This window comes from Monodon monoceros, unplaced genomic scaffold (assembly GCF_005190385.1).
Source record: "Monodon monoceros isolate NGI ecotype Baffin Bay Population unplaced genomic scaffold, NGI_Narwhal_1 Super_Scaffold_11, whole genome shotgun sequence".
Lineage (NCBI taxonomy): Eukaryota > Metazoa > Chordata > Mammalia > Artiodactyla > Monodontidae > Monodon > Monodon monoceros.
Window position 1 is genome coordinate 118,261,127 of NW_021703767.1, and position 72,089 is coordinate 118,333,215.

Genomic DNA, 72,089 nt, shown 5'->3' on the forward strand with positions numbered 1-72,089 from the left:
GTCTTTTTGTGGCCCAGCAAACATCTGTTTACCAGATATTTGCTTTTCCATCTCCATGTGACTTGCATTCCTCCCCTTTGAAGTCCCAAATCACTACCCCCAACATCCTCATTTGTCTTTAGCTGAAGAAGGTATTTAAGGGGAGGATTTCAGCCATTTTGGCAAGTTTCTTAGTCTTCCTGGAGCTCTCCCATGTATACATATAATCAAAAATTTGTTTAATCTTTTCCTATTAATCTGTTTCATGTCAATTTAAAACTTAGACAAGCCAGAAGAACCTAAAAAAGTAGAGGAAAATTTCTTCCTCCCTGAAAATTCTCTTTGTTAATTCCTATTAAAGGAACTCTTATGTGTTCTATCTCTATAATTTTATTTTTCACAACAAAAATTGGGGGGAGCAGGGAACAGTCTAAATATTTGAGGGTTGGTGACAATGGAATTATAAAGGGTACAAAATTTGACTCAGAAAAATATGAAAGCTATTGTTTGGAAAAAATTTGGAAGCTATTGTTAAATTTAAAGTAAGATTCAAGTACTATGCTAGGGGCATAAGGATGCAGCACAACATAATGAATATTTCCTGAGGGCCTGCTCTGGGCCAGGCATGGGTCCTGGGAACACAACAAGGAACAAAGGGTCAAAGTCTCTGTTCACATAGAGAGTATATTCTAGTTGGAAGAGACAGAAAGATGATAAACAAATAGACAAAAACACAATCTCAGTCTAGTGCTGAGTGATATATAGAGAAATTTAAATGGGTGATGTAATAGAGAGTGACTGAGTGGCATCTTATAGTCACCTGAAGAGGTGACATTTACGTCAGCACATAAATAATGAGGAGCCAGCCACTTGAAGGTCACAGTGAGGATCTGTGTACGGGTGTGAGTCAACCTTGCTTAGTAAATAAGCATCATCAGAATTTGAAATTCATGAGGCTTTCTGGTGATGCTTGTAATTTAAACATTGCTACTGATATTTTTGAGAAAATGCTCATATGAGCAAATATGGATGGAATTCAGCAACTTTGAAAAAATCTAGAGAGCTCCACTCACGAAAGTATGCTGGGCTAGGTAGGTCAGAGGCTTGAGTTTCAAAGCAAAGAGGAAGATAGGGGATATGTTAGGGGAACCATTGACTGAAACCACCCACCCTGGCCAGACAATATAGTAACCACTTGCATGAGTTATCTTACAACAGGAGGTCCTGGTAAGGAAGATGGAACTAACAAGCTACCACCAACCGAAAGAATTCAGGAAAGGTCAAAAGGAAAGAGGAGACGCCAGTCCACACGTCCTACCAAATTTCCAGAATCCTTCTCTCTGGAATCCATCTTGGCTGAGCAAAGCAAGCGCCACCAGGAAGGACCCTGAGTCAGAATGACTGGCCAGAGACAATCCAGAAACTAACTCCATTCCCCATAAAACCTGAGACTGCGAGCCATGTGACACAGCAGTTCTGGGTTCTGTTACCCTGCTGCTCTACACCCGGGCACCCTTTCTCAATAAAGTCTCTTGCTTTGTCATCATATGTGTCTCCTCGGACAATTCATTTACAAGCATCAGACAAGAACCCACTCTCAGGCCCAGGAAGGGGTCCCCCTTCCTGCAACAGATAGATCATTTAGAGCTTTGTCAACAAGGATAGTGAGTTTAGATTTTGTTCTAACTTTACAAGGAAGCCACTGGAATTGCTAGAGCAGAGGAGTGACATGATCTGATTTACGTTTGAAAATATTACCTTGTCTGCTTGATGGAAATTTTATTGCAAAGAGATCAAAGGTTGGAGTAGGGAGATGAATTAGGAGGACATTTCTGAGAAGAGAGTTGTGCTCTATTCGAACAGAATAGAATGAGGTAGAACAAATTTATGAGAAAAATCCTGAGTTCTGTATTGTCCAACATATGTTCAAGATGTCATTTAGACAATCATGTAAAGATGGCAAGGAGACAGTCTGGCATACAACTGTAGGATTTCAGGGAGCATTTTGCACAAGAATGTTGTGATAGGTAGATAAATAGATAGATAGATAGATAGATGTAGATATAGATAATATAACCTACATACATTATGTAGATAGATGGCAAAGAGAAATGAGCCTAGGATAAATCTCTGATTTTTTTTGACCTTTATAGTCAAGGAGGAGGGACCAGCTAAGGAGACTTAGAAGAGAATTCTAGTGAGGAAAGAAGCACATCACCTAATGTGTGTTGTCATGAAAGCCAAAGGATGGGTGGTTTCAAGAAGAGTGACAGAGGGTGTCAAAATTTTCAGTCATTTTTCTAAGTGAAGAAAACAGAGAAATGGGGCCGTAGTATAGGGTAAATGTGGGATTAAGCAGCATTTTTTTTTATAAGACAGAAAATATTAAAATATATGTGTATATTGATGGAAAGGATCCAGTGGAGAAGGGGACATAGATAGTATTAGAGAGGATAAATGCCAGATCAAAAGCTTTGGAAAGGTGAGAGTGAGTAGGACCTGTAGTTCCATTGGAGGTGTTGGCCATTGAAGGAATCAGGATATCTCCTGCCTGGCTATAAAGGGAAGGCTAAGAATCCGGGGAGCAGATGTATTCAGACCATGAGCCACATCTTAATCCCTAAATTTGGAGCATCCTGCTAATTCTTTTTTGATTTTTTGATTTTAATCTCTCCTAAAAATGGACCAGAGTATCAGGAGCCCACATAAACACTGGCTAGATTGTATCCCTTTGTGCTTGTTGATTTTTCTTTGTGTAATCCAGTTTCTCCAGGACCTTTTACTTATGGCAGTGTAACGTGATGGATCCCCGCCTCCTCCTGTTCCAACTACAGAGGTCTGTAGTTGCTGAACGTTGCTGTGTTTACTAAATGTCTTTGTTTTTTTTTTTCCTCAAAGATTTTAACAGGCAGACATTTTCAGCCCACACGTCTTTTGCCTGTGATAGAGATGAATGAAAACAACAACAAAAACCAAATAAGTGAACCAAAAACTACCCTGAGCATTTGCAATCCCTGCTTTCTCCAGTTGCCTAAAGAGTAGGAGCGTTTCTGTTGTGTGGTCAGTATTAATAGGGCCTGGTTTTGCCTGTAGGAGGGGAGATGGTGAGAACAGTGAGAAACTAAGAGACTAGGATGGTTCAGAAAGGCTATGTGGTGAAATCGAGGTAGAAAAATCTATGAAGGTGAAAGGGTAAGAAAACAGCAACGGCTTGAACACTGTGGATCCTTTGCGGAATTTGCAAGTGGAGGAAAAAGGGAAGGAGCAAGAAAGAGAATAAGCAGCTGCGTCGATATGAGAGAGACTTTGGTAGAGAAGCAAGAGCGTGAGGAGCGCTGTCAGTCCTTTTTCTCCACCTCCTTCTCAAGAGAAAGTTCTTCGAAGACTCATTCTACTCTGAATGCTTTGGGAGTCTTTCTTTTTCTTTTTCCTTTCTTCTTTTTTTTTTTTTTTTTGCCTTTGACTCCCCGTTTTATTAGGATTAAAATTCAATCAGTTCAGCATTTGTTTGAAGCACACTTAGGTGTGAGGCTAAGTGCCCCAGAGAGAAAGAGTGACTAAAGTCCCACCCTTGTCCTCCAGCAGCACCCTCCTCTGGTAGAAGCAGACATGTGCACACACAGCCTTGTGTTATTTATCAGTTATTATGGAAATACAAAGGAGACAATCAGAATATCCTTTTAAGGGATTAGATAATTTACAGAAGTACCTTTGTAAGAAAAAAAAAGTCATTTAATCTAACAGTTTCTATTTAAATCAGTATTCATTGTGAGATATTTCTCTGGAAAATGGCATCATTCCAAATGGTCACTGGTAGACCATTGTCTAAATGCATCATTTGAAAGTTGTTTCAAATGGCTTATAATAACCCTAAGTACTGTGGACTATATAATCAGGGAATGAAAATAGTCACTTTGGGTCTGATGCTGTTTTCTCTTCATTCTACCCAGAGGATATCTGCTGATTATTAGGTTTAAAAAAAATGCATCTGGCATTTGTAAAGAGTAAGACAAGACTCAAAAGATCAACTCAAGTTTTTGCTTTTAACTTTCAAAGAATGTTGCTTTTTAACAAATTCTTGGTATTGTTTTCAGAAATTTCTCTTGTCCATACTGTCTAGATATCCATATTTTTCTCTTTTCTTCTAAGAAAAGGCTGTGACAATGTATCTTTATGTTTCGTTCACTGTTTTCTCTTTTTGTCGTTTTGTTTCACTGCTGAATTCCTTGTACCTAGAACAGTAGTTGTCATACAGTAGTGACTAAATAAATATTTGCTGAGTGAATGGGTAATGTGAATCTTTGTATCCCTCACATTGCCCAATATAATAATGCAAGCAGAAGACCCTCAAATTAATTTAAAACGGTTACCAACAGTTCTAACCAGCCATATGAATAGCGACGGATGTCAAAACTAAAGGCTGCAACCATCTTTCTTTATAAACTAGTTAATGACTCTAATTTTAATTGGTAGGATGCGTAAGCTATGGTTTTACACCAAAACAGTGCATCTCAGCTTGCCATTTCATCAATGAGTATGAGCTTCTCACCACATTAGCTAGAACATTTTGGTTGAATAGATCAATAATATATGCATTTCCAAAATAAGAGAGAGTTGAAGAGAGGAAATCATAAATAAGTAGCCCTTGAAAACAACTTATCATAGCTTATTATGGTGCTTAACACATATCAGACACAATATAAGACTCATGTGGAAAATTTTACAAAAAATAATTGAAGAAAGAATAGATGTTGAACACCAATGATAGAATGATTCATGTCCTCATGTCACCAAAAGACTTATTTTACATAACTCAAAGATTCTGGCTTTAGGGAACACAAAATGACTTTTTTTAACGTTAAGTACTTGATTTCTAAATTTATTTATATAACATAATGGAATTATATTATGAATTAGGTGTGAAAATATCAGAGGTAACATAGACATAGGCATAAAAAAAGGTAAATGTGTACTAACAAATAAATACGACTTTTTCAAATTGGAGAAAATGGAGAGAAATTATAAAAACAGGTTTCGCAGTGCAGTCCTAAATTTTAAATACTAAATTTTATTTGATAAGAATGATTTTATCATCTTAATGACTTTTCCATTTAACTACAAATAGTAATTATTTCATGAAATAATGCACACTGATTGGATTTAGTCATACTGTTTAATTTTCATTTCAAAATGTGAATCTTATAACTTATATCCCAAGTCTCCAGAGCATGAGGATTCTTTCAATCAAAAACTCAGAACACCTTTCACTTACTTGTCAGAGTTCTCAACTTGAAATTTGGTCTCATACAGCTGCTGTCAAAGCTTGACAATTGATATTTGAAAGGGCTGACCTAAGGGACATTATAACCATTTATTTCCATAGGTTTTTTTTTTTAAATTCTACCTTTCTAAAAAGGCAGACAGACGGCAAGCCAGGTAGCTGAACTCTATTATTCTGTTCTTCATAGAAACACTTTCACTGAACCAGGATTTAACATTTTGTCTTAAGGTTTATAATTGGTTGACCTAAGAAAAAGGTCATATAATGTTACAGTCATCATCTATTATAGTATCCTAATGATTTAGGATAAAAAATAGGAAAACGTAAAAATTTACCCCTTTAATAGTAAAGTCTTATACATGGTATCTAATAGTAAATGCTGGGTGTATTTTGTTTTCTTTTCTTATCCATTTATATTTCTTTCCTGATAAGCTGTGCTTCCTCATAATAGATAATGTGGATGACATTATTCAGCCATTTCCTCTTTCACCTTGGTTGCTAGGAAGCATAATACTGAGTTTAATGTTAACTTTATTTTTCCTTGCTTAGGATGCTTCTAATTCTTTTAAACATTAAACAAGATTTAAATTATTCCCAAAATAAGCAGTCTCAATTTAATCTAGTTTACTCCGATTTTGAAACTTATGTTTTAGTACTGTATACAAATAATATAAATTAATATTTGTCTTTGCTAAAACTTAGTTGGTATAAATAACCACCTATGTATCACAAATGGGTCACAACAAATATCATACTCTATCAATAGTAAGACAATCTCTATGAATATATAGTTTGACTTTATGAATTGAGCAAGTTTTTAGATTCTTTAGATATGAATTTATGTCCTGGTTCCTCCACTTATTAACTGACTTTCTCATTTTGATCAATTGACCTAACTGTCTAAGCCTTTGTTTTTTAAGTTGTAAAACACAAATAACTAATAGCATCTAACAAACAATGCTTCAGATATGTTAAACAAGATATGGGGGGTAAATTGACTGGAATTTTAGTATGTATGGTTCTCCTTTCAATACCATCTACTGTGATCCATAAACTGTAATCATTATCTCTTTTGTTAAAACTACACTTTTATCTAAGCATTTAAATCAAAATTTGAGAATTAAATAAGTGGTTTTCTTCTTAGACTCATACACGTTCCTTAAAAATCACTTTACTATTCAAAAAGTGAGACAATCTCATTTTTACTATAGAGTTCTGGTAATTGTAGACATACATATTCCAGGATCTGTGATAAAGGATTCATTCATTTTATTGCTTTATTATCAATCCACGTTTTCAGCTACTTGGCTCTAATGTATCCATCAGCTCATTATTACATGTGAAATTAGAATAACAGGGTGTTATTGTAAAGATTTAACCCTAGTGAATATTTTTTGAAATGGAAGCTTCACACAAATGACTTGTGCATAATACTATATCCACAGAACCTTCTTTCTTAACACAGAAAATGAATATCCCTCTTATTTCCAAGATTTATTTAAAACTACATGAAAATATGTTGACATCTGGAGAAAAATACTTTGGAATCAACCTCTAATATGGTGTAAATGAATAAAATATGTCTTCTTTGTTGAGTATTTATAAAGTTAGACTCCATGCTTACATTACTAATTAATGCTTAAAACAAGAATTTGAGGCTGATATTGTCATTATTTGGATATTCTCAATGAGGAAACTGAAGCACAAAGTGATTTGTGATTTGCCCAGAACCTTGAAGGCAAAGGAGTTGGATGGAATCTATATCTATCTGACCCAGAACTGCATGCTCTGAGATACTAAACTAATAATATCTCCAACATATACAGTTGTGCTCTAAAGTTAAGACACAGCTTAGTGCAAAGGGACTGAAGTGGGAATTTGAAGGTCTTGTTTCTTTCTCAGTCTCTGCCAATGACTAGATAGGGGTCCTTAGGTAAGTCATCTCACCACTCAGAAACTCACTTTTTTTTTTTTCTGCATGTAATTACAAAGCTGAAACATAGGCTCTCTAAATTCTCATCTGATAATCATGATCTACTTATTCATATGTCTTTGCTTCCTAGGTCATACCAGCTTGGAGTTAAGATGTGGGTACCAAAACAAATATCGTATATTAACGCATGTATGTGGAATCCAGAAAAATGGTAGAGATGAACCTATTTCCAGGGTAGGAATAGAAAAGCAGAGGTAGGGAACGGACGTGTGAACACAGCAAGGGGAGGGGAGGATGGGATGAATTGGGAGATTAGGTTTGACATAAATACACTACCATGTGTAAAATAGACAGCTAGTGGGAACCTGTGGTATAGCACAGGGAGCTCAGCTCGGTGCTCTGTGATGACCTAGATGGGTGGGATGGTAGGGGGTGGGAGGGAGATCCAAGAGGGAGGGGATATGTGTATACACATAGCTGATTCTTCGTTGTACAGCAGAAACTAACACAACACTGTAAAGCAATTATACTCCAATAAAAACAATAAATAAATGCCTGTCATTTCAGGGAAAGAAAACAAAAAAAACCCCAGCCATCTCTGTTTTCCTCTGGTTCTACCCTCAGTGTTGGGAACATTGTCTTGCAAATCTCTCTTTTAGAACTTAAAGAAAGAAGTATCTCAACTGTGTTCAGAGTCACAACCTACCCTCACATGTGATAGCTGATGTTTCCTTTTTTCCTTACCCTGACTTTTTGTGATGATTTCAACTGGCCAGAGCACTGTTGAGGCCTCTGACCGATCTCTAACCTCTATAACTGATTATTAAAGAACGTCTGCCAAAACTGCTACATCTGTCAACGCCAGCATTTGTACCATTGCCCTAAAGGAAGTGTAATAACACAGGGATTTGTTTGTTTGCCTTTGTTTTTGCTTTATATTTGCAGCCCCTTCTCTGGAGGGTTTAGTCAAATGTGCATTAGGAAAATAGAAGATAATCTGAATGACAAAATGGTCTTGCTCTCTAACCCAAGCCAATTGTCCATGAACTTGTATTTTACACACATTCTATTCCCTTAATATGAATTTTTATCCCAAATATCCCAGTCATTCCTACAAATAAATCTGAAACAAGCTTGTGCTACAGACTACCCAAATATGCTTGTACATACTAGTAACAAAATGCTGAAGTGACCTCAGTTTGAGTACCAAATTTAGAAAACTGTCTCTATGTTTTTTAGTCAGGAGCCTACCATGAGCTTCTATCCTTCCTTCCTATTATTTTATATGGTTTAGTGATTCCGGATTTGGGCTAAAATGTACCTATTTGTATTGGGTCCATACACATTGGTAAAGAAATAAATAAAACAATGTATAAATAGTCAGTGCAGCATAATGAAGAGTGTGTATAATTTGGGGTTAGCCAGATCTTGGTTGCAATCCAAGTCCTTATACCTACTAACGCAGTGACCTTAACTCACTTGAGCCTCAGGAGTCTCATCTATAAAATGAGGATAATTTTACATGTGAGGGAGTTGTTGTGGGTTCCAAAATATACAAAATATGTAAAGTGTAGAAATTCAGTAAATTCTAGGTGTTATTATTATAAATGATTTTACAGTGTATATATCTGAGTGGACACAAGGAAAAATAGGAGGGATCATAGGACTGGGCAAGTAAAGTACATAAGCCTCTCTAATATTACTGTGATATATACCTTCTCTCTTAAGAAGATAAATTAACTGATGATATATATCATGTGACTATTACATGGGGATTTTGAAACTTTTAATTGTATAAAAATTAACAGTACGGCTTCCCTGGTGGCGCAGTGGTTGAGAGTCTGCCTGCCGATGCAGGGGACATGGGTTTGTGCCCCGGTCTGGGAAGATCCCACATGCCGCAGAGCGGCTAGGCCCGTGAGCCATGGCTGCTGAGCTTGTGCGTCCAGAGCCAGTGCTCCACAACAGGAGAGGCCACAACAGTGAGAGGCCCGCGTACCGCAAAAAAAAAAAAAAAATTAACAATAACACAAATATATATGTATGTAATTCATTTTAAGTTATCAACGTCTCCTTTTAAGTTCCTGTTAAAACTGAAGCATACAAACAGCATATAATTTGCCAGCACTGATTCCATAAGAACAAAACCACATCAGGACAGTTAGTCATACAACAACAGTGACCTTATATCTCTAGAGAGTGTCACCTATTCCTCAAGCTGTCAGGCATACCAGGAATCCAGTGGTAACATTCAGCACAGAATTATTAAGTCTTCCTATGTCAGACATTATTAAGTCTTCCTCAGCCAGACATTATTTTTTTAAGCTTTTGTCCAAAGGGAGTGGAAATTTGAGTAACAGGGAAATTTTGGAGTCCTGAGAAATAGAAAAAAAAAAAAGCATGTTTTGGAAGACTATCCTAGAAGCTCCTTCTTAAAATATAGCTGTAACATACCTGAAAGCAGCTCCAGTTATGAGGAGAAGGGATAGAAGTTGTCAACTGTCTGAAGTTCAATTTTTCATAAACAAATGCATTAGTGTATGTAGGCTCTTGTAATTTTTATCTTATTGCCCTATGATTCAGTCATGAATTAATAAAGTCTACAATTCAAGGAGCTGTTGGGTATATAAATTTTAAAATAAGAACAAGATCCTGTTCAGTTAACTTTCATAAAAAATCATTCTTAAGAGATATTAAATGTGCCTGCAATGATAATATCCCAAAGGTACTGAAATTGAGCATATAGGCAATTAACAATTAGGTGGTGATGTTTTAAAGAATTCTATGTATGCTCTGAAACCAAATTGCTTTTTTAACTAAATGTTCATATGAAAATTCATTTGGGAAGATAGTTTTAGTCTGAGCAACAACAGCAGAGCATAAACCATTGTTTCTGCTTTTTTGTGTGTGTGTGAGTCTTGCTGTTTTAAATTCTATGTCTGTACATATAATACCTATTTAAACCCTGTCCTTGGAAAATTTTCTATGAATCACAGGCAAATATAGATAGTAAGTTTGAAAAATGATTTAGGATAAAAAATAGGAAAAAGTAAAAATTTACCCCTTTAATAGTAAAGTCACTCAATTTTATTGTCAATGACTATACTGAAGAAGAATAATGACTATATTGAAGAATATATTCACCTGTCTCATTTATTAAAATAGAATTATTTACTTATGAAAGATCTCTGGACACAGATACAGACAGATATCCAAATTTTCTGTGACAATCTCAATTTCATGTCTTCAGTAACTTTGCCTCTATATCCTAAATTTGCCAATATTTAGCAAATAAAATAATTTAGTCATGGTCAGTAATGTTTAAGTTAAAAAATTAACATAAGCAAAAATATCATTCATCAAACTATGAGTGTTAATAATTTGGAAATTTGAAAAACAAAGTACAGAAGAATTGGGGGTCTTTTTTTCCCTAAAAATTCTGACAAAATGAGTTCATAAGATACTGAGAAAAGTCATATACATTTATGAACCTAAGGTTTCTATAGGTATTAAAATATATTCTGTAAATTCCAATCCAATTCACATATACTAGAGATTTAAGTTCTTGATCTAGCCACTCAATCAATTAAAATTTTTAAATTAAAAATAATTCGGGGGAAATTTCTTAGGTTAAAAAGGCAAAAATACTGAGCAAGAGAAACTCTAATTCTCTCCTAAGTATCTCACCAATCATTTCCTTATGGGCAGGATGAATAGGATTACATGGTATTTCATTTTAAATTAATTAAAATCCTACTGAGATATAATATGCTATTGAGTTATAAGGAAATATTCTGCTATAAGCTATACCTCCCAACCCTCCACCCCTGAATTAGGCAGAAAAGTCCAAGATCTGGCCTCATACAGACCCTCTACCAGGTTTTAAATCATCTTTTAAATCCCACATCTTTCTTGGCTCTACCTAGTCTATTCTAAGATGACCTACTATTATTTTAAATAATTTATATTTTATTTTCTATTTCCAAGTTTAGAGTTATGTAAAGTTTTATACCCAAGCTTGGAGTTATTTAAACTTTTAGGTGTTTGTTTTGTTTAACAGGTTCTTTATCCATGTCATGTGGCAAAAAGCTACTTCCAGGAGACTCAACCAAGTGTTGCTACTGCTTCCTCTTTCTCTTTAACCTAAAAATAGGACTCCTGTTTACAGGATAGTGACACACTCCCTGTATCTTTCTAAACCTAGTGTTCTATGTGTGTGAGCTAACATGGGGTGGGGACTGGCTTTGGAAGACAAAGGCATCACAAAACTGTGTGTCATTTTCTGGAATACCAGATAAATAACTTTGACCACAGCATAAAATAATAACAAGGATAAAGAGAGAAGATTTAGTGATAGATTAAAGGACAGTGAAACATAAAACATAAGTAATAATTACTGTGTATGTACTTAGGTTCTAGGTACTTTTTAAGTTTTTTCTCACTGAATTTTCAGGACAAACTTATGAAGATGGAAGAGAGGTTAAACTGCATATCAAATGTCACATTTGTGACAAACCAGTATTATGTCTCTTAAGAGTGACTCTTATCCAACCCTGTGGAATTTCCTTTAGATTCTGTGTAGTTTATATGCTATGTATTTACTCAGATGTTTTGAGATGATTTTGAACTATGTATGGACAAGTTAAAATAACAACGCAATACTGAATAACATTCACACTGGAAAGAAATAATGTCAAGCTGAATTGAAGTTCTTTTCTTTTCTCTTCCTCCTTCCTCCTTCTCCTTCTTTTTCTTTTTCTTTTTAATAAATGGTTTTCATCTGTTTTTTTCAGCAGAATGTGAACTCTAGAGGCTGGAACTCTTTTTATCTCTTCTATTTTCTCCTTCCATTTGACATGAGGCATAGAGAAGCCCTTCAATAAATTATTGTCGAATGAGCATATGGATAACTGAACAAATTAATTTAGTTAGTGGTGGACATGCCCATTATTATGATACCCCTACTGTGTACCAGATATTGTGCTGGGCATTACACACTTATTTCAATCACAAAGGTAGTGTAATTCATGTATTCCCTCCATTTTATAAATGGGAAAACTGAAACTGCAAAAGTGTAATTAACTTTTTCATGATCATGCATTCCTAGAAAGTGGCATAAGAACAGTTTGAACAGGGCTCTTTCTACCTCTAAGGCATGGTCACATACTAGTGTGCCATGACACATTATAGATGATCTCTTTTGATCTCTCCATTATGAAAATATCATGAAGTCAATGGTCTCTATCACAGAATCTTAAATTTGCCCTGCCAATGTATCAGAACGAGACATAAATCAGAATAAAGTCGTATGAGTGACTGATATGATTTCACATTTATAAAATAGCTTAAGAATTAGAAATATGCTTGTGTCAATTCAAAGGGCTATCACATGGTGAAAGAAAAAGATTTTTATTTAAAATATACGTTATGGGGGCTTCCCTGGTGGCGCAGTGGTTGGCAGTCCGCCTGCCGATGCAGGGGACACGTGTTCGTGCCCTGGTCCGGGAGGATCCCACATGCCGTGGAGCGGCTGGGCCCATGAGCCTGGGCTGCTGAGCCTGCACGTCCGGAGCCTGTGCTCCGCAGCGGGAGAGGCCACAACAGTGAGAGGCCCGCGTACGGCAAAAAATAAAAAATAAAAAATAAATTAATAATAATAAATACATTATTCCAAACAAAACTTCAGAATGATTCCAAACAAATAATATATTAATATTAAAAAGTGAGTATTATAAGATAGTAGGAAAGCATGAATAGAAAATTTGATAGAACTGAGAAAAATATAAGTATGCCAAGTGTATGCTATTAAGAGTGCATTGGAGTTTAGTGAGCAAAGTAGAGAATATTATAAGGATTAGATGTTACACAAAAGTGGGAAGAGCTAGGAAAGTAAAGTCTGAAAGAGGATTTCTGATAATCAGAGAAGTTGCTAAATTGATTATTTCATCTGAAGCACATGTGTGGGCTAACAGTTTGTAGTGTTGATGCCCTCCAGCCAAGACCACCAGGAACATATCTGAACAAGTTGAATAAGTTGGGTTTATTATTCATTGCAGCAAGGGAGATACACACGATGGGAATGTCTTAGTGAAAGTGTGTTAGAAAGGAATTACTGTAAGATTTAGGTTTGTGTTAGGTGATTTGGGGGTAGGTTTATGCAGGCAGGTATTTACTCTGGAAACAAGGATAATTCAATGATTTGATATCTTAAAAAATCTTATCTAGAAGGAGAGAAGACTAGTCCAATGCTATAATTATAATTGGCAGAGAAGCACAATTATTCATACTAGCTAAGATTAGGGCATATGTGGTCATTTTTGTGCATTGTATAATGTTCTTGTTTTGTTTATGTTCAGACATGAATACGGGGTGGTCTTGTTTTTCTTTTGATCCACTGAGGTCAGAGAGAGTGATCTTGTCTGTTATCAATGTTTCTGAAATTATTTATTTTGAACAGGAGAATAACAAGACCTTGCTATTCCAGGCCAACTCTTAAATGTCAAGCGCTCTTTTCTCTTTCTCCATAGCTTGCGGAGAAATGCAAAGTGTGATCATGAAGGCGAAATTTATGAAGAGGTTTAAGGGAAGCTGTTGCCACTGTAGAATTACTGCCTCTGTGGTTCTGGGGACAAATACCTGGTAGTGGATGCCACTGTTGGATGGTAGTGCTAGCAGTCAATGGACATGAAGTGGAAGAGAGCAAGGAGAAGCTGAATCTGCCCAGGCATCTCTGCTCTGAGTTGGAAACTGTTGCTATCTCACTTTATAGATGAGGAAACTGAGTTACAGAGACCTTAGTCATTTGCCCGTGGTTACAGAAGTACTAACTAGAGGTGCCAGGATTCAAATAGAAGCATCTGTCTTTAAAATCCATAGTCTTAACTATTTGTTTTTGTTGGGTCTCAAAACGAACAATAAATGCATAAAAAGATCATCAAAATCGATCGTGTTTAGGAAAATTCCAATCAGTGCAAAATTAAAAAAAAACAATTCAATCCTAATTTATCAGAAGGTGGGAAGACCAATGTTGTTGCAGACAAGGCATTAGGAAGGAGGGCCTTCAGGTACATTGCTGGTTTGACAATGAATTACAGTAACCTTTAGAAGGTCATTGTCAGTATCCATCAGAGCAGTTTACATGACACAGCAACTCTGCCTCTACAAATTGATCTTGTAGAAATAAAAGCATAAGTGTCTAAAGAAAAAAGAAACAAGCAGTTAAGTAAATACCTATAATGGCATTATTTATGACATAAAATGGGAAACAGCCTGAATGTCGCTTAATAGAGGAATAAGAAAAAATTACAGTACATACATTCTATCAACTTTCCAAAGCTGTGCAAATAATTAGATCTTCTTCTATGTATCTAGAAAGATATTCATGATGAGCTCATAATTTAAAAATTCATAATTTTCATAATGCAATTCCATATTTAAACCAAAAAACTCAATACTCTGCATGTATGTTGATGTCAGTATGTGAAAATTATGGAAAATACATGCCATACTGTCAACCTTGCCTTATTTCAGGATAAAGGACTGGGAAAACAGGAAACATACTGAAAGAAGCACAATTAATTTATGCTCATCTTTCTTTATATTTTTGGATTTTTTAGCTTATTACTTTGAGTGCATATAACTTTATAACTAAAGAAATAATAAATACAGAATGCTTCTTAGGAGGCTAAAGGGATTTGATATTCCTTAAGAAGATTTAAAATAATTTTTATTGAAGCAGAAATGTGATAAAACTAGTTTCGATTTAAAAATCCTTCAGATTAATAAAAAATATTTTGTGAGGGAATTGGAATCGTAAAATAAGTTGATATTGTTACATTTCACAATAAATAAATAAGAATGATCTCCATAAAAATATAGCAGTATGAGAGGAACCTGAGTGGTCATTTGCACATATGATAGATAGATAGACAGATAGATAGGTAGATAGAGAGAAAGACTGATGTTTTTACATTCTCATTTGATTTCTATTTCAGAAACAACAAATTCTACATTGGCCCAACAGACTCTGGTTCAGAACAGGTGATTTTTAAAAATAGCTCTAGTTTAAATATGTTTCAGGGAATCAGAAATTTCTTAGCTGTATCCATTAATGGAGTCTAGGATGGTCTTTGTATTTAAGCAATATTTACATTTTTTGACATAGTTTCATTATGAAGACTAGTACATGAGAAGCTGGGTTGGCTAATTATGTTTTCTTTAGGTCACTGCCTCTCATTTGAAAAAAAAATGCTCAATCATACATACATAGTATGTATGTATATCCATAATATAAGCTGCTTGTATAATTAAACACACTGAATAATATTTATTAAAGCATAGTATTCAGATTACCCTCCAAAAAAAAAGAGAAAACTTGGAAGAATCACTTCTCAAAATTAATTTTCCAAGCATCTTAAATCCCAACATCTAAACTTCTGTTTGAGGCACAAATATTCACTTTATGCGAAGCATTTGTCTGTGTGTGTGTTACTGAAATATAAGCTCCGTTTTACTCAAATAAAACTCATCTGATTCATCAACATATTTGGCTTAAGTGATAATGGATGTGGGTAAATTAAATTGAATTTAATAGGTGATAATGATCCCCGGTAAAAGTTCCTCGTGATAATCTAATAGTTATTTCATGCTAATATTAAGCCACACAGGGAGTTTTGAAAGGATCCAACTTTAAGTCAAATACACTGGCCATTATAAATTGCCATCTCATTTTTATATATGTATATATCTACCCTCATTTACTGTCTATAATTCACCTCTAAAGGGAGTGTTAATTTCTAAAGTTATAATATCTTACAAAAACATTTTCTTCAAAAACTATATAAACTCACTTGTCAAAAATGGAATGTTTACAGTTTGACTGACGTGACCAATTTAACAAAGTGTGTGAAGTCTTATTTTGTATTATAAAGTTTACAATAGGTCCAACATGTAATAGTTAAAATAAAGAAACAAATAAAGATGGTCTACTGAGCATAAAATATTATAGAGCTATTGTACTGACAGGACCAGAAGTACAACTGCAAAGTATATCCACTGAGAGTAATTTCATGTCAAGTGTCAAATTTGCCATACTGTTAAGATCTTGAGGTTACCTTGTCCCACCTGAAATGCAAATACTCTTAGACCTAGTGGCCCATTCATTGTGATGGCTCTTGAGCTCTATTACACAAGACAGTCAATGAAAATTATCTGTTAACCTACTTGGAAAAAGCCATCCGTAATTAACGTCTGCAGATAAACAGCATTCCCATCTTGACAAGGAGCATCAGCACCAATAAGTCTTCCACCCAGACAGTTTTATGTGTCTTCTCTACACTAATTACCATTTTGGAAAGCTTTCAAGTGATACATCTTATTATGGTATAATAGTTTTCTGATAAAGTTCTGATATATGTGCCCTTATTTAAGGTGAGATCTAAGATGCCTAGGCATCTTAGAAGTCAAGTGTATAAATTTATAGGTACCCAGCTGAAGAACTCCACTTTTTAAAAATACACCTAGCAGCAAGAAACCCACTACCTATGGGAATTATTTGTTCCTATAAAATATGCTATCAAAAGTCAAATTATGTGTGTGTGAACAGATATATTTTCTGAAGATGTTTGACTTTTTTGATGTTCAGATCTAGTATTCTCTTGTCATGCAATTGACTTTTATAACCACACAAATGATGGCTACTTATGTGAAAAGAGATTCCAACATAAGATTAAAATTAAACAGGGATTTAAGGAAAAGTTTAATTTGTCATCTTTTTTTTAATCTTTGGGAAATAAAATAAACTTGAGCCATGAATAATACTTAATTTTGTTCAAAATTCATCATGGTTTCTTTGCTTTCTATAACATTTACTTCTCCTTATGTTACTTCTTCAAAATTTATGTCTATATGATTTTTTAACTTTTTGTGAACCCATTAGTGTAGGAAATAAATCTAATATGAATAAGTCAGATTACAGTATATATCATTCATTTAGTTAGCTGTTACATCACTCTGACTCAAGAAATTCCTAGATATATCCTATTTGTAACCAACTATTTCAGTTTTTCTGATGCCCAAATACAGCCCCTATTAAATTGTGTTACATAGTTTATCCATTATAATCTACTATTATAATCTACTATTAGTTGGATATACACATCTTTGGAAACTATATTGAATTCAACCACCTGAGTACCACTTAATGACATGTCATAAAATGCTTCACGATTTAATGAGAGCATTTCTTGTTTTCATTTCATCACAATGATATATCATAACAAGTTTTGTTAGATATTACAAATGTTGCAACAGACTGAACTTCAAATTTCAAGTCTGTCAAACTACAGTTGATAAAACGAATAAGTGGGCAGAACTTCTTATCTTGAAAAATACAATCTGCAAAATAAATTATGTCAAGATTCAATGACAGTTTGATTATTATGAAAGCCAATGGTATCCTAAGAAGTAGTCAAGTACATTTAGAAAAAGAAGAAGTTTGAGTCTTTTTAAAAGTCTGGTATAATTTCTGATAGGTGACATAGAGGAATACTTTTTTTTTTTTTTTTTTTTTTGTGGTACGCGGGCCTCTCATTGTTGTGGCCTCTCCCGTTGTGGAGAACAGGCTCCGGACGCGCAGGCTCAGGGGCCATGGCTCACGGGCCTAGCCGTTCCGCGGCATGTGGGATGTTCCCGGACCGGGGCACGAACCCGTGTCCCCTGCATCGGCAGGCGGACTCTCAACTACTGCGCCACCAGGGAAGCCCCAGGAATACTTTTATATGTTAATAAAGTCTTTATAAATTCTTATGGTAACATTTTAAATAACTGTAAGGAAAATTCTTTCCCTTATCTAAACACAGACTTTCCTATGTTTCTTAAACATTCTAAATAAATAATAGATAAATCTGTATTAAAATCAATATAAAAAGAAGTAACAGACAATACTAATTTCACTGTCACTTTTTTGACTTCTGTATTCCATCACTGATATCTTGAAGAGCCAGGAGCCTTCTCTGCATACATCTTAGTAAAACTGGATAGGAATTCATCTAGCAAGACTTACAGAGACACAGTAAACACGGGCTATCAAACAAAAGAAGCAAGTTACAAAAGTCGAAAATCAGCAAAATTCTATTTAAAGAAAGATGAAAATCTAAGCAATGTATTGTTTACTTATATTTATTTAAATTATAAAATGATACCCCAGAAAAGCAAGATAACAGTTATATATAGTGAAGAAAAAGGGAAATGTGAGGAGGCAGAAATATATATATATATATATATATATATATATATGTGTGTGTGTGTGTGTGTGTGTATATATATATATACACACACACGTTCTTAAAAGTCATTTTATATATGTGTGCATATGTGTGTGTATGTACTATGTATATGTGTTTTAGATAGTCTTTGGTGTGATGGATATATTTCATAATTAATTTTAAATGGAAATTAAAATGTATTAATGGTATGTAATATCTGTGATTGATGGTGCTGCCTTCACTTGGGTCATGTATGGCCTAAGGATAGAACTGTAGTGTTCCAGCCAGAGGGGTGTGTTGGTTTCCATTGCAATATGTTAACATGTTCCTCATTTCCTTTTGAGCCCTAACCAGCATGGTCCTTAAAGTCCAGAGTTCTCTAACCAGGCTGCTCAAATCTTTCTCTTTCAGCACTTTCACAGCTACCACACTGTCTGAGCCACCATAATCCCTAACCTAGATTTCAGCACTAGCTCCTCAAGTGTCTCCTTCTACTCATGCCCCCCCTCCATTTTGTTCACAAAATAGAAACCAAAATAATTGTTTTAAACATTATTAATTTATGTGACCACTCTGCTCAAATCCCCCCAATGACTCACCATTTTCCCAAAAAATATATGAAAATCTCTACATTGGCCATAGATCAGGGAGTGATAATATTTTTTTATATCTTTCTATAAAAGGCTAGATAGTAAATATTTTTTGCTTTGCAGGTCTCTATCCCAACTACTCAACTGCCGTTGTTGTAGCACTAAAGTAGCGGTAGACAGTATGTAATCAAATTGTCCTGTATCTCAGTAATTTTATTTACAAAAGAGCCTACAGGCCACATTTGCTCATAGACTGTCATAGTTTGCTGACTCCTGTCATAGATTATCTGAACCCTCCTTGTCTCTGTGATGTCATTTCCTACTATTCCTCCCCTCATTCATTTTGCTCAAACTCTAGAGGCTTCCTGTTATTCCGAGATTACAACAGCCTTAAATCTGCCTTGGGATCTTTGAGCTGTTTTCTCTGCCTGGTGTTCTCCTTCTATATATCCATTTGGTTAAATCCTTCACCTTTTCAATTCTTTGCCCGCATCTCACCTTCTCATTGAGATGTAGCCTAGTTGCATTATTTAAAAATTCGACCCAAACCTCATCCCCAGAACTCTCGATTTCCTGTATCCTGACCACCATTTTTTTCCTTAGACCATTCATTACCTTCTAAATTACTATATCGTTTTCTTAATGAGTATGCTCCACCAAAGCAGTGCTTTTTTCTCAATTAAAATCTTTTTCAAAAGGAAAGAAGAAAGAGGGAAAAAACAAAAATAAACATTCAATAGTAGTTCTGATAATCAGTGTTCAGATCTATAAGTACTTCCCATACCTGCCTAAGCAGACTGACACAGACACTCTGATGTTTAACAAAATATGAAGGCAAACATTAAGTCATACGTTCTCCAATGATATGGAACAAGATGATGGTGTATTTGAAAGTATATAAAAATTGTCATAAGCAGAATGTCTTATGTTGAAACATGTTACTATCTTCATTTTGAATAGATGACTCAGGGTAGATTTCCAAATTAATATGGTGGTGATAATGATTTATAACATTAAAAAGAGCCTATAACCTATTTATGGTAAAAATACAGCTTGATTAAATATTCCCCTGGAGTTTAAATGGTACTTTGATCTCATGAATATTCTTTTATGAATGTTATTTACTAACAAATTATTTGACTACCAAAGAGACTCAATCAGCAATTCTAAGCTTGACTTACAAAATCATAGACCTTTTCAGAGTAACGAATATTTCATGACTTTAACTTATATAGATGTGCATCATTTTCTGAATCTTAAAGAGGTTTATAAAAATGAGACAACTATTCCTACGTGGTATTAATCAAAAGAGGAAACATGAATATCAAGTGAATGAAATTCACCTATTTATGTGAAAAAATTTTAGTAAGAAGTATGTACAGCCACCAAGAGTATGCCTATTTACTATTTTTTATTTCTAATATACCCTAATAGTATGCAATTTCAATGAGAAACAAAATGAAATTGTGCATACATTTCTTTTTTGTGTATGTGTGGGTGTCTGTAAATTCATATATATATGCAAATATAGAAACTATTGTGAAATACTGGGATTCTTCTGTTCAACACTCTAATTTTTAAAAAGTGTGACTATAGAATTGTCCTAAATTTTTTCCATCTCTTGGGTTAAAAATATTGAATTAAAAATATTCTAAGAGGGTTGTCTTTTTGTCTTGTTTATGATTTCCTTTGCTGTGCAAAAGCTTCTAAGTTTCATTAAGTCCCATTTGTTTATTTTTGTTTTTATTTCCGTTACTCTAGTAGGTGGATCAAAAAAGATCTTGCTGTGGTTTATGTCAAAGAGTGTTTTTCCAATGTTTTCCTCTAAGAGTTTTATAGTGTCTCATCTTACATTTAAGACTTTAATCCATTTAGGGTTGGTTTTTGTGTACGGTGTTAGGGAGTGTTCTAATTTCATTCTTTTACATGTAGCTGTCCGGTTTTCCCAGCTCCACTTATTGAAGAGGCTGTCTTTTCTCCAATGTATGTCCTTGCTTCCTTTGTCATAAATTAGGTGCCCATATGTGCGTGGGTTTATCTCTGGGCATTCTATCCTGTACCATTGCTCTATATTTCTGTTTTTGTGCCAGTACCATACTGTCTTGATTACTATAGCTTTGTGGTATAGTTTGAAGTTGGGGAGCCTGATTCCTCCAGTTCCGTTTTTCTTTCTCAAGATTGCTTTGGTTATTCAGAGTCTTTTGTGTTTCCATACAAATTGTAAAATTTTTTGTTCTAATTCTGTGAAGAATGCCATTGGTACTTTGATAGAGATTGCACTGAATCTGTAGATTGCTTTGGGTAGTATAGTCATTTTCACAATATTGATTCTTCCAATCCAAGAACATGGTATATTTCTCCATCTGTTTATGTCATCTTTGATTTCTTTCATTAGTGTTTTATAGTTTTCTGAATACAAGTCTTTCACCTTAGGCAGGTTTATTCCTAGGTATTTTATTCTTTTTGTTGCAAAGGCAAATGAGAGTGTTTCCTTAATTTCTCTTTCTGATTTTCATTGTTGGTGTATAGGAATGCCAGAGATTTCTGTGCATTAATTTTGTATCCTGCAACCTACAGAACTACCATATAACCCAGCAATCCCACTGCTGGGCATATACCCTGAGAAAACCATAATTCAAAAAGAGACATGTACCACAATGTTCATTGCAGCACTGTTTACAATAGCCAGGACATGGAACCAATCTAAATGTCTATCGACAGATGAATGGAAAAAGATGTGGCACATATATACAATGGAATATTACTCAGCCCTAGAAGGAAATGAAATTGAGTTATTTGTAGTGAAGTGGATGGACCTAGAGTCTGTCACACAGAGTAAATTAAGTCAGAAAGAGAAAAACAAATACCATAAGCTAATGCATATATATGGAATCTAAAAAAAAAAAAAAAGTACGGATGAACCTAGTAGCAGGGCAGGAATAAAGATGTAGACACAGAGAATGGACTTGAAGTCACCGTGCGGAAGGGGGAAGCTGGGACAAAGTGAGAGTAGCATCAACATATATACACTACCGAATGTAAAATAGCTAGTGGGAAGCAGCAACATAACACAGGGAGATCAGCTCAGTGCTTTGTGATGACCTAGAGGGGTGGATAGGGAGGATGGGAGGGAGGCTCAAGAGGGAGGGGATATGGGGACATATGTATGCATATGGCTGATTCACTTTATTGCACAACAGAAACTAATATAGTATTGTGAAGCAATTATACTCCAATAAAGATCTATTAAAAATTTTAAAAAGCAAAAGGGAAAAAAAAGAAAAAAAATTCTAAGATTACTTAGAAATAATGTTAAAATACCCATAAAATGAAAGCATTTCTATATCTTGATGTTCCTGTATTGATTCTCCTCCTGACAAAATGGATCAATTAATATGAAAATCTTATAGCACCATGGCCTATTAAATATATGGAAGAACATTCACTTGCTTAGCAAGCATTTGGGGATTTTTAAATTAAAGACAGTTGTAAAATTAAATCATACATATTAACTTCATTTGGTTGAATTCCCCTCCCTTCCCATTAGACTTCTTTACTCAATTAAGTGAGGATTCCTCTGTAATTCCAATATTATATTTCACCCCACATCAAAATCTCAAATCACATTTATAAAGGCAGATTTCCATATGGCACTACCACTTCATTAAAAAGAGAATTAGAAAAAATATAATGTAACAAATATTCACAAATATATATTTGTGATATATATTTGTTTAAGATGACTTTCTCAGCTGAAGTTTTATATCAGAGTGAATAGTTTTCTTTGTTTTTCTTTTTTTGACTGTCAGATGGGCAATGATCACTGCTATAATCTTGGTCGCCCTTGGAAATATCTAATTTAACCAGAGAAAAGGAGAAATTACACATCTATATCTTTGTGTAACCTGTTGATATAATTCCATAACAAGGCTTTCTTTTTAATTCCTAAAAACAGTTTTTGAAAATTGTCCATTTTTTCATGCATAATCTCATTTGTGCTCAGCTTCATGCTCACACACCTGATACATCACATCTTCTTTATTACTACAGCATATCCAGTTGCATAAGAGAAGAGCAGAAAAGAAATATCCACCAACTCAGTCTCCCTCATATGTCATACAGTACACATAGCAATACTGATTACACTGCTAGATGTCAAATGGTTAGAAGTATGGGTGATATTCAACATCTTTCACAACCAGTCTGGTCAGAACAAGGCAGGACGCTGACCAGTACCTGCTGAACATCACTCACAGATGGAAGATTCCCTTTGATTACCAAAAGCATTAAGCAGACAGCTACTTGAATGTTGTTTCCGGTGAAGACTGTGAATCTAACTTTCTTTCTAACAATAACATTGATAAGTATAATAGTATAGTAAGGTAATAATACAGCTATTGTTCATTGAGTGTTTACTGTGTCACAGGCACTCTAAATACATTATTTCATTTAATGATTTTGAACCTGATTTGAGTCTAAGTGGTATGACTCTAGAATTCATACTCTTAACCACTACCAGTTATCCTGCCTTTGCATAGACTGGGAGACCAACTTCATTAACCAAGGTATCTGTGATCTTTCTATAAAATATGGATAATAATATCAATCTCACAGTATTACTGGAAACAAAGCACAATATACTATATACAAAGCACATATAGTAGATGCAAGAAAAATGCCAATTTCCTTGTTTCTCATAAACATATCTCCTGCAAACCTGTATGAGTCATCTTCTATGCATAATAAATGACCCTATTGAGATTCTGTGGCTTTAACAGATTTATTACCATCTGGTTTTTATTTTGCTTTCTCTTTATAAAGAGGTGCCAGGTCTTCACTGTAACAGTCTAATACCCATAAAGAGAAATATTAGAATTTTACCAATAACATTCAGAATAACTGGAAGAATACATACCATCTATTGAGTTTTGTGAGCCAGACACCATGCAATCTGTTCCCCATATATTATCTCATATAGTCTTACAGATCTATGATTCTTATTAATTGAAATATTACAGATAGGAAAACTGAGCTATGGGTGATTTCAGTAATTTATACAAGGGTCCACAGCTAGGAAGTAGTGGCAGATCACAGATTTAAATCCAAGTCTGATGACTCAGAAGCCCATGCTTTTAACAGCCAAAGTTTTCTTATTCTCTAGTGGCAAAATGTAAAATTTTCATTTTATTATCCTTAAGTTTTTATTTCTCTATTTTAATGTTATCTCAATATAGAAATTGGAAATTAGTTTGAAATGCACTTCATCTAAAAATATATAATTATATATAATTACATTTTGACATGCAATCTAAAAAATATAGGGAAATGTCTCCTGATTTCATTCTACTTTGTATTCTGATTAAATATTACAGTATGAAACAATGGAATATTAATTTCCAGAATCAAACCCTTTCCTGTGCTTTTAAAACTAGCATCTATTCCCTATATTGTAATACTTGTGGCTAAATTGGTTTCCAAGTTCCCACTAGCTGGTATGATTCACTTACTTTGCACATTACTAACATCAGTGGTTTGAATACAAATGGGTCATTTATTCCCTGAGAATAATTTTTTACACGTGTTGTTGAACTCTAAGCATTTCTGCAAATTAACTGTAGAAGAAAATACAGCAGTTTTGGAGAAATGTCCAGAAAACTATATAGTTTTTAAACACAGCAGCTTTAAATTATTGTTTATTTATTTTTTATCTAGACTCTCTCAGCACTTTCTCTCATATCTGTTGCACAAATTCTGTTTTTCTGTCCTTAAAATGAGGCTCTTCCATATCCCTTCACAAATTATGTGGTTGTTCCTATCCCTTCCCATCTTCTATGATTCAGAGTTTTCAGCTTCTATCTTTCAAAATTCTGAAATCATGTGATTTACTTTTATTTAGCCATTATCTTCTAAATCATGATGATCACAAAAGGCATGGTGACAATCAATGCATTAGAAATCCCTACGTCCTCTCAACAATCATGATGGGTGTTTCCACAAAATATTCCTCATCCAGTAGGTGAAAGACTTGCCATGACAGAGCAGGTTTCTCTTCCTGGAGCAGGTATACACTTACCTCTGCTAGGGTTTACATTTATAGACAATGACTACATTCAGCTGTTTAACATTTAACAGTTGGAAAGAGTTTTCACATGCATGTTCACACTGCCTTAAATCCTTTTTGGAACAAGGCATGATACAACATATGAAATAAATAAGAGTTTAAAAAATGTTACCTTCCCAATAAGTCTGGCAAGAATGCAGGGGAGGTATTAATATTTCCATTGAACACATGAGAAACTTGAGGCTCTAAGATGTTACAGAAATTTTCTCAAGGTTATATAGTTAGTAAACTTTGGGGCTCAGATAAGCAAATCTTCTGAATCAAGGACAAGCCCCTAGCCCCTCTTTGCTTCTGCTTTCTCATACATAGAGAGACATGGTAGTGATGAATTTAAAAGTTCTTGAAGTCAAACTGTTTGGATTCCTGCTCTGAGCCTGCTGGACTTCTCTAGCTGTGTTAATTTGGGCTAATCACTTCACTACTCTGTGACTCAATTTTTTCTCTTCTCTAAAATCTAAATAATTTTATTGTAAATTTTATGTGACAATGCTTGGTCACATTATTAAGTATACATATAAATAAGCAATAATAAACCTCTACCCACCTGTTTTTGGGTGTTCATTTTCTATGTAAAATTTTGTAACATCAACAGTAAAGGAATACCTAAGTTACTTTAGAGTTGGTAATGCCCAAGCAAAGATGAATGCCTTAGACAGCCATGGACTATGTATGGTCCAACACAGGAGAAAAAGTGTCAGGAAATTAGGGAAAGTGAAAGAAAATGTCTGAAAAGAAAAGGAAGAAATTGAGATAGGTATTGGTTATCTTAGGTACTCCCACAAAAGCACCTTACTTCCCAACACCTGCCATGAACAAATTAAGAAATAATGCAAGAGAGTGGCAGAGGACACCAAAAGATTACCTTTATGAGTGATAAACCAACCAACAAACATGGAGACATAACTGAGCATGAAGCAAAATAAATTTGTTAACTAATCCAGAATAGGCTACTTTACAAATCCAGGCATAGATATTCTTCAGGAGGATAATTCTCCTCCTGAACTAGGAGAGGGTACTCATTACCTCCTTTAAAGAACCACCAAGAGAAGGCTTCCAGTACTCTGTTGGCTCCTGGGAAGGAGGGAGGTTAGGGCTGAGCCTAGCATGAGATTTACTCCTCCCAAACATACTGATGAGAAAAAAAAAAAAATCACTCTATAACCCTGGAATGGAGAAGTAGGAAATAAATAATAGAAACATCTAGAGTGGGGAAGAAGGATTTTCCAATAAAAATAGAAAAATGCAAGCCTTACAATAACAAAAAGTCAATTTTTGAGGTATAGATGTGTTAAGTAAATGTGACAGAGAAAACTAATCATGAATTCTTACATGAAAAAGCAAAAACAGGTATTAACTTCAATACAAATAAGACTATTAGAATGTGTGTGTTCCTTCGATGTTCTACACCTGCTAGGCACTCACAATGAAAGAGTCCTTTTAAATTCTCGTGATAGCACTATGCAACAGGTTTTTCATTTTACCAGTGAGATGGGAAAATCAGAGAAATTTTAGTTGTTACCTGTGTCATGAAACTAATACATGGAAGAATTGGGAATGAGATCCCAATCACTGTGATTACAGTTTCCCAGCATAAAGTAACACACATGGCAGCAGGACACAATTCTCACATTAAGGTAGGTATTAAACTATTATCAAAATGTGCTTGTAAAGCAGAAAATAAAACTAAAGAGCAACTGAAAACTCTAATGAGAAATAATGATAGCCTAATGTCCTCTCCATTATGAGAATATATTGAAGTATAATTTTTAAGAAAATCACGACTCTCATGCAAATGTAAAATGAAGCCATGTCAGAGATTTTATTCTGCTTATTAATTAAACCACCAGTTCGATGTTTAAACCGGTTTAAAGATCATTTGAGAAACAAGGTGTATATGGGTAATTTATCAAAATAACAGTAAGATAAAACTGCTACATTAGAGTATTTTAAAGTGGTAAATATCTAACGGAGCCATAAACTGTAATCTTCAGTGTATAATCTGTTGCACTGCACAGAAATTATTTGCATCTTTACTTGACAGAAATCTACAATTTGACTTCTGCCCTGCCCTTCTGGATGTGAAAACTGGCTGGTCAGTAAAAAGTCAAGCTTTTGTAAAAGAGGACCCAGTAATCCCTTTCATCTGTTTCCAAATCCCAAATAATATATGGAAACACTTGCTACTTGCTAATTAGGACCAGTTTATTTTCTTGGTCATTCAAAACTGTGTCTGCCGCCTCTTCAGTGCTGGAGATATGCAGAAAAGTATTCATCTTTGGCAACTCACTTTTTAAATCAGTCCACTGCTTTAGTCATATTGCATGATGTCCTTCATTGGATCACAACTTTCTTTTATATTTTTCCCCAGATTACCTGACTTGGTCACTTTGATTGGATTACAAATTATTCTAGTCTATTAACTGCATAAAAAGAAATATCTAATTCAAAATAAAAACTGAAAAACTAAAACCAAATAAAACACACACAAGTTCTTCCCCAGGACTTTTGTGCCCTAGCCCAGGGACCTTCCATGGGCCACAGTCAACATCAGTGCCATTGAGAGTAAACAAGAATTCCTAGAGGACTTTCTTCAATGAATTATGGACCAGGGATGGCTATAGGCAGCTCCTGGCTGGCTCTTGAAGATTCTACTTTAGGGTGACAACCAAAGCCAGCCACCGTCTGCATTCCTTCTCCCTTGTTAAAAGCTTTTCTCTCTTTATTCCTCTTACATCTTACCAAATATATCTTATTTTTTTCAACAGTGCTTATGCAATTCCCTATGTCTTCTTCCCCCTTATTTACTCTCTAACCACAATTGTTCAAATGTCAGTTCCACTGTGAAGACAGCTCATTTCTCCCATTATGCTCTCATAGACTTTAATTCACCTCTGATTTTAAAAATGCATTACTTTATTCTTTTGTTATAATTAGTCCCTTACATATCTATCTTTCCATGCCCTTTGCACAAAATATGTAGTATGAATTGAATAAATGAATGAAACAATGAATGAGTGTGGAGAGAGTATTTAGTAGAAAAAAATATTTGCAAATTATCATAATTGTACTAGTAATTTATCACGTGGAGAGGTATAAGTAAGTGTATGTATATAACATTTTTATGTTAAGAAGTCCAACCCATTTTGTTGTTCAAGATTCTGTTCAGAGGTTGACTTCCTTTATGAAGTCTTCTATCCTCTGCCAAGGGAAAATATCTTGTCCTTGTAGGGACAATAAGGTTGGTAAAGGAGTGTGAGATGCTAGAGTAGTGGTGAGAAAAACAGAAGCTGGAATAGAGAATACAGTAGTTTTTGGTTTTTGTTTTGTTTTGTTTTAGTGGAAGCACTACCAGAAATTTGTACTTAAGTCAAAATTTCCCAAGTGTCAACCAAGCACATTGGTCATATGCAGAATAACTTAAAGCAATTTCAGAAAGAAATGCTTTCTCAAAAATCTCATGGTTCCCATGATAAATTTCCCTGTACTAGATGTTACATTCCATGCAGAAGCCATTCTTCTGAATCAGTCACCTTGTGAAAGAAACAATGTTTATGTATAATCTTCCTCTCCCTTACAAAGAAAAGAAAAATTCTGCATGCCTCATATTTGGCAAAATTGATGAATGGTTACATGGCACATAAACTAATGCAACTGCTAGACAGCTTTCTGCAGACTATAATCCTAAGAATTTCCAAGACAATGTTTTCCCATCAAATGTTATGCAAATTATAATGAATTATGATAATTAATTTCAAATGCAGATTTTCTGCTGAGAAAAACTTTCATTCAAACAAATGTGTTTTCCATGCCATTGGAATTACAAGTTACAAACACGTCTAGTCATTTATTAAGAGCCTTTTATTCAGGTTCAGGTGCTTGAACACCAGTTGATTGTCAGAAAGATTAATCAAATTCTTTCTATAAAAAAATCATAAAGTTTTAGGGCCTCTAGTAATGTATCAGTAAGTATTCACTATTATCTGAATAAGGAAGCCTATATCACTGAGAAATTGAAACAGTGTGGTACCTAAAGCCTGTATGTAAAATAGAATAATAAATCACATTTCTCCATACAGCTACTCTAACATCTACAGCTAGAACTTCAGATGAGGGGATTTTTGTTTTATGTTTCATCCAGAAAAATACCAGGCTCTTAAACTCAGGCATAAGGACAGCCTTTTTTACATTTGCTTAGGGTTACATTTTGGTTAGTTTTTTGCAGTTCTTACCTCATCTTATTTAGGCTGCTGTCATGTACTCTTTAATTAAATATATAATTTCAAAAGTCATACTCAGAAGAAAGCAGTAAAAATGTACGTTGGAAGCAGAAGGCATGGTTCCAAGTAAAGGCCCCAAACCCTGATGAGTTTAATTAATGAAAATGAATTTTATCATTTCTGTCTCAGGCTGTGTAGTTCAATCTACTCCAATTCCCTAGATGAAAGTGTTCTTAGTATAGTCCTCACACATATACAAAAGAATGTTTTCTTCATACCTTCTAGTATGCTCCTAATCTTATTAAAGTGTAACAATGAGGCATGTTTATTTGCTTGATATATAAGGACAGAAACAGAATTTCCTTATGGCAACTGCTTTAAAATCAGTTAACACTAATTCACTCTAGCTTTAGTTATTCTTTATATTTAAAAAACACAAAATTATAAAAATGCAAAGAATATGGCATCAAACAAATTCTCATCTACTTAGAACAATACTTTTAGACATTAAAACTAAGTCCGCTTACTGACTTATTAAATAAATATTCATTTACACTGGGACTTCCCTGGTGGTCCAGTGATAAAGAATCCACCTTCCAATGCAGGGGACACAGGTTTGATCCCTGGTTGGAGAACTAAGAACCCACTATGCCACAGGGCAACTAAGCCCGCGCGCCACAAATACAGAGCCCACGTGACTTGGAGCCTGCCCGCCACAACTAGAGAAGAAAAATAAACATGTGCTACAACTAGAGAAGAGGAAACCCACATGGCACAACTAGAGAGAAGCCCACACACCACAACGAAGAGCCTGAATGCCTCAACAAAGATCCCGCATGCTGCAACGAAGACCCAACGTAGCCAAAAATAAAGAAAATAAATACTAAAAAAAATATATTCCTTCACACCAACGATTTTCTAAGCAAAGGTTAAAAAAGTCTGTTTCGTTGGAGGAAAAAATGGTTAAGAATAACACAGACAGAACTATCCCTTCATGTAACATTTTGGCTTTGTAAATTTGTCTAAAGCGAAGCAATAACAGGAGAGCACAAGAGAACAATCTGCCAAAGGGCTTTTGAGCAAAAGTTAAGAATATAAAATTTCAAAATAATTGTCTGAAATCTGAATCATTCCTTTAGGCACAAGTTTGAATTTTAAAAATCCATGAGAAAATGGTGCTTTAAACACATTCTAAAGCTTACAAATCAAAGCATAAATTATGACACTTTCCAGAGCTGCTGTTGAAGAACAATTTTCAGAGGGTATTCACTGAGCATATTTGGGCTGTAAATATAAAGAAACAGTGAACAACAGTCTAGTAGTGGAGGAATAATAAGTATTCAAAACTAATAGCACAAGTCAGAGAATGACAGTTACCATAACAGAGTCCAGAATAGATTTCTACAGAACGTGAAGGAGGAAGAGACTATGTTCTTTCTAAGGAACCCACAGTCTTCCCAGAAATGACTGCATTTGTGTTGGACTTTGAGGAATGGGTTAAATTAAAACATTTAGAAAGGTAGGAAGTTTTATGAGCAAAGTCACAGACACTGGAATTGAGGGACCATGCTTAGAAAAGAGCAAGAAGAATTTCTCTTTGGATAAAATGCAGGCTCTATGCAGGGGGTGGTTGGCAAGTAGACTGAAATAGTATGCCATAATCACATCTGAAGATCCTCAGACCCCACGCTGACTTGTTTACATCAATTCCGTAGGCACTAAATGTCTTTAAATACGGAACTAGCAAGCTCCAAACTCTAAAAGACAGTAGAAACCAAAAACTAATTATCTTGCCACCACAATGCTCCTTCCAATCTTACAGTGAAAATGTGGACAGAACCAGAGAAGTACACAAGTATAATTAAGGTTGTGCCACACATGTATTGTTTAAAATTATTTTTACTGGAAACATACTTTAATGTATTTACCAGGACATTCTAGCCAAGAGTTCAAAGTGTATGTTTTTGAAGTATATGACAATATTTGTTTAGGTTTCTGAATATTTGCAATTTCTGAATTTGAGTTATAACTTCAGAGAGAACAGATTTTTTACTTCAGAAAAAAAATATGAGGAAAGTAATTGGAGATGTAATCTTTAAATTATTGAATAATCTATGGCAAAAGATATGCCTAACAAAGCATATATCCCCTAATATCAAATACTCCATTTTTGAAAATCCAAGTTGTAAAAAATAATTTTATTGGGACTTGCCTGGTGGGAAAGGAATCTGCCTGCCAATGCAGGGGACACCAGGGTTCGAGCCCTGGTCCGGGAAGATCCCACATGCCGTGGAGCAACTAAGCCCGTGCGCCACTACAACTGATCCTGCGCTCTAGAGCCCACGAGTCACAACTACTGAGCCCACATGCCACAACTACCGAAGCCTGCATGCCTAGAGCCCATGCTCCACAATAAGAGAAGCCACCACAATGAGAAGCCTGCGCACAGCAATGAAGAGTAGCCCCCGCTCGCCACAACTAGAGAAAGCCTCTGTGCAGCAACAAAGACACAACGCAGCCAAAAATAAATACATAAATAAATTTTAAAAAATAAAAAAATAATTTTATTAATTGTGCCTCCCCGAAGTATTAAAATTAAATACAAAATGGAGACTTGAGAATGGACTTGAGAATTCTCTGAGCAGGCAAAACCATTTAGGCCACATAAGCAAAACTAAATCAATCTCATTTCATAAACATAAGCAAAACCTAACTTAGGTTATTTCCTATAAATGCCTCTGACAATCATGAAAGAGACTTAAGTCATCTTACTAAAAATAGTATGAGGTAATCATTTTTAACCAAGCCTCTGCTGCCTGAAACCCTCCATTATAATAACCAATCACTGGAAAGGGTAAAAAACTTTCTCATTTTTACTTTGTGAGCCATCCTATAACTTCATGCCCCTGAGTTTTATATTCGTTTTTGAATTTGCAAGTTCCCTGTTCTCAAACCGTCCTTATATGCACATCTTACTAAATATTATTTACTGTTTTTGTGGTTTTAGTGTTGCCATTTCAGGATTTTTGACAAGAGAACACTTTCAGTTTGAACACAAAGAACTGAGGAAGGTATTAAAAGCAGAATATCAACATAGAGCTTGTGTCTTCCAAATTAAAATTACTAGGTCAAATAGCTGATGTCAGTTAAATAAAATATAACTATGCTTCTATTGTCAAATTCACAGGAGAAAAATCAAGTAGGCATTTTATTAAAGTTTTCAATTGTGAGAAAAATACTGAAAGATAAACATACATAGTTCAAACTGTATATATATGTATATAAATATTGAGAAATATATATATATATAAAGAGAGGGAGAATTTTGAATTTTTAAGTAAGGGCTAAATACATTTTTGGCTTTTAACAAAGGCAAAAATACACAAACTTGCATATAACATAATATTCACTGAATGATTATATACCCTTGAATAATATGAGAACTGCTAGTGAATAATTAATATTTCTGCCAAGACATAATCACATGATTCCACAGTAAATTACTTGTGAATGTTTTGTATTTCTGGTCCTGAATTAAAACATCTCACACTGGAATAAAGACACAGACCTACTAGAGAATGGACTTGAGGATATGGGGAGAGGGAAGGGTAAGCTGTGACAAAGCGAGAGAGAGGCATGGACATTATATATGCTACCAAACGTAAGGTAGATAGCTAGTGGGAAGCAGCAGCATGGCACAGGGATATCGGCTCCGTGCTTTGTGACCGCCTGGAGGGGTGGGATAGGGAGGGTGGGAGGGAGAGAGACGCAAGAGGGAAGAGATATGGGAACATATGTATATGTATAACTGATTCAGTTTGTTATAAAGCAGAAACTAACACACCATTGTAAAGCAATATACTCCAATAAAGATGTAAAAAAAAAAAAAATCTCACAATTTCCAAGTTCTTAAGTTCTTGACCTTCTCTTCCTCAGAGAAGACTTTATTCACTGCCTCTCTGTGGTAGGTCCTCTCAGCAATGCTCTATTGCAAAACTCTGCCTTTGATGATGGTAGTCTCAGTGTAATCCTTCTATTTATGTTTTGCCCACATCTCCCAGTAGACTGCAGGCTCCCAACGTCAAGGACCTTACCATTCTATGTTCTATTATATCTCTGGTGCCCAGAACTCACTGACATTTAATAAATGTTTGTTGAAATAAAATGTAATTTTTTTCCAGAAATCTAATAATTTAATAGAGGAAATATTTTAGTCAATCACTTGGATGTCTATATATTGCCAACACCTGAAATCTACAGTGATTTATTATTGATAAAAGTACTCCTTGTGTTTAAAGAATAAGGAATTTTTATATAGAATCAGGAAAACTGAAAGAAAAAATGATTTACTTTTACCTTGATTATTTGTTGGAAAACAAAATTGAAAATATAAAACAAACTTTACTTTTGTTCATTCTACACATTTTTATTGGATTCATACTATGTACAAGGTACTATATTAGCTCTTATGGGAGATGGAAAGATAAATGAGACATAGTTCCTCCTTGAAAGAATGAATTATACAGGACAGATATGAAATAGAAATATTGTAATTCAAGATAGAAAATGACAATTGGCTTTAGAGATTTACTACAGCAGTGCTTCTCAAACTTCTTTTTACTTCAACCCACAGTAGTAAATGTATTTTCCACTGTCATGTACATAAAATGGAAACAAATGTGTCACAGAACAATATTTTATCTTTATTCTATGTATAAGAATACATATTTTATGTATCTATTTTGTATTCTATTTTATCTTTATTCTAATATTTTCTATACTATTGTTATATACTATTTCTATACTATTGTTATTGTTAATATATTGTTATTCTATTCTATTCTATTCTTTTCGTTTAATAATGGGTGTTCACTTATGCTACTCACATAACACAGTGATAATCAGCACACAGTTTGAAAACACTGAACTACTTGGAGAATCAACTTCTTCAATGAGATAGTATTATGTTAATGTTGAACAAAAAACTGTCTAATATTCATACATGTAAACTTGAGGAAAAGGAATCATTCCAGACAGAAGGAAGAGCATACATAAAAGTATTGAGAAAATATGTGAGGCATGAATAAGTAAGAGCAAGTAGTTCAATTTGGCTGGTGTAATAAGCAAAATTCTAAGATGGCCCCTAAGATTCCTGCATCCGGATATACATACTTTGTGTAATATGCTGTTCTTGAGTGCAGCAGAACCTGTGACTATTAGGGAATATTATTGCCATGATTATACTACTTTCTCTAGCAAACAGGGTTTTTATAGATGTAACTAAAGTCTCTAATCAAAAAAAGACTGTCCTGGGTGGGTCTGACCTAATCAGATGATGCCTCAAAGGGAGATTCAAACTCAGAGATGCATTTTCCTGACAACTGTGAATATTCAGGCTTCCTGAACTTATGCTGCAAGGGAATGAACTCTGTAAATACCACATGTGCTTGGAGGAGGACACTGAGTCAGCTCAGCCAACATCTCAGGATTGTAAGACCCTGAGCAGAGAATCCAGCAGAGCCCACCAGACTTCTGCCTCACCGAAGGGTGAGATCATAAATGGGTGTTGTTTTAAGCCACTAAGTTTGTGATAATTTCTTACCCAACCATAGAAAACAGCTGGAGTGTGGGTGCACAAAGAAAACTAGTGAAAGAAATTCTTGGAAAGATAACTGAAATTCAGATCATAAGGTGCCATAAGAGCTGGTTAAAAACTTTCTTCTTTAGGAAATTTAAAGTTATAGAAGATTTTGGAGGAGGAAATTGCTTGGAAAGGAAAGTAAACACTGGAAGAGACGTCCCCACAATCATGCTATTCTCTAATTTATTATTTTAAATGTATTTTGCTTTTACAGTCCAGTGGACAGAAACATAAGTATGGGTATTGGTTTTAGGAATAGAAATACATAATGGAATAGGTATGGGTGTTGCTGGTAAAACACTATGTGGAAAAATATGTTAACATCATCATTTCTAGATTACTACTAATCTTTTAGATATTGATTATTCAAAAATTAGAATATCAATCAATACATCGAATTCCTGCAATTTCGAACAGAGGCAAAAAATGGATCATATACCTTTTTTCACTAATATTTTGCTTCTTTCCTTTACATAAGAACATGGCATTGATGATTACTCTTTGTAACGTAACATTTGTCTTTCCATCATAAGAATGTGATATTTTACTTATTACTAAATGACTGAATTAGACAATCTTAAGGTATAGAAGTCCTCAGACTTTAAGAAAGCTTTGTGGGGACATGAATGGCCAGAACAGTAACTGCCATCCATGAACAGTTTGACCCATTTACACCCAAGTACCACATACATTTTATCATTTTCTCTGTGTCCTATGATGTGAAATGCTTGGGAAACCCTGCCTTAGGGACTATTTTGCCTTTAGAAACACAATTATGGTTTCCACATCCCTCAGTGAGCAGCTTAGAGCCAGTGACATTTTCAGAGCTCTGTCAATCAGGAAACTATAGTATACCAACTATGACTCATACTTTTGACTCTATGTTTTAAGTCGAAATATTTCCTAAAATGCACAGTGAATGACTTTAAGAACAAGTGCTTCTCAAGGGATACTAGCATTTTGCATATCATTCTTTCAAGGTTTGCAGACTTGTTGATAATCTTGCCTAGTATTAAAATTTTACTAATTTAAAATAGACACCTTACCTCTGAACTGGATAAAAAGGAAACAATTCCTAAGTCGTTATTCCACAACATGAAATGGTATAAAATCATTATTAAATGCACATATTTGTTTGAAATGCAGTCAAATTCTGTCCTTCACAAGCATAGTGAACTGCAGTGTGACATTAAATGGTTAAAATGCAATACATACATTCTCTGTCTCACACACACATCTACCTAGATTTTCTTAAATTAGCAATGGCATCATATAATAAAAAGAAAACATATCTTAGATTTTTTTTAAATATCTCTGAGCTCTAAAAGAGACTATTTTTATATCATACTCTCTTCAATAAAACAATACTACCTGATATAGCCAAAGAAAGAAAGCAAAAATCAACCAAATTATATTTCCCACCTATTTTATGGGGTAAACACTTTGATATCTTTAAAAAAGATTTTATTAGTGACTTTAGTACCACTTTCAAATTAACTTGTAAGCTTGCTAATTTACAACTGGGAAATCAAATCTCCCTTCCCCTTCTAAGTACCATGGTGGCACTTTTTCCTTGCTAACCACAAGGCAGTTTTTGCAATGGGCCAAAGACTGTACCTCTCTGTAAAAGAAATCACGTAATTTTTATGTGTTAAGAAATTGAGTTTTGGGGTTGCAAAGCACACTGGATGGTGATCATGGGCCTCCTTCCTTTTTGCAACACAACACTTCAGAAATGGCTTAATATATTTAAATCTGATTTATCTGATGTGTGGTCTTAATAGCCATACCAATTCCCATTGCTTATCATCATGCTTAAAGAATGATCAATTTTAAATGAATGAATTAATTAATGTGATATAAGATTAAGATCGTAGGAGGCATCAATAAAAACTTAAGGGAGGGCTTCCCTGGTAGCGCAGTGGTTGAGAGTCTGCCTGCCGATGCAGGGGACACGGGTTCGTGCCCTGGTCCGGGAAGATCCCACATGCCACAGAGCGGCTGGGCCCGTGGGCCATGGTCGCTGAGCCTGCGCATCCGGAGCCTGTACCCCGCAACGGTAGAGACCAGAACAGTGAGAGGCTGCATACCGCAAAAAAAAAAAAAAAAAACTTAAGGGAGTGAAGCTGGAAGTAATATGTATAATTTTATGAATTCAATATTATTATAAAAGTGGTGGTGCTCTCCTTCTATATGTTGAAAATATCAGCTACACAATATCTCTAATGTTGCTACTCACATCATGTTTTACCTGCTTTATCAACAGCAACCTCAGTCAGCCCACAAAATGTCTGATTTAAATTTTACCTTTGGGAGCAAAAATCTACTTAAGACCCCCTAATCCATGCCACAGCAGTGAGCACTTTTTTGGTGGGGAATTGTATAGAAGTCTTCTCAGATAATAGGCAGAAATTTTGTAGCCATCTCTGATAGTTCCTGACTATATTCTATGTACTCAATCTGTTGCTAAGTGTTGTTGATTCTTTAAATTTAAAATTTTAATTCTGTATTTTCACTTTATTTCTACTGTTTACACTTTAAGTTAACCTGTTGTCTCCTAAATGTCTGGATGACTACAACAGTCCTTTACCTAAATTTACTAATGGGCCTCTTTTCTCAGAGTAACAAAACTAATCTCCTAATATATTGCTTATACCAATGGAAAGGGCCAACGTACCAAAAACACTGCCACTGATAGCAAGTCTCAAAATCATATTCTAACTTTTTGGACTCTCTATGTAGTGCATACCTTGCTTATTAAGTTCTTTTTACTAGCATTTCTCCAAATGAACTCCAATACTGTTAGACTGAATTCTTTATAGCTATGATTATCAACCATGATGTATATAAGCATAAGGGTATATTGAAAAATTAGTAACAAATTGAAAATTAAAGGATCAAGGTTTGATTGATAACACAAAGGCTCAGATTATCAAATTAAATTCAAATGAACAGAGATATTTCTCAGTGTTAAACTTTACTAAAAATTCAAATAACAATGATAATAAGATACAGGTCAAAGCACAGAGAAGGTTTAAAGTATCGACTAGCTCCCCAGATAGTTTTTCACCACATTAGGACTGACTCTAGTCCATATTTAACATATGAAGTGCAAAATGATGCATATGAGACATGGCTTGCAGAAAAGGAGATACTTCAGTCATGAAACAACTCTATTTTATACTCTAATTATTATACAGAAGAAATGACATTCCTAGCAGTTCATGAATCCATAAATCCATAAATTCTAGATTTATTTACCATAAGCAATTTTCAGAGCCCTGAAGCTCCTCTTAGATGTATTCCATAGATAAAGATTCTTCATTATCTTTCTGATATCAAATATCTTCATAGATTTGGCATGACCATTTCTTTTCTTTACTCCCAGGGACATTAATCCTCTGGAAAGTAGAGTGAGTTGTTACTAACCTTTTGTTTTCAGCTTGCAAATAGCTCATGAGGAGGAAATATGAGGATATTTCATATACATGATCTCTTGAGTGGGAGTGAAAGAGGCAAGGTTACAGGAAGATTACCTGGGAATAGTGAATAACCCTTGATTCAACCATTATGTCTATGTGCATATCTATTCATATAATCTACTGAGTGTTTGTGGCCAACAGGAAAACCAACAAACTGACAACTGACGATCCTTTAAAAGTGGTTGCCAACTTTCATGCTTTCAGAAGCTACACATTTAATGGAAATATATAAAATTGCCTGATCTAAGACAATACACAGGTACTAGTGGAGTACAAGACATTGAAGGGTTCAAGCTGCACCTATAAGCCATTGATTTTAAATATTTAAATTCTCTGTTGGCCACCCAAAAGAGTACCATGCAATATTTTATTAGCAAAAAAACAAATTGCCATTCAGACAAAAGAACACTTTTTTCTTGACCATATATATTAAGAAAAAATAAATTTATTCAGGCACTAATTTAAAAATCATTTATTCAAGTATATAAAAATGAGTAAGACATGATCCCTCATGAGAATATAAAGAAATCCTCACACTCTTAGGAAAAGACTAATTGTTCTATGACCATGATAACAAGTAGTCACCAGAACTGATTTAAAAACTGCTTAATCTATAAATGACATTTTTATTCTGTTTGTCCTTTAGATTTTCTGTCAGTTGAGCAATGATCAACAATGGTTTGACCTCTGACTGTTTCACTGAGTACATGTTTCTGAATTTATTCTATTATCCTAGGACATATAACCAAATAAGTCTTTGCAAAAAGTAATTGTGTTAGTTCCCTGTGGCTGCTATAACAAATTACCACAAATGTAGTGGTTTAGAAAACAAATTTATTATCTCACAATTCTGGAGTCCAGAAGTTCAATATTAAGGTAGTCAGTATGGACAAATTGGCAACTGGTCTAACTCCTGACCCCTACAAAATCTTCATAAAAGTGCCCCTGTCGATTTGTGAAAGAAAGTTCTTTTTCTTTAGACCATATTTTGTGGTAAAGGTTGATGAACTGTTGATTGTAGGACCCTTTTCTAGCCCCTGCCTAGTAAACTGAGGATCGTTCATAACCACACATTTTTACCAATTGTGATGGTCTCTTTCTTGTTTATCATGAACTTGTCACTATCCAAAATATCTAGAAGAAATTCTGGTTCCTTTTATAAGCTCATACTATAATCAAAACTTTGAAATTAGCTTGGTGAAAGGTAAAAATTTTGTCTTAAAATAAGAGTGGCCATTATGGGAAATTTTTGACATGTGAAAAATCAACTAACTAATACATTGAAGAGGGAGCTCTAGAAAAATTAGAAGATAAAATGAAAAACAGTCAGCTTCCTTAATCAAATCCAAAGAAAAATCTAATTCCAAAATAGTCTCTCTCAACCATTCTCTTTTTAATCTTCTAAAACCTAATCTCCTTTCACTGCTTTCTCTCTCAACTTTATCAGCCCAACGCACCTATATTCCTTCTTTTGCTTATGCTTCTTCATCTGACCTCCAAATGTGCTTATCCTTTCTTCAGGTATCTTCAAGAAAATAACAATCATTTATAAAATTCATATATCTTAAGACAAATCTTTGGACGCTGGCTTTAAACCCTGTTCTAGACCTGAGTGGAGTACTTTAACTAAGGATTTCCTTAAACTTCAGAAACTGAAGAAATCAGGATTGTATTAGATGCATAGTGTCCTGGACTATGAGATGTTAGCAAATTAGATCACTTAATTAATAGTCTTTCATGAGAGACAGAAATAAAAAGAAATGCTTAAAATTACCAGGGTAAAAAAGATTATAAATATCTAATCTAATTATATATTTTAAAAAATTTTTTTAATTGAGAAGGAAATATACTATTCAAGTCCACTTTAAAAGCTTTTCACTTATGGGCATATTCCGCAAAGATTGAAAATTGTAAAGAAAATTAAGAAGAAATTGACTACAGGAAACTTTCAAACAGTGCTCTGGTGTATTCTGGTATGGATTTAATAGCTGAAGTAAAGGGAACTTTAGACTCTGTTTTCAGAAATAGGGAAGTAAAATCAAAATATAGAATTGCCAGATATGGGGATATATGTATATGTAGAGCTGATTCACTTTGTTATAAAGCAGAAACTAACATACCATTGTAAAGCAACTATACTCCAATAAAGATGTTAAAAAAAAAAGAACCCAAAACAATATGTAGCTGAATATTTTTGAAAAGGTCTTAGAAAATAAACAAGCTAGAAATTAAAATAAACTTATGGTGCACTAGATAAAACAACTGGTTTCAGAAATAAAAACAAGATCAAAAAGTCTTCTGTTCTTTCAGAGTTCAGAGCCTATTATGGGTAAAGACCTCAGCAGATGCTGCAAACAAAGGCCCATTAGAAGAAGCAGTGCCCCATGATGCATAAGAAACAAAAAGGCAACTGTACAGAATTTGCCCAATTATGCTCTGAGGGCAATGTTAACATTGAAAATTTCTCAATTTTTCTCTAAATTTCCAAGAGAACTTTATTTATATTTATAAATATAGGTAGACAATAATTCAGCTTTCTTGTTGACAGAGTGCCACCTCCATAGGCCATCAGATCTTCAGAGTTAATTTTAAAGGGATTTTCAAAGGAAAAAGGGAGGTTAATTAACCAGCTTTAAGAGTGAAAGCAAAAAAGAAATTTCATTTAAATAAAAAATGTCTGATTGGGCCAAAATATGAAAGAATAAGGTAAAAGACAATCTTGAAGTGGATAGTAAATTGTAGAAAGCTTGACAGGGAAATGAACTATTTGCCTTGGTTTGCCAGAACCACTCAAGTAGATGGAATTGCCAACATTTCTAAATCCTTTCCCACGTCCAACCTGTAACTCATTTGGTGACTCATCAAAAAGATACTTCTTACATCTTGTGTTATAACCCCTAAAATGTAATAGGTAGAATCTACTTCGAAAATCAACTTTTCCAGTAATATACTATAGAAAGATTATTTCGTTTTTTGAAAAAGTTTTCTTAAATATGATCAGATTACTGCTGATCTTAACATTAATATACATGTACTATGTATGATTCAAAAAAAAAAGGAAAAAGCTTAAGAATCATCTATGGTTCTAGAATCCCTAAGCGAAAAAGACTCCATGATACAAACAAAATATGTGGAACAATACACACAGGAGTACAGATTAATTCTTCCAAGATTATCATAATCTTTTCATATGCATGAAATGTTAGGCTATGCTCTGGGATTTTTAACAGCATGGCACACATCAATGACCTGTTGCCTATCGTAGCCTATCTCTTGATATAGTAGTCAAGTCTTACTCTCCTTGCCTCAGCAATTTCAGCCTTGGGAAAATTAACTACAGATTCTTCAGCACTTATACTAGATAACCATTAAATCTGATGGTACCTTATGTAGAATAATTCCTAATGTTAATGGAAAACATTCAATATGTTTTAACTAATTGACAAACTGATTATGAAAAATTTTTGCTTTCTTTTCTTTCTGTAGTAAAACACTCTCAATTTGTCACCTCTATCATTCTTAACCAAAGAAGGAGTAATTCATAATTATCTTTCTGAGGCCTAAGAAGTATTCATGTACAGATTCTGATATTCTGGATACTCTGTTAACAAATTCTGAAGTATTATTTTTTGTTTTTATGTCCTCCTTTGAAAATTAAAAGTGACAATGACAGTCTGGTGATGCAATAGCTAATCTATAATATCCAGCCTTCACCAGAAGTCAATCAACTCCAAAAGCCATAATTATGGCATTTCAAGAGCATCTCAAATTACTAAAAATAAAAGTATAAGTATGTATATAGTATATTATGGAATGATTATTACTTGATGCCTTCATGGTACCAAATAAATTGTTGTAATAAGTTTAGAGAATCACAGTATGTAGAGAAAATACTTTAACAGATAATCATGTTAAACTGGTATATATATATGACTAAAGTTATGTTTATGTAAAAGAAAGAAAAACCCATTTAGAAATTTAGGAATCTCATTATGTACACACAATGTGTGGCCTCAATTCGATAAAAATTTGAATATAATTGAGTTGTTAGGTTCATGAGAATAAGATCTGGCACAGCCAGAATGGCTGCCTAGCAGCACCAGATACAACTTCAAGTTGACATTTGCTAAAAATTCTCCATGAGACAATCTCTCACAATCAGTACAAATTGATCATCATATGAAATAGTAATTAGCAAAATTTTTTTAGAATAATATAAGATGTAGTCATAGTATGCTGCAACTTTAATTATATAAAAACTGTAATGGTGGTGCATAGAATTGAACCATATCCTGAAGAATACTTTGAACATCTGTAAGTAGCTTATACAATTGCTTCTCTCTATTAGTTATAAAAATATTCTATTAATAGAATTCATATTTTTGAATGGACTTGAAACATTATATTGTCAAAACCACAGCACTTATAGTGGGAAAAACCCCACAACTATAAATATCATATTTCTTATCTAAGGTATTCCACATTACCTGTCCAACAGTAAAGGAACACATTTTACTGAGATAATTATTATGAATTATGCAAGGCTGGTCTTTTGCTCAAGAACTTGACTCTTTTTATTATCTTTAAACTCTGGAAAAATGGAAAGAACTTTATAGGAAATTGAAATTTGTAATATTTGATGCCTTTAACTGTGATTCTAGATAGAACCTCCAGAAAATGAAGATCAACAGAAGCTGTCTAATGACTCAAGATCCTCAAAACAAGTTGATGCCTTCCCTAAGTAGATAGTTTCTACCTAAGACCAAAGGGACACCTGAAATTATTGATTTTCACACTCAACTTTGTTAATTTGGTCATATATTTCTTCTTTATGTGTGTGTACATGTGTATGTGTGTGTATAATTTCCCTTTAAGATTTATTAAGGGCAATTACCACTCTAAATCTATATTTCAACACTCACAAGTTATTCCTAAGACAAACACTTTAAATAATTATTGAATATGTTCTGTAAAATGAACAGATTATTTGAAGAAGATGACTTTTTATCATCCTCTATTTATTAAGTCTTCTTTAAAATAGTCCAAAGAGATAAAACCCTTCCTGGAAAAAAAAAATAATTGTCAGTTGAAAGACTCTTGAGGATAGTGCTTTCATCCATAGAAGTTGGAAAACATAAGATGGTCATAAAAAATGTGTGTCTTATTTTGTTTAACATAGCTAATAATTCAATTCATGCTTTCTGATCCCCAAATCCAATTTCAATTTCTCAGATGAAAAACAAAATAGCTTTGGCTTTTTCTTTTGGTCAAACATAGGAAATCTACACAACTGGTAATATTTCATGTGTTATCTGGCTTAACACCAGAGGTAAAATTAAACAATCCATATCTAAGTTAAAAGAAAAGCCAACTTGCTTATTTCAGATAGACAGACTTAAGGCATTACTAGGACTTATCTTCTTGAACATTTGTGGGTAATATTTATATAGAGACATCCAGTGCCACCTTTTATTACTTTTAGTTTTCTGGTCTCACAGTTGCTCAATGTATATATACAGAATCTTAAATAAATTTATATATTCACTATTCAAAGAGACAGTTCAAAAAATAATTAAAAGACAAAAACAGAATGAAATTAAGCTAATTGATACTGGAGCATAAAATCAGTCCTTCACCAAAAAACAAAGTCCCAAATCCTCATGCTCAAAGAAAATTAACAACAATGGTTAAAATCTAGTTAATCCTTGATAGTCTCTCCTGCAGCCTTGGCTGAAAAAAATGAAAAAGGAAAGGGTAAGATTAAAAACAAGTCCCCATATCCATGGGGAAACCAACTGTTCTTTAGCCATGATAATAAGTAGCCACTAGAACTGGTTAGACACGTTTAATCAATAAATTATAGTTCTATAGTTATAGAACAACCAAAATCCAGTGTGTATTTCTATTTAACCAGTGACTTTTTTTTTCCTCACTGAACAAGCCTCTGGACACCAATCAGATAACAGCACCTCATTTTACTTATTTATTTATTTATAGACAATCAGACATGGATTCATTCCCATAAATGGACTCCTTGGACCAACCTATCACTAATGGTCTCACCTGAGTAACCAGACTTCTACAGCTGACATTAACTCATTCATACCTCTGAAAATCTGCCAGTAACTATCTGAACATAAACAGCCTCAAAAGCCATCTCAATTTCTTTATTAAGCATTTTGGCGTTAATTTTTTCTTTGTTTTCTTTTTAAGCAGGAGGATGACAAGCATGTTTACCATCAAAGTCACTTTTGAATTTAAATGGTAACTGTAAAAGAGAAAGTGGAGTTCGGAGAGATAAGAAAGGAGTTAAGAGTCTATGTGAAAGTGTATGGGAGTTTGAAGTAAAGCAGTAGGAATGCAGATAGAGAGGATGAGGTGCACTTTAGAAAGAAGACAATAAATTGAGTTCAAGGATAACATGAAAAGATTTTTTTTTTAATCCAGATTTTATCAACGCAGCGCCAGGTAGAAAAAACACATAATTAATACTGTTTTATATCCCCTGTCAAGATTAGATGTTGAGCCCAAACCAATTTAGAGGTAGTAATGATCAATCACTCTGTAAAAATATTCACTAGTCATTAATTTAAAAAAATATTTTTCCAATAGTGGTACTTACACCAAATTGTGGACTTAGCTTAAAATAGGTGTCAAACCTTTCTACCAAATGAGAATGCAAAAGGATGAAGAAAATAAAATACTTAAAAAATAATGACTCCACTGGTTCTATATTCTCAGAATAAAAATAATAGAATAATTCCTATTTAGTGGTGTGCTTTGTATATTATTTTCATTTACCTTAAGGTCAAATGGTAGACTCTGAACTGGGAGAAGTCTGAATAACAATTTCTGAAGACTGTGGAATTTGTATTGCTTTTTCTGTTGTTTCTTTCACCTTCTATTTTTGCTGTGCTGTAAGTTTACTGCCTGATTAATAGGGTACATTAGCACCAACACAGCATCTGGTTATCAGTGAAAACTTGCATTCACAATTTCCTTGATGAAGATACAAGTGGATGAAATAACTCACCCTGAATAGCCAAGATGTCATCAGCCTTGTCAAATTTAGAATTCAATATATTTTTTTAAAAATGTAATCCCTACCTAGACGACAAAATTTGAGTTCCTACTGAGGGGTCCAAAATAATTTAAAATGCTTGATGTTCTACATGAGAAACAGAAATATTGTATAGCAATATTTAATTATTATAGTTATAATACATTGTTTATAGAAAATAATGACATTAAATAATTTAGAAGACAATACCACCTGGAAAGAGCTGATAAAAAAGAAGTATTGGAAGTTTGGTACCTATTTGAAGGTTTTCTTTATTAAGTAAAACCAATTTTCTATATTCTCAATGATGGCATAGCTGTCATGTAATAATAAAACAAACCTGTGTGGGAAAGTCATTGTGTTAAGCTCAACATGGCGCAAACATGAATCAGACGTAAGTCTCAATTTAAGGAGCTCAAAGTCTAGTCAGAGACACAGTGACATGTAAATTTTACTGTACTACAAAAGGATAAGTGCTATAATAAAGCTATAACAAATGGTGTCAACAGAAAGAAAGGAGTTATTTATTCCTTCTGGTTTATGCATTCTTACCTTTGCTTGGTTTGTTACTACAGTGTCTGAATCAATATTTTTCAATGCCGACTGTACAGTATAATCACTTGGGGGTAATTTTTTTTAAAAGGTAAATATTCCACAACTAGAATTATGAAGATAGTCTCTTCAAAAAATGGTGTTGGAAAACTGGACAGCCACATGCAAAATAATGAAACGACCACTATCTTATACCATACACAAAAATTAACTCAAAATGGATTAAATACGTGAACATAAGACCTGAAACTATAAAACTCCTAGAAGAAAACACAGGCAGGAAGCTCCTTGACATCAGTCTTGGCAATGATTTTTTTGGATTTGACATCAAAAGCGTAAGCAAGTAAAGCAAACAAGCATGACTACATCAAAGCTTCTTAACAGCAAAGGAAGTCATCAACAAAATGAAAAGGCAATCTAAAGATTGAGAAAATATTTGCAAATTATACATCTAATAAGGAATTAATATGCAAAATATATAAAGAACTCATACAACTCAATAACTAAAGAACAAACAATTAAAAAATGGGCAGAGTATCCTGAGACATTTTTCCAAAGATATACAGATGGTCAATAGGTACATGAAAAGGTGCTCAAGATTGCTAATTGTCAGGGAAATACATATCAAAACCGCAATGAGATATCACCTCACACCTGTTAGAATGGCTGTTATAAAAAGACAAGAGATAACAAGTGTTGGCAAAAATGTAGAGAAAAGGGAACCCTTGTGTACTGTTGTTAGGAATGTAAATTGCTGCAGCTACTATGGAAAACAGTATGGAGCGTCCTCAAAATATTAAAAATAGAACTACCATATGATCTAGCAACTCCATTTCTGGATATTTATCCAAAGAAAACAAAAACACTAACTGGAAAAGATATATGCAACCCCATGTTCATTGCAGCATTATTCATAATAGCCAAAATATGGAATCAACCTAAGTGTCCATCAATGATTAAATGGATAAAGAAAAGAAGTATATCACATATTTATCTGGGTATAGGGGCTCAAAAGGTAGAGACTTCCAGTTAAAAAATAAATAAGTCCCAAGGATGTAATATACAGCATGGTTACTATAGTTATTAATACTGTATTGTATATTTGAAAGTTGCTAGGAGACCAGATCTGAAAAGATCTCATCACAAGGAAAAAAATTTTAAGTGTTGCTGATGGATGTTAACTAATTTTATTGTAGTGATCATTTCACAATATATACAAGTATCAAATCATTATGTATATTTGTACACCTTGATGGAAGACATTTTCACATACTGAGGTATGGGGAAGTCATTCTGGCTTATACATGATTTAAGCTGAACTTTATGCTAACTAGAACAGCCTGTATTGTGCCCTGTCACACATGCAGTATACACATGCTTTAATCATTACAGAAAAGAATGCATTTAAAAAATTAAGATGGAGTGACTGTGGTTAAAGCATCCAGGATGGAGCACAGTGGCCATTTTGGATTTGGTTTCAGACATGTTTTTTCATTACTGATATGATAACTTGAATTTTCTGAACTGTATCAGACTCAAGGATACCACCAGCCATTCTCAAAACAATATCTGCTAGGAGCTACCAGTTACAACCTTATTGTCTCAAGGTTTCCCCTTGTAATTATGCAAGCATTTCAAACCCCAAACAATCCTTACTTAACAAGCACCCTTACTTCTTGTCAGTTCCAATCCTAATTCTTGACAACAGTTTATGTAATTTTGTGCTTTTTGCCTTTATAAGCCCATTTTGTAGTCCAGTGGACTACAAGTACTTCCTGAATCTGTGTCTCCTGAGCTATAGTCCTCAGTTTGGCCCAAATAAAACTCTTTTCTATTCTTATTATAGATTGGTTATTGATTATTTTTGTTGATAACCTGAAGCTAATATAATGTTATATATCAATAATACCTCAATTTTTTTAAAAAAAAGCATACACACACAAAGAAAACTCAACTACTATTAGAATGACCATAAATTTAAAGTTGCCAATCAATGAGGCTTTAACAACTGAACAGTGATACAACAGTTCTCACGCCCACCTAATGCCTTGTACTGACTGGTTCCAGGGTGCTAAGCCTCAACAGACTGGCATGGAAGGGCAACAGCAGGAGACTCACCAGGTTTTCCAGTAATTTCCTGAGAATCTCTAATTCATGCTCTCCCAGCCGGCTCTTCTGCAGGGGTCCAAAGGTGCTCGCTGCCCACTTCACGGAGCTGACCTCATGGAGTTGGTACTTCAGCTCCATGAAGATTAGGTTCTCCATTTTCCCAGGACTGGATAGAGCAGACACCTGGGACAAAGAGCAGAAAACTGTCAGCTCATGTGTGTGTGCACAGGTACCCAGACACTTACCTATGTCCATACGTGATCAGGGAGGTTTAGGAACAGAAACTTCTGGAACACTGACTGCATTGGGCTTTTTCTCCCCAGAGGAAAAGCCACCCCAAATTTGTTGGGCATGCACCCATTTCCAGGGAAAAAGATATTAGTAGGGTTTTTTTCTTAATGTCAGTGCTTAGATAGAGGGGGAAATAGCAAGTATTAAACCTTAAGAATAAAATAATACAGAGGACTGAAAATTTACCTAGGATACACACACACACAAAAAAAGAAAAGGTAAATGGGCCATAACTAGAATAATGAGTCAGTGGTAGGGAATGAACATAGGTAGTGTGAAAAAATTTCAAGTGATTTTACTATGCAGCGAAGATTAAAACCTTCTTTTCATCCATTTCCTCTCTAACTTAAACCTGGTTCTCATCTGATCACGTTTCCCCTGGAATCACTCTCAAGGGGTGACCATTCATTTTTTTTCTTTTTTTTTTTTACATCTTTATTGGAGTATAATTGCTTTACAATGGTGTGTTAGTTTCTGCTTTATAACAAACTGAATCAGTTATACATATACATATGTTCCTCTCTTCCCTCTTGCGTCTACCTAGCTCCCACCCTCCCTATTCCACCCCTCCAGGCGGTCACAAAGCACCAAGCTGATCTCCCTGTGCTATGCGGCTGCTTCCCACTAGCTATCTACCTTACGCTTGGTAGTGTATATATGTCCATGCCTCTCTCTCGCATTGTCACAGCTTACCCTTCCCCTTCCCCATATCCTCAAGTCTGTTCTCTAGTAGGTCTGTGTCTTTATTCCTGTCTTACCCCTAGGTTCTTCATGACATTATTTTTTTTCTTAAATTCCATATATATGTGTTAGCATACGGTATTTGTCTTTCTCTTTCTGACTTACTTCACTCTGTATGACAGACTCTAGGTCTATCCACCTCATTACAAATAGCTCAATTTCGTTTCTTTTTATGGCTGAGTAATTTTCCATTGTATATATGTGCCACATCTTCTTTGCCCATTCATCCGATGATGGACACTTAGGTTGTTTCCATCTCCAGGCTATTGTAAATAGAGCTGCAATGAACATTTTGGTACATGACTCTTTGAATTATGGTTTTCTCAGGGTATATGCCCAGTAGTGGGATTGCTGGGTCATATGGTAGTTCTATTTGTAGTTTTTTAAGGAACCTCCATACTGTTCTCCATAATGGCTGTACCAATTCACATTCCCACCAGCAGTGCAAGAGTGTTCCCTTTTCTCCACACCCTCTCCAGCATTTATTGTTTCTAGATTTTTTGATGATGGCCATTCTGACTGGTGTGAGATGATATCTCATTGTAGTTTTGATTTGCATTTCTCTAATGATTAATGATGTTGAGCATTCTTTCATGTGTTTTTTTGGCAGTCTGTATTTCTTCTTTGGAGAAATGTCTATTTAGGTTTTCTGCCCATTTCTGGATTGGGTTGTTTGTTTTTTTGTTATTGAGCTGCATGAGCTGCTTGTAAATGTGGAGATTAATCCTTTGTCAGTTGCTTCATTTGCAAATATTTTCTCCCATTCTGAGGGTTGTCTTTTGTTCTTGTTTATGGTTTCCTTTGCTGTGCAAAAGCTTTTAAGTTTCATTAGGTCCCATTTGTTTATTTTTGCTTTTATTTCCATTTCTCTAGGAGGTGGGTCAAAAAGGATCTTGCTGTGATTTATGTCATAGAGTGTTCTGCCTATGACCAGTCATTTTTAACAAACCAGTTCCACTAGGCCTGCAGTGGGATAGTGTCCTACTCTCAGTTGCTTCCTTCTCTCTAAAAAAAAGCTTCCAACTTTGAAGTTAGTACAACCTCTCCTTGTTACAGTCATGGACAGATCTCTTTGGTCACCTGTTCATTCCTTGAAGATCTTCATATTTGCCTCAGTCTCTCTCTCTCCAAAACAATTCCTGCCATATTACTTATAATTCCAATATCTACAGAGAACTTTTTAATAACCTAGATCCCTTCCTCCTAATTATCTTCTCCATCCCCCTATTTCAGTTAATCATTTTACATAGACTTAGACTTTGTCACTCTCAATAACTATATACTCTCCATAATCTTTTTCATTTATAAATTTTTTAATATAAATTTAAAAGGTTACACTCCATTCACAGTTATTACAAAATATTGGCTGCATCTACTGTGTTGCATCTACTGTGTTGTACAATACATTGGGTTTTTTTTCATATATATACCCAGGAGTGGAATTACTAGATCATATGGTAGTTCTATTTTTAGTTTTTTTTGAGAAAATGCTATACTGTTTTCCATAGTGGCTGCACAAGTTTACACTCCTACCAACAGTGTACAAGAGTCCCCTTTTCTCCACATCCTTTCCAACATTTGTTATTTGTGTTCTTTCTGATGATAGCCATTTTGACAGGTGTGAGGTGGTATCTCATTGTGGTTTTGATTTGTATTTCCCTGATGATTGGCGATGTTGAGCATCTTTTCATCAATATACAGAAATCTGTTGCAGTTCTATACACTAACAGCAAACTATCAGAAAGAGAAATTGAGAAAATAACCCCATTTACCATCACATCAAAAAGAATATAATACCTAGGGGTACACCTACCTGAGGGGCAAAAGATCTGTACTCCAAAAACTATAAAGCACTGATGAAAGAAACTGAAGAGGACACAAACAGATGGAAAGATATACCATGTTCTTGGATTGGAAGAATCAATATTGTTAAAATGATCATACTACCTGAGGCAATTGACAGATTCAATGAAATCCCTATCAAATTACCAATGGCATTTTTCACAGAACTAGAACATATGACTTAAAAATTTGTATGATTTGTAAAGCAGAAATAGAGACACAGACATAGAGAACAAACATATAGATACCAAGGGGGAATGAGGGGTTGGGATGAATTGGGAGACTGGGATGACATATATACACCATTGATACTATGTATAAAATAGATAATTAATGAGAACCTACTGTATAGCACAGGGAACTCTACTCAATGCTCTGTGGTGACCTAAGTGGGAAGGAAATCCAAAGAGAGGTTATATATGTATATATATATACCTGATTCATTTTGCTGTACAGTAGAAACTAACACAACATTGTAAAACAACTATACTCCAATAAAAATTTTAAAAAAATAACTAGAAATCAAAAACAAATTTTTTGCATGAAACACAAAAGACCCCAAATAACCAAAATCATCTTGAGAAAGAAGAACAGAGCTGGAGGAATCATGCTTCCTGACTTCAGACTATACTACAAAGCTACAGTAACCAAAACAGTATGGTACCAGCACAAAAATAGACAGATCAATGGAAGAGGATAGAGAGCTCAGAAATAAACCCATACACTTATGGTCAACTAATCTATGACAAAGAAGGCAAGAATATACAATGAAGAAAAGATGGTCTCTTCAATAAGTGGTGCTGGGAATACTGGACAGCTACATGTAAAAGAATGAAAGTAGAACATTCTCTAACACAATATACAAAAATAAACTCAAGATGGATTAAAGGCCTAAACGTAAGGCCAGATACTATAAAACTCCTAGAGGAAAACATAGGTAGAACACTCTTTGACATAAATTGCAGCAATATTTTTTGGATCTGTCTCCTAAAGCAAAGGAAATAAAAGCAAAAATAAACAAACGGGACCAATTAAATGTAAAAACTTTTGCACAGCAAAGGAAACCATAAACAAAACAGAAAGACAACCTACTAAATGGGAGAAAATATTTTCAAATTATATGACCGATATATAAGCAGCTCATATAACTCAACATCAAAGAAAAAACAAACAACCCAATTAAAAATAGACAGAAGAAATGAATAGACATTTTCCCAAAGAGGGATTGCACATGGCCAGCAGGAACATGAGAAGATGCTCTCCATAATCTTAATTTCAATTGTCATGCTCTTTGATCCACATCTACAACATAACCCCAAGACATCTTCCAATACCATGATTTTAATTTTTTTAAATTCCACTAGAATTGTAAGTCCACTGATCTTATCATAATTTTACTGTTTTGTTTACAGTTTTACTAAATTTTTTACAAATGCCTCTTTTCATGGATTAAATTAAATCCTCGATCATTATCAATCTTTTGATGTGCCCTTAAGTCTCTTACCTTCCATTCATTATATGGTACTATACTAACACAACAGCCATTCTGTTTAGAGCCAACTCTTTGTATGTTCCTGGGCAGCTAATAACTGGAGAAAACCATTTAACCTTGTAAACTTGTCCCATCATGTAATAATTAATAACCAGAAGTGGAGCTATCATAACGTCCAACAATCCTATGGCTTTCTAGAATACATTCAGTCCCCCATCTTTTAGATGACTATTATGCCTCCTCATTTCCCATCACAGCTCCAACTCCTCTCCCCCACATTCTCAGTGTCAGCTATTGATCCTACTTTCTATTTCATTGAGAAAATACAAAACAATCAGTGCTTCCAAAAGTTCCCACCACATTTACCCTCTTGCCTACACAAATGACAATTAGTTTTGTTTTCTTTTCTGATAAAATTTCCATATTCCTACTTAAATGATCATGTATGCGCTAGATCCCATAATCTCTTGCCAGCTCAACTGCCTCAGAAGTTGCTTATTTTCTCTTCTGAATTATCATTTTTCCTTCTAATCTGTAATTCCAAATGTACTCTAACATTTCCCATCGTAGTGAAAAATTTTCTCTTGATCCAACAGCTCCCCAAACTACCACCATATTTATTTACTCCTGTTCAGAATAAAACTTCTGAATGACTTTTATATACTCACGCTTTGAATTTCTCTCTCCCAATTTTTTTTACGTTGCGTGTACCCCAGTAAAACTTCTGTGGTACTTACTCGATTGAAACAGCTATTGATAGAATCACTCATGAATCCCACTTGATCAATTCTCCATCTTCATGTTACTTAATGTAACAGCCATATTGGGCATAGTTTCTCATCCATTCATTTTTGAAATAAACTTCTTCATGTGGCTTTTAAAAACCACAGTGAGATATTTTTATATTCTACTTCTCTGGCCACTGCTTTACAGACTCCATTTTTGGTTTCTCCTATTCTCCCTGCCCTCTTAATGCTGGAGTGCAACAGGTGGCAATTTTGCCCCTCTTCTCTTTTGTAGCTTCACTTACTCCCTAGATATCTCATGTAGTCTCAAGGAGTTAAATACTATCTCAACACTCAAAATTATATATATATATATATATATATATATATATATATATATATCTTTATTTTTTTTATTTCTTTTTTTTTTTTGCAGTACGCGGGCCTCTCACTGTTGTGGCCTCTCCCGTTGCGGAGCACAGGCTCCGGACACTCAGGCTCAGTGGCCATGGCTCACGGGCCCAGCTGCTCCGCGGCATGTGGGATCTTCCCGGACCAGGGCACGAACCCATGTCCCCTGCATCGGCAGGTGGACTCTCAACCACTGCGCCACCAGGGAAGCCCTCAAAATTATATCTTCAGTGTCAATCTCTCCACTGGACTCCAGATCCATGTTTAAAATGTCTATTCAACATCAATACTTGGTGTCTAAAGGCATTTCTAATTGAGGTCCTGATCATCCTCGAATTCTGCTACTTTCACTCAAAGTAAAAGCCAGTAAAAGCCAGCATCATTTTTTTCAATTGCTCCGACAAAAAACAAAAATCGTTATTCTCGATTCCTTCCCTTCTCATACATTTCACTTCCAGGCTGTCAGCAATATTGTTAACTCTACAGATATTTTTTTTCCAGAATCTAACCACTCCCTACCACTTCAACTGCTACCAATCCAGTTAAATCAACATTATCTCTAGACTAGAAAACATAGCCTCTAACCAATCCCCCACCTTCTATCCTCTCCCCATTGTAAACTATTTTCTATGCTGTGAGCAGAGTCATCCGTTTTAAACTATAAACCTGATCATGCCTCTCTTCTGCACAAAACATTAGAAAGGAAAATAATTTTAATTTCAAAACAACCTTTCCCTATCTGTCTCAGAGTAAAAGGCAATTGTTTTTCCAATGGCCCAACATTAGTTAAGGTAATGCTAGCTGCCATAACAGAGCCAGAGATGTATAAGGGCTTAAATGTAATAAATGTTTACTTTTGATTCTCATAAGTCTTATAACAAGCATTTCTAATTGGAAGGTATTTCCCTTGCCCATGGCAGTTCAAGGCCATGAATTCAATCTCATGTCTCCACCCTCTTAAGCACTGGCTTCCATGGTGACTATGCTTATCTGTCTCATGTCAGTGAATGAAGAAAGAGCATGATGATCAAACCTGAGAGATTCTTATAGGCCAGGGCTAGAAATGGAATACACTACCTCACTTCCTGTTCTACTGGATATGTCAATCACATGACTACATCTGATCCAAAGAAAACTGGGAAATGTTGTCTTTATGCCCCATCAGAAGAGGAATGCATTTTGGTAAAGAAACTGTTTGTGACAAAGATCCCAAGGCCTTATGATCTGACTCACTCTCACCTCTTTGACCTGAATTCCTGCCATTCTCCCCTTTAGACTCTCAACCCCACACACTGACATACTTACATTCCTAAAACAATATGAATGTATTTGATGCCACTGTGCTTAATGCTCCCTTTACCTTGAGTGCCCATCTCCAGACCCACCCTTAGGCCCCTGAACATTCCTCAGATGCCACCTAATCAGCAAGACCTTCTCTGATTCTGTTTAATGTAAATTAGAAATTGCAAACACCAATATTCTTTATTTCTTCTTATTATCTGTCATTTTTCTCTGTAGAGCTTACATCTGTTTGCTTATTTAATGCTTTATCTGTCTCCTACTGCTTTATACGCAAGACGTTAAGAATATAGTAACCATTCACTAAATTCTTAACTAAAATTATGAATAAAAGAATGGATTAATAAATGTATCTATAAACTGATCCTGCCAATCTCAATATATTACTTTGGGCATCTCAATATTCTAATTACTACAAAAAATAAGGATGCCTCTCCAAGTGGCCCCTGTCTCCACTGACCAAACTGACAGCTTCTCCTTCAGTTGTTCATACAACAGCTAGCAAGGTGGAAGAGTAGATGAATTTTTAATTTGGCTGAAATGGCCTAGGGTTGACAGTGCGTCAGTGGAGTTGAGGTTAAGCAGATTAAATGTATAACACAACTGTGAAATCAGTTCTTCATTTTAAATTAAAACTTGCCACAAATTCCTTTGTAAACCCCTTTAGTTGGTTTCAAAAGCCTGTTTACTAAAGCGAAGAATCCTAGGTAATCAAAAGAGCACAGGTACAGCTCCCAAATGTGTGCTGTAGGTGTCTGCTTGTGAAAGAGTACATGTTTTGTGGTAGGGAGGTGGATTTGTATTCTTCTGATGGTTTGTCTAATCGATTGAAATACAGGAGTTTTTAAGTGACAAAAATTTACTGCAATACAAATCCACATTTTTTATTATCACATGGTAAAATGATTAGACCATAATATATTGAAGGGGATAAGTATTTTTCAGCTTTGATTTAATATTAAGAGGAGAAATTAGAGATTAGTGAATAACACCAGAGTACCAGCAAATCATGGTTTCTAATATTTAATATAGTTCCTGGAAGAATTAGCTTCTAAAGCATTGCTTCTAAAAACCACAACACACTGGTTTTTTTTTTTTATTACCTTTCAACTGAATATGTTCATCTGATTACCTCATTTCTCAAACTCTCAACTTTTTAGCTTGTCTGTTTTTATAGTGATATGTAATAATAACTGAATAAGCCTGCCTCATTTTTTGGACTGACAGAATCCATGAGAAAAATATACAGGTACAAAACTTCATGATTTTCACTAAAAAACTTAGCTGTCTGATCTTACCTAATATTATTCTGTGTACTATAAGATTTTAAATATATTTGTCTTTAATTACTTATCTGTTATCTTTTCATTTTTCATGAAAAATGCTCCTTAAGCTGTTTCCTATGCATGTGGTTTGCTTGGGAAGATATATCTAAAATGTTGGAGGAAGGGTCTTTGGAAGGGTCTTTGTCAAGACTACTTTTCATTCAGTCAACAAAACTTTCAAAGACCACTTTGTGACAAAGTAATGAGGAGTCACTGAAAAATTTTAGGAAGAAGCGTGACACTAACAAGCCGGTGTTTTACAAAGTTTCTTCCTTCTTAATAAGGGTGATTGTAAGAATTGAAGCTGAGAGGCAGTAAGACCAGTGTGGATACAGGCACTGAAATAACACACATTTGAAAAATGATAGTTTCCTGGATGATTTTCATTGCAGTGAGAATTGAGAAAGTAGATGCAATCATAAGCTATATGTTGGTAGAAGAGAAAAACTGGGTGATGAATTGAATAAGACTTGCCATGATAACCTGTCCAGCCCCTGGTCAGCCTGATAACCTGTCCAGCCCCTGGTCAGCCTTCATGTGGCAGACATACTTCCAATATTAGAATTTTCAAAACATTTCCATGTTTTTGATCTCAGGCACAGTTTGCCCACAGGTCCGGAAAGAGAAGTATTTTTCCTTACTTATTTTAAGAGTTACTTCATTTCCTCCTACACTTGACCTTCTTCCAAGATTTGACAATGGGTTTAAGTGAAACTCAACCCACTCACATAAAGAGCTATCAAGTCCATGGCCGGGATAAATCTAATCAGATTAGTTGACCATATGCTTCCAAGATTCTGGATTATTAAGTCTCAAATGAGACCATATGTGGCTCAGCAACAAAGGGCTCCAGGTAGCACTGTGCCAAGTTCAGGGCAGTTGTTTTCCACTCTTTACATTGGCAAGAGATGAAGATACTCTAGCCTGCATGTAATCTGTACTGCCACATGATCTTCACTCTTAACCTCCTGTGACCAAGAGGTGACACAAGCACTCACATATCTAAAGACGAAAAATATTTTTTAAGCCAAAGCCATTCTAAATCTAGATGTGAGAGAGAGAAAGACATTTTCTATATTTATTGTGCATAATTGTACTAAAGTCACACGAAATTCAGATTCCTACACAATATGTTCCACATACACCACATCTCAATCTGAAGTTACTACATTTGTGTTATAACAGAGTCAGGTCTTGAGAGAAAATTTCCACCAAATAGTTACATTTTACCTTATACATGTGAAAATAAAAGACACATTAAAGAACTTATATCATGCTAAGAACGATTTCTCCCAAATGTAAAAATTTCAAGACCAAGGAATGGAAACCGCTTGTTTCTTTCAAAATGGTAAAGTCCTAAGCTACACCAAGCACTCCACACATTCAGTTTCATTTCCAAATTTAAGAGACGTTGATAGAATCCACCCTACCTATCAGAGATATCTTCACTTGTAAGTCAAAAATTGTTTGTGGTATTTGTATGTGTGTATTTTTCTTTCCTTTGAGAGGGCCTCTCAATGATTGCCATTTATGTTTATTCTCTAATGTACTAACAGAATGTCTGTTCAGTCTACAGTTCTGGAATCAGTCTTTTTTAAATTAATTAATTATTTTTAGCTGCATTGGGTCTTCGTTGCTGTGCGCAGGCTTTCCCTAGTTGCGGCGAGTGGGGGCTACTCTGTCGCGTGTGCGGGCTTCTCATTACGGTGGCTTCTCTTGTTGTGAAGCACGGGCTCTAGGCGCGTGGGCTTCAGTAGTTGTGGCACGTGGTCTCAGTAGTTGTGGCTCGTGGGTTCCAGAGCACAGGCTCAGTAGTTGTGGTGCATGGGCTTTGTTGCTCCGTGGCATGTAGGATCTTCCTGGACCAGGGCTCAAACCCGTGTCCCCTGCATTGGCAGGCAGATTCTTAACCACTGGGCCACCAGGGAAGTCCCTGGAATCAGTCATGTTTTCCACTCCTGATGCCACTAGTCCAGATCATGGCTTTTTTATTAATTTTATTTTTAACTAGAACCCATGTTATTGTACTCGCCTCTTCACTAACCTCCAAAATATTAATTTATTTAGTCACCCTACTTATCTCCTATACTGCTACTTGAATTACTTATGTAAAAGCAGCTGAGATCAGGTCACTTCCAGGTCACCCATACCCATTTTACAGAATAATATTCAGAATCTTCAGTGTCCTTGTCAGGCCCCAGTCAGGGTATGTTAAGGATGAGTGAAACTGCTTGGTGGAGACTGTGGGACTAAAGACCACAGATCAAGACTGTAATCATTCAGTTATCTTCAAAATATTTTTAGATGACATTAAGCAGCCATACAGACTAAGTAGAGGCCATGGATCTTTAGTTTGCAATTTCTGAACCTAGAAAACCTGGTTATATTTTTCCTTCCTAGATTCTATTCTTAGTAAATATTTTTCACCGAGCCAGACTGAATCATGGGTCTGCCCTGTATATTCTCTGAATTTTACTGCCTTTCATACATTAACTCACAAATGATCGGTAGCCAAGAATGGCCTCTCCACCTCTGTAGCTAAAACAATATTCATTTCCTTTTAGACTGTGCTCAAATGAAAGTCTATCCCTAAAACTGTCCATGATTTCAGAACTAGAATCCATAGTGCCTGATCAGAAGTTCTTTAATGTTGTTCTTTACTTTGGTCCTCAAGTCAATTATTAGTGTGTGTGTGTGTGTGTGTGTGTGTGTGTGTATATATATTAGTATATTAAGTTCTTTTCCTCTATATAGATGGAATGCTCTGGCTCTTAGGAAATGTACTTGATGATCTTTTGTAACTCTCACTCTCTGATATAGTGTCTTGGATATATCAGGTCCTCAGTAAATTTTCATGAAAATAAATATGTAAAAGGGAAGCATCTGAGTAAATAAAATGAATGAGTTTTGGTTCTAAAAGAATTTGGTCTGGGACTTCCCTGGTGGCACAGTGGTTAAGAATCTGCCTGCCAATGCAGGGGACACGGGTTTCAGCCCTTGTCCAGGAAGATCCCACATGCCGCGGAGCAACAAAGCCCATGCACCACAACTACTGAGCCTGTGCTCTAGAGCCCACGAGCCACAAGTACGAGCCAGCGTGCCACAACTACTGAAGCCCACGTGCCTAGAGCCCATGCTCCGCAACAAGAGAAGCCACCACAATGAGGAGCCTGCTCACCGCAACGAAGAGTAGCCCCTGCTTGCTGCAACTAGAGAAAGCCCACAGCAGCAATGAAGACCTAACACAGCCAAAAATAAATTAATTAATTTAAAAAAAAAAGAACTTGGGCTTTATGTTTCTGCTTATTAGCTAAATAAATTTTACCCATTATCAAAATTCCCTGAGTCTCAATTTGTTCAGCTCTAAAATTATCCTAATAAAGCAGACCTCACAGAGTTGATGTAAGGATTAATCATAATCTAGTATATATAAAGTCCGTGACATGTAGTATGCACCTAGTAAATACTGGCTTTTATTACTAATATTAACCTTTGCCCATTAAAATGACTTTTTTTGGGGGGTTTTCAGTTTTGTCCACTTAAAATTCTTTTTGATGGGATGGTTCATATCGAACTCTTAATCATTTGACATAAACTACTGCTGTCCCCACAATAAATTTAAAAATAAAGCACTGTGGGACTGAAGCACTATATATGATTGAATATTGTCTAACATTGACTGATGGAATGTATAAAGTCTGATGGAAAGCCCCCAATAAAATAGAAACAATTCCCAGTTGTTTGACAGCTACATATCTATATGATAAACTAGGGACCATTTTAAGAATTTTCAATCATTTTATAATTTAAGATACTTTCACTAGCAAGTAACAGAATATCCAACTCAACCTGGCTTAAGTAATCTAGGGGACTCAGTCTAGGGGCTAAGCTCGAAGCATGTTTTTTTTTTTTTTAACACCTTTATTGGAGTATAATTGCTTTACAATGGTGTGTTAGTTTCTGCTTTATAACAAAGTGAATCAGCTATACATATATATCCCCATTACTCCTCCCTCTTGTGTCTCCCTCCCACCCTCCCTATCCCAACCCTCTTGTTGGACACAAAGCACCGAGCTGATCTCCCTGTGGTATGCAGCTGCTTCCCATTAGCTATCTACTTTACATTTGGTAATGTATATATGTCCATGCCACTCTCTCATTTCGTCCCGGCTTACCCTTCCCCCTCCCCGGGTCCTCAAGTCCATTCTCTACATCTGCGTCTTTATTCCCGTCCTGCCCCTAGGTTTTTCAGAACCATCTGTTTTGTTTAATTCCATATGTATGTGTTAGCATACGGTATTTGTTTTTCTCTTTCTGACTTACTTCACTCTGTATGACAGACTCTAGGTCCATCCACCTCACTACAAATAACTCAATTTCATTTCTTTACATGTCTGAGTAATATTCCATTGTATATATGTGCCACATCTTCTTTATCCATTCATCTATCAATGGACACTTAGGTTGCTTCCATGTCCTGGCTATTGCAAATAGAGGTGCAGTGAACATTGTGGTTCGTGACTCTTTTTGAATTATGGTTTTCTCAGGGTATATGCCCAGTAGTGAGATTGCTGGGGCATATGGTAGTTCTATTTTTAGTTTTTTAAGGAACCTCCATACTGTTCTCCATAGTGGCTGTATCAATTTACATTCCCACCAACAGTGCAAGAGGGTTCCCTTTTCTCCACACCCACTCCAGCATTTATTGTTTGTAGATTTTTTGATGATGGCCATTCTGACCAGTGTGAGGTGATACCTCATTGTAGTTTTGATTTGCATTTCTCTAATGATTAGTGATGTTGAGCATCCTTTCATGTGTTTGTTGGCAATCTGTATATCTTCTTTGGAGAAATGTCTATTTAGGTCTTCTGCCCATTTTTGGATTGGGTTGGTTTTTTTTTGATATTGAACTGCATGAGCTGCCTGTAAATTTTGGAGATTAATCCTTTGTCAGTTGCTTCGTTTGCAAATATTTTCTCCCATTCTGAGGGCTGTGTTTTCGTCTTGCTTATGGGTTCCTTTGCTGTGCAAAAGCTTTTAAGTTTCATTAGGTCCCATTTGTTTATTTTTATTTCCATTTCTCTAGGAGGTGGGTCAAAAACGATCTTGCTGTGATTTTTGTCAGAGTGTTCTGCCTATATTTTCCTCTAAGAGTTTTATAGTGTTTGGCCTTACATTTAGGTTTTTAATCCATTTTGAGTTTATTTTTGTGTATGGTGTTAGGGAGTGTTCTAATTTTATTCTTTTACATGTAGCTGTCCAGTTTTCCCAGCACCACTTATTGAAGAGGATGTCTTTTCTCCATTGTATATTCTTGCCTCCTTTATCAAAGATAAGGTGACCATATGTGCGTGGGTTTATCTCTGGGTCCAAGCATGTTTTGATCAGACATTAGACCCACTTTTTGGCAATTTCATTTATTCTGATCTTTCCTATTTATCAGCTTCCTCTTCAAGCTTCGCTTCAAAGGAAGCAAAATACTTGAGGCAGCTTTAATTCTACATCTATATAACATGCTTTTTAAGAGAAGGTAGAAGCACCACTCACCACTACCACCACCGCTGGATGACATTTCTGAGCTTTACTCTGATTGGGCAGACACAGGCGATGATCCCTTCCCTGAACCAATCAATTAGTGAGGCCAGTGAGGCCACCTTAGCTGACAGGTGATTAGTTTAGTTGAATCAGTGCCAGCCTAGCAACTGGAGTTAGGTTAATATAATCAAAATAAACAGCTACTACACAATGGTAAGATTAAAATGAGGAATTCTGGGGAGACAGTCACTGTCCTGTGTGTGTGTGTGTGTGTGTGTGTGTGTGTGTGTGTGTGTGTGAAGACTGTCACTTAATTTTTCAATAATGACCTGAGTCTGGTTTAGTTGTAACCAGTATAAATGTTATCAATATATCATTTCAACTCTCCATTTCAAATCTTATAAATATTTCCTTTTACATAATATGGGTGCAAAAACCAGTTCTCAGGAAAATTTTTGAGTGTAAAATTCTCCCTTTAAATTCATTATTCTAGTTTTTACTTTTTTATTTTATTAATCTGAATTTCCTTAATAAACGATCTAAAGTGTTTCTGTGTTTTTTATTTAGTTGTAGATGTCATGGAATTTACAAATAGTATTTCTTTGGAGAAACAAGTAACCAGCTACTAGTTACAAAATAAGAAGTTCTAGAAAATTTTCCTGTTCTTAATTTTAACATCCAAAGAAAACAGACCTAAGTAAGTGTCTCCTAAAGTCTTTTATTACAAACTGCTGATATCATTAAGGTCAACTTAAAATACCTGAACAAAAGGTGGTATTTTTCAAATATATTCAAAAAGTGAAAAATCTCAGACTCAGTGACTTAGCAGTTTAGTAAACCAGAATCTTTGGAACCAGAAGTATTTTCCTACTAATTTAGAGAAGTTGTGCCCTCTAATTAAATAAGTAGTTAGTTGATCTCAACATTTTTTTTTACACATGCTTTGATCTTTTTTAACATGACATGGTGGATCAATGTTGGTTTTAAAACTGAATTATGGACTCTAACACAGTACATGTTTCCACATTCACATCATAATGGTAGATAAATGAGAGGTAAGGAACATGGTACCTCTGCTTGCCTACAACATTAGACCATGGTCAATCTATGAGTGTTTTGGCACAATGACATAAATGTTGTTAATTATTGTCATTTATGAAGGGTGTGCTGGTTCTGATCTTTTATTTTCTAGGAATTATAAAGTCTTCCTAACCTAATGTATCTGGATTTCAGAAGTCAATCTCTACTAGTATGTTTTCCAAGAAAGATTAACATCATCAATTTCAAAGTAATATATATTTGTGTAAAGAAGATGGTTGCAACTGCAAGGAAGAGTGCCCAAATATGGAATATGGAGAAGGGTGGAAGAATCACTGCACCCTGATCAGACCATGAAAGATGGCCCACAGTCCCACAAGGGACCTGGTGTCCTTCAAAGGTAAATAAACTATTGTTCAAATAACAACTCATGTTTTCCATGCTGAACCACATACAAAAGTATATCATTTCCATATTTTTCAGTTTGTGCGTGTTAATTAAACCTAATTAACTAATGAACCTAATTAATTGTACATGTTAATTAAACCTTACAACTAAGACCATTGTAAATCAAGGCTCTGCTGGGATAAGATTAAAGTCTTAAATATTTCAGTAGTTAAGTAAATTAGAGTGTATTTAAAAGTTTACTTGATCATCTGAGATTTAAAGAAAAATAAATGTTTTTTGAGATAATGAATAGGGAGAAATCTAACCTTTCTAGTCAGCTATGAAAGTCCCTCATGGTCTTTCAGATACAGAAAGGAGTTCCAACAGCCTGATTATTGACATTGTATCAATTCATTCAGGTATGTATTGGCAGCTATCCTTAAGAGAAAAAGTTAGTAGGGTTAATTAAGCGCACCGAAATTGAAGAGAGAGACTTTACATCCACTGTGCTTTATGTAAAAGCACTTTGCTTTTTCATTTTTGGCAGAAGTCTTAGGAAGATATGTGTATGTGTGTGTCTGCGTGTCTGTGTGTGCATACACACAAATACCAAAAGATTATTCCCGAATCTTCTAAGATAGACCTACTAAATAATCATCCACTATACAACTTTGAACAATTTATATGCAATTTTTTTAGTAAATGAAAAGTAAAATAATACAGTAATATGACACTCCATGGGAGGCAAAGCAGGTTGTTAACTTTTGCTCCAGCAATTTCTATTTAACAAGCTCCATTAGCATGAAGTTTCTGATTTCTCTCTGATGCGTAGAACAAACCACAGCATTTCTTTCTGCTTGTGCTCATTTTAATAGAGTGAATCAGTGACTACAGTAAAATTTAGGGCTTCTGTAGTATTAGGGAGGCAAATAATTTTTTATTAACTTACTGTCAGTCATTCAATCTACACAAACATTGTGAATGTATCTTGTGTCAGTGTGGCCTAGATGTGAAGGAAATAGACTGACTTACAACAATATCCTTGGCTGCTAGGTGCGGATGAAGAGGGTGTGCTTTAAAATACTGCATAGGAAATGTCAGAGGCTCTGAAATTTATGCACAGTGGAAAAAAAAAAACAGTTTTCAAGCAGTGTTCAAACTGGACACACTCTCCTTCTGAAAGCTAGAATTACATACAGTGAAAACACGTTTTTATTCAGTGTATAAACTGGAAATAGTTTTGCTATCACAGCTGCAGATTTGTACTACAATCTCACTTTATACCACTACCTTCACTTCCACCAAAACAGCCTCTTTCTCCTTCTCTTTTCTCCCTCTTCTGTGCCATCACCACTACTATAGGAGTATAGCTAGTGAGGTATAGACAGAAATCAGAGCCAAAGAGAACAGCCAGAGCTGAGCACAGAACAAACACTGAGAGAAGGCATTTCCCAGGTCTCAGGAAGCAGACATTTTTTGGAAAATGTATCATAGGAAAATGAAGCATCTTAAATCCCAGCATCTCAAGGATTGGAGTCATTAGAGATGAAAAAAGCCAGAAACAAAAATAATGCTGAAGAATCTCCACTTAACTAAATTCAGATGTTTGAGTAATTACATGTCAAAGAAACATTTTCTGCAATTTCTGGAGAAAACAATACAAGGAAACTGCCATTTGTCACAAATAGACATGGGGAATGCAAGAGTTTGAGCCCTTTTAAGCAATTTTACTAACTGACATTATCAGGAAAGAAGTCCTAACGATGGAGGAGAGATATTATTGAAGCTTGAAGGATGTTCCCATTTCTTGGATGCCCTCAATTCTTGGAGAAAGAGGGAGAAAAATTAGTGAAGAAGAAAGAGCAAGGTAATCAATAAAGTAAGAAACGAACCAGGATGATATGTCTCTGACACAGAGAGGGCAGGATCACTACTAGTCATTCATCCCTGACAAGTAAATCCTGTGAATATTCACAATGCAGACACATTCAGATACTGCTAGGACTCTGATATTTCTATCAGTCTTTCATAGTTATTCGAGTAATAAAAACACCATACTTCATTTTCACAAGATGAATGATTTAGTTGCTTAGTTGCCTAAATTTGTTTCTGAGAATCCACAAAAAATCAATTTTCAAGGACAGCACATGCCCTTCTGAAGAGCTCCTGAGTGCTGCTAAATGTAGAGGGCATTACAAAGCCATGTGATCATGAATTATCTTCATATGCATTATATGCTCCAGAATCATCCCTTTTACATACCATAGCTGTTGAAGTATAATACACTGCACTGGTAGGCAAACAGTGATGTGAACCAAGATCAAATATGTAATGTATTCCCTTCATTGTCTTGGGCTACTTATTAGATGTGCTGTATTAAAAAGCTGAGTCTAGGCATCTGGCAGACAGAACAGCTGGGCAGTTGAATCAGCAATTCTGATACTATCATATTGCAGGTGCAGAAATGAAACTCTCAAATACTTGAGAACAGTGGCCTTTGGGCCAGCTATGAACTTGACCTCATTTCAGATAGCAGCTTTTCTTTCTTACCCGCAGCACAGCTGAAGTTTAGAATAGAATTCATTTAGCTCAACTTTCAAAAACAAATTAATTTAAAGCCTACTTTCCTAAGGTTCCTTTGAAGACAAAATGCTACGCATTTTTTCTTTGCTGTTTAAAAGGTTTATGAAGAATTAATTACCTAGATTTTTCTTTAACAAGTGAGAATAAATTCCATACTTCTGTTTCTAGCATAGACTTTATTTAAGGTACATTAAGTGCTTAGTGAAATTTTGAAAGCATTTTCTTGGACATTATTTTTTTATTCTGATAAGATGTAGTCCTTGAATTAATGAATAATTTGATATATTTTTATTAGACTACACAAAATTTAATAGAAGTACACAATGTCCTGATCATTTTTTTTCTATTCAGGGCATTATTATATTGAATTGCTCAGTCCAAAAACGTGACCCCAGCAATTGCAAATTTTTTATTGAGAGGTATCTGGACACCTTTCCAAAATTAGAAATAACATTATAAACTTTAGGTATTTGAGAGATCTAAGAACTAGAAAGTCTCTTAACTCTGAAGAATAACAATTTGCTAAAAATATATTTTACCTCATAATAAGGCAAAAAAGTACTCAGTGATTATTAAACCAAAGAGCTTATATCACTTGCAGATAAAAATAATCCTGCTGGTAGAAGCTGTTCAGTTTAGATCCTGAAGTGATTAAATGGAAATGGCAATGGGAAACCTCTGAAATACCACTTGAAGCAATGGTTAATGGGCTTGGATAAGACATTGACATGGTCTCTATAACTGTGGAGTGAAGAAGTAACTTTCCACTAAAAACCTTTAGACTGTCTTGTATCTTGTCCCTCCTAACACTTACACTTAGTATACAGAGAACACTGGATATTCCAGAGGACAGAGACACCAATATCTTTTTATTTTTAATTGATGTGACATTGCTAAAATCTATGTCTATATACATCTGCAGTGACTCCCTTCCCACTAGAGCCCCCCCCTCCCAACTCATACCTTTTACCACCACACATGCCTGTCATGTACTGGACCTGATCATGTTCTAAGTCTACATCATTAAGTGAGGAAAATTTAACCCAGTAAATATTTTTTAGTGCCAAGAACTAGGAAAGGGTTTGTTTGTGATATGAAGATAACTAAACATCATCCCTGCTTTCAAGGGGTTGGTCAGCCAAAAAAGAATGTGACATACGCACATAATACATCAAGGAGAAACTATAATATTTAAAGGAGTAATAAAATGGGGTAAGGGAGAATCATGATTCTGGGATGTTATCATGAAGACCTCTCAAGTGAATTAATTCTGAGTGACTGTATGGGACTGTCAAGCAGGGGTTGAAATGGCAAGGAAGGGATGGCTTTCTCAAATAGAGGAAACAGTATGATCAAAGGCTCAAAAGGAGAAAAGAGCAGGAAATTCTGACAGTGCATAAAAAAAGAGAGGAGCCTCTGTACTTGTTAATTTCTACTTATGGTATCTTTTTCCTCACCCTACTCATTCTTTAAGACTTAGCTTGTAAATTACCTCCTCAAAGAAGTCTCAGAAAATAGAAATATGTAGTTGGCCTGGTGATGTCTATCATAATATATTTTCAGCATCTACTGTATTGTATTATAATCCATCTGCATACATAATTGACTTCGTAACTAAACTGTAAATCCTGAAAGGGCAGGGTTTGTGACTTAATCATCTCTGTACCTTGAAACCATAGTCCAGTGCCTGATATACCTATATCTGTATCTATGGTAATGTGCTACAGATAATATTTATAAATGGTTAGATATTATCTGTCATATTCAGGCTTCTGGAAAATAATTTTATTCAAAATGAAAGTCTCTACTCTCAAAGATAAAGAAGTTGTTGTACTGATATAATACATCCACATCAAATGCTTGTATAAGCTTGATTCCAGACTATAAATGCAGTAGTAGGTCAATGTTAAAACATTTAACTTTATATTGAAAAATTTATTTCTATGACATAATGCTCCGTATTGAGGCTGCATTCAAGTTTCCCTATGTATCTATTTCTAGCCTGAGATTCTGAATGTTTCAACCTCTCTTTCACCCAATACCATCTATAAGAATATGATAACAGTAACTGACATCAGGAATAATGCAACAAAACTGATTGGAATTATATGTGTGTTAACAGTTAATTTCTTCTTTGAATAGGTGTATACCAATTCTTCTTTTTCAAGACTAAACAGAGCATTAAATTTTTTATAATGTCAACAACCTCTTTGTATTCTTAGCTGCAAAGATTAGGGACTTTTTTTTTCTCTCCAGAGTTAAAGCAATTAGAATCCCACTGATGACTCATCCCCTAAATTTAACTCAGTTTTTGGCTATTTTTAATCTTACCTATTTTGCTTTAATTTTTAATTATAAAATATTAATATTTATTAACATATATTAAAGTATTTAAACAATACAGTCGTAGTAAAAATTCTCTTTGATTACCGGCTCATTCCAATTCAGTCCTTCTCCTAGGTGTAACCATTAACATCATTCTGCTGTGTGTCCTTCCAGAATTTTTTAAATGTTTTACATGCCTATATTGTACCCATAGAAAATAGAAAATATAGCTTGTGTGTGTTAGTGTATTTTATATTAGAGGTGTCATACTGTAGATATTGTTCGGCCCTTAGTTTTTTTATTTAGTATCTTAGAGCTCTTCACGTCAGTATATATAGATCTATCTTTTGCTTTTTATCTCTGCTTAATATTCCTTGATGGGGCTCTACCCTACTTCACATAGCCTGTGATGGATCTCCTCATCATTTCAATGAATGATGGGTTAAATGATACATTTATTAATGCCAAATTATCCTCCAAAACATTTACTAATTTTTAATCTCACTTGACAGTCGATAAAAATATTACATTCATATATTAGTCAATTTTCTGTTGTAAGTATTACAACCATCTTCCTCACATAGTTTTATTTGCTCTTTAACTGTATTTATGGAGTACTTTATTTTACCAATTTTTTAAAAGTTATGCAATTAACTTTGTCTATTTCTCTTTAAGCACCATACCTCATCCCCCACATCTCTTTTCCCAAAATTCCTATATAAAATATTTTTTTCAACACCTTTCTTTGGAAACAACATCTAGCCAATTGTTTTAAAACTGTTCTCAAAAAAAAAACTGTTCTCAGAAGCCATTAATAGGTTAAGTTGCTCTGACATATTATGAATATTCATCTGCTTAGACTTAACCCCTTCCATTTTATTGTATGTATATATTAAGCTTTACAAAATTTTAACACAACTCACAGCCACATTTTCTCTCCATCCTAAAGTTTCCCTCCCTAAATAAGACAAGAAATATTAGTGTTTTTACCTGCCTTCTCCTCCTTCTTGAATGTTCCACACCCTATAGAGTTCCAGCAACCTCCTTGTCATTGAGATCTTCTGATATTTTATTTCCAAGTTGCTATTAAGTTTCAATTTGTTAAAATAATAAATTAAAATCTGTTTTAGATTACTTCCTATATCACATTCCTGAGTTGTTTTTTTCTTTAATTTTGCTCAAGTATGTGCTCTAGAAACTGGGCAGTAAGGTTTTCCCTCAGCATTTTCACTGTGTTTCTCTACTTTCCTCATCTATCTGGTAATACCAATAAGATGTCTGATGATAATCTAGTTTTCATTATTTAAAGTAAATCTATTCATTCCCACTGGAAGGGGTTTAGGAGTTCACCCTCAATACTCAGTACTCTGACATTTACTCCAACATATGTCTAGAGATGAATCTCTTTTAAATTCATCCTATTCAGTCCTTGTTAGAGCCTGTCAATCTAAGGATGTTGGCTTTATCTCAGGCTGTGAGAGTTGGTTTTTTGTTTGTTTGTTTTAATGTTTCCTCCCTTCCATTTTTGTGATTATTTTAAAAATCTTCTCTTTTGATGAATACTGGTCCATCTGAATTATTCTGTGCCTCTGAATTTCCTTTCATTTTTCTCATCTGAGTTCACTATTTCAGTTCACCGATTTGTTCCTCAGAGCTTTCTCTTCTCATTCCCTTGGGCCTTTCCCAGACTTCTCAGTGTCTCCTCACTATTCATGTTCACCCTGTTCCAGAAGGTCAGTATATTTCAGCAACCAGCATTTCCAAGTCTTTCCAGCCTCTGTCAATAACTGATCATTCCTCACAACAGTGAATCCTGCTGAACACACTGAAATATTTGCAATTCCATTACCCTGTTTTCCTATGAGAACAGAATGTAGAGTCAGAGTCAAAAAGGAAAGAGAGATAATCATGCTCCCATTATGTTGTCATATCTTTTATTCGAAGTTTAATCTTACTCACCTCAGCAGTGACCCTTTGATAATTCTAGATGGTAGTGTGAATTTTGCAGAAATGTGCAAAGAGAAAGTGTGTGAAATTAAAATGTCATGAAATTACAAATGCAGGTGACAGCTAGTGGCAGAAATTGGAAAGAATATTTGATTGTACTTGAGCTAATGGTGGTATTGATTTCATGCTCCAATAGACCCTAAAGGACAAGGCAGCGTAATGGTACTTCATTTCCATTTAACATTATGGGTGTAATACAAGTCAAGGTACTTTTGCTTTTCAATGTCTTCTTTTAAAGTAAGGTGAATTGAAGATACAGAAAAGAATTACATATAAATCATATTTATCCGGGGTGCATGAGTGCTTCTCCAAGGAAATGCATATAAACTATCATTATTATTAAAACATACCTCACAAAATAACTTCTCAATCAACTTGATGTAAATTGAGAAAGTAGATGTGGACAAAAACAAATAGGTGCACAGGCCTAAAATAACAGTTTTATAATAAGTCTAGACACTGTAGAGCTCTTTACCTTTAGCAACAATGTGATTAAAATATTTATTTAGGCTATCACGCTCTGAGTACTGCGGAGTGAGAACAGAAATGGTTACTCTTCTCAAGGAGCTTAAGTTCTGCGTATAGAGACAGACATTATTAAAATAATCACAGAAAAAGGGGCACAATTACAAACTGAGACTGAGTAGAGTCTAAAGAGGGAAGGGGGTATTGTATATGATAGTTTCAACCTACTGAAAGACACAGAAGTATCAGGTCAAGCTTTCCTGAAAAAAAGGTACTTGAGCCAGTTCTGAAGGGATGAATAAGATATAAGCAGGAGAGGGGGAGGTTGGTGAGCATTCTGAAGGCTAAATACAATATGTGTAAAGGCCCTGTGGCAGGAGAAAATAAAAGAAAACCTTTAAGACTGGAGAGCAGTGAGACACCAAGAGAGAGTGACACCAGAGAGGAGTGGCAGCTGGGCAAGGATTCTGCATCACTAAGTACAGCTCTTTAGACTTTTTTCTAAGAACAATGGGGAGGCAATAAAGGGATTTCAATCAATTTATTAAGGAGTGTGACAGTATCAGATTTTTATTCTGAGACCAGAATAGCAGTTTCAGTCTGAAGAACAGATTGGACACTAGGAGACCTGGTCGTGGGATATTGCTATAGACTGGACAGGTGAAAACAGAAGCCTGAACTAGGGGGGTGGCGAGAGAGAAGCATATAAATAAGAAATGTGTTGAAGATGTAAAATTGTTAGAACTGGATAATGGAATAACTATGTAAGGTGAGAGAAGCCAGTATTGATCATTTTTAGGCTCAGACTTTTGTGCTTACATGGAAGGTGGTAAAACTCACCAAGACGGGAAATGCTAGATTAGAAACAAGAAATCATGCTTGATTACTGCCTAGTTCTTTATATGCGAGACAGTATTTATAAGATCAGGGGTTTGGTCTTGGGACATACTGAATTTGAGATGAGACTGAAACATTCTAGAGGAAAGGGAATTTTGAGTAGGTAGTTGGATATATACATATATAGGTTTGGCGCTCAAAGGAGAGATGTGGTCTGGTGATATACATTGATGAGTCATTATTACATGGATGATAAATGATAACAAGGAAAAGGATGAAATTGCCTCAGGAGAGGCAACAGAGTGGAAAGAAAGAGAGACCCTAGAAACTCTGTTTATTCTCTGGGTTAATTTTAACGACTCCTGAGAATGAGATGAGGTGACTTAAGAAATAGAGGAAAAATAGGAAAAGCATTGTGTTATAAATGCTAATTGAAGAGTGTTTTGTGAAGAAAGGAATGATCAGTTCAATCAAATGCTGATGAGAGGTCAAATTTCAGAAGAACACTAAAATACATCCTTTAGCTGAAGAGACATAGAGATTATTAGTGTCCTTGG